Source organism: Dendrobium catenatum, unplaced genomic scaffold, assembly GCF_001605985.2.
Source record: "Dendrobium catenatum unplaced genomic scaffold, ASM160598v2 fragScaff_scaffold_1029, whole genome shotgun sequence".
Taxonomy (NCBI): Eukaryota; Viridiplantae; Streptophyta; class Magnoliopsida; order Asparagales; family Orchidaceae; genus Dendrobium; species Dendrobium catenatum.
In genome coordinates, this window is record NW_021319491.1 from 5,462 (window position 1) to 77,550 (window position 72,089).

At 35.0% G+C, this 72,089-nt stretch overlaps 1 protein-coding gene across 1 annotated transcript; it reads left to right on the top strand.

Moving 5' to 3' along the window:
- Positions 1–9,769: 9,769 nt before the first annotated feature.
- LOC110107531 lies at positions 9,770–43,989 on the top strand. The gene is made up of 27 exons (XM_020837806.2): positions 9,770–9,789; positions 10,541–10,849; positions 10,931–11,305; positions 11,382–11,700; positions 11,898–12,056; positions 12,157–12,320; positions 12,482–12,662; positions 12,733–12,999; positions 13,085–13,291; positions 23,925–23,979; positions 24,078–24,214; positions 24,371–24,874; positions 24,958–25,773; positions 25,854–25,930; positions 37,121–37,574; positions 37,657–37,743; positions 38,178–38,333; positions 38,873–39,057; positions 39,140–39,673; positions 40,085–40,262; positions 40,495–40,637; positions 40,723–40,849; positions 41,046–41,267; positions 41,844–42,200; positions 42,957–43,115; positions 43,208–43,495; positions 43,584–43,989. The coding sequence occupies exons 1-27, from the start codon at positions 9,770–9,772 to the stop codon at positions 43,752–43,754; spliced, it is 6,651 nt and encodes a 2,216-aa protein (XP_020693465.1). The 3' UTR covers positions 43,755–43,989.
- Positions 43,990–72,089: the final 28,100 nt, after the last annotated feature.

Below are 72,089 nucleotides of genomic sequence, written 5' to 3' on the forward strand. Positions count from 1 at the left end.
CAATCAACAATTGGGTACTCATTCCTAGCTTCTCTAAGACTCTCTAAGTTGGCCTAAAACTGACTCGCCCTCCCTATTAGTTTCATCTCCACAAAGCTAACCTTCCTAGCATCATATATGTCATACCACTTAAAGAAATTGTCCATACCTTTGACCCAGTCTAGGAAGAGCTGGGGATCGAGTGTGCCATTAAAGGTAGGAGCGTCAACTTTAATATTCTTTATAAGTGGTGCATCAGGATCATGTCCGTGGTAGGTAGCTCGATGATTGGCATGGTTATGCCTCTCATCTAAATCTGGATCATGACGTGGGTCATGTCCGTGGTAGTGAGCTCGATGATTGGCATGATGTTGCCTCTCATCCGGGTAGGTCTCATCCCCATATATAGAAGGTGGTTTAGATGGGGTGTAGGGAGTCGGGTTCTCTCTAGCTCGCTCCAAAGTGTCAAATCTCTCAGTGGTGTTCCTATGAAGCTCAGCTAGATCTACTTGGTTTTCCTTAAGTTGTTGGCTAATGTTGTTCATTTAACCTACCAACAAGTCTAAGATCCTTCCTAGTTGTTTCGGGTCCATTGGAAGTTACTCCGGGTCCATTGGTATGTTTATAGTTTGAGTATTTATAATTTTAATGTTAATATTTATATTCAAGTCTTCTACTTCAACCAATATTCATAAAATAATATATTTGTCTTCATGTAGAATGTTGGTGGGCTCAGTTTGGAGATGATGTTCCTGAATTGAAAGCTTTTGCAGTTAAAGTTCTTAGCCTAACGTGTTCGGCTTCTGCATGCGAGTGTAATTGGAGTATCTTCAATCAAATTCATACAAGGAGAAGAAATCGATTGGAGGCAGATCGAATGAACAAACTAGTTTATGTTATGTTTAACAAAAAATTGAAAGATAGACATCTCAAATTATAAAATCAAGAAAATATTGAGAAGGAAATTGACCTTTTGCTTGTTGATGAGCTACAATCTGATGATGAATGGGTTAGGAGAATGCTGATGTATCTGAAGTTGAAGCAGAAGGAGAAAGTCATGTCAATGAAGAAGACAATGAAGCAACTACCCAAGTATATAAAAGAAAGAAACAAAGTGAGATTGGAGCTTCAAAAAAATTTAAATGTATTCTTAAATATTATGAATTATTTTGTATGTTACTATTGTTTTATTTTATAGCTAATGAAATATTAACTGATATAGGAGATAAAGGAAAAAATATTATAAATGAAGAAGAGTTGGAGGATGACTTTAAAATTAAGTATGAAGATTCTTCTGAAGACAATCAAAGTGATGATGAGTCTGCTTTGGGTCTTGATCCTAAGGGGATGTTTTATTTTTAAGTGAGTTTATTTTAAATCTTGTATTCCAATAATATTATCTTAAAACAAATCTTCAAAATCATAGTTGACATAATATTTTGTTATTTTTTGTCATTATTTATAATTTTAAATTAACTTATTTTAATCTTTTTGAGGCTTACGCCTCGCCTTGCTTAGAAAAAACGCCTCGATTCCTGATTTCTCCTTTTAAAACATTGATCCATATATATAGCTGAAGCATTTGTTACTCCAAATGACATCACCATAAATTTATAATAATTATATCTTGGTCAGAAAGTGATCTTAGCCATATCCTTCTCTTTAATATGATACTAATGATACCCAAAAAGCAAATTAATCATAGAGAAAATTATAGCTCCATCAAGCTGATCAACTAAGTTATCAATTCGGGGTAATAAATACTTATTTTAATTGTGGGCTTATTTAATTCCCTGTAATTGATGCACATTCTGAAACTCTTATTCTTCTTTACAAATAACACTGGAGCTCTCCATGGTAAGGAACTTGGCCTCATAAAGCCTTTATCTAGTAATTCTTGCAGTTGACATTTTAGTTCCTACAATTCCTTAACTGTCATTCTCAGGGGTGCCTTTGCTACTGGTTCTGAACCTAGTAAAATATCGATAGTGAATTCTATCTCTCTTTTTTGTGGTAATTCTTGCAAATCTTCTAGGAATATTTCTAGATATTATTTTATTACAGATATATCTTTTAATAATTTTACTTCCTTAGTTGGAACTCTTACTTGAGCAAGAAATTCCTGATATTCCTTGAATAGCAATTTGTAAGCTTTCATATAATTGATCACCATTGAAGAGATTTCTTTTTCACCATAAAATTTACATTATTTTTCACCCAGAAATTTAAATTTAACAATTTTCCTATTATATTCTATGATCACAAAGTGATTAGATAGGCAATTCATTCTCAATATCATATTAAATTCATATAACGATAACACATTCAAGGTTGCTTCAAATTTTCTCTCATTTATTTGGAATTCAATTATTGTATTAACATTCAATTTGAATTCATTTGGCATCAATAATTCAAAATTTATTGTACTTCATAAACATTTAACTCGACAGATTTAACAAATTTATTTGAAATGAATGATTGTGAAGCTCCTGTATCAAATACAATTTTTACTAGCATTCCTTGAATTATTATCATACATATAAAATTTTTATAGGAATTAACACACACACACATATATATATATATAATATCTATTCTCATTGTCTTTTAACTATTTTTATATTATATGATTGCTTAATTAATCTTGCAATTACATAAAATTCTTGTGAATTAAATAAAAACATACCTATAATCTCTTTAGATGAGTCCTTAACATTCTTCTGAGATAGTGCATATACTTTTGGCTGAGTATTTGGTCGATTTTGTGCCCTGGTGTGAAAGCATCTTATTTTACTATCCTTGGTATGCTAACATTTCTCTTAGATAGTCTAGCATTCATTCTTAATTCTCCAGATGGTCTTTGCCCAAGAGTGAGTCAATTCTTAGCTATATTTCTAGCTTGTTGACATAAGAAGTAAATGTCCCCGAAAGACATTCTCCTTTAGAATGCTTTCCATATTTGCTGCAGTTATTCAGACTCATTTGACTCCCATTATTACTTAGTTTTCCTTTCTTCCATTTAGACTTCCCAGTTTGTGACAGTGATCTAATATGAAAATCCTGGGAAGCTCCCATAATCTAAATATTCTCTCTCTTATGAAATTCACTCCTTTGGGTATTTTGCATATCCATTTCAACTTTTTTAGCTCTCTCCATTAATACAAAGTAATCTTCAATCCCTAGAGAAATAAGAGGTCTAATTGCATCTTTCAAACAACAATAACGTCAAGCCTTTATCCCACTACGTGGGGTCGGTTACATGAATCCTTTTTCTCCATTGTGTCCTATTAAAAGTCAAATTCTTGTTTAAATCTAATAAATTAAGAAAGGTCATTCCTAATATTTTCTAACCAAGTCTTTTTGGGTCTACCTCTACCTTTCTTAACATAAGTCAAATCTAATACCTCTACTCTCCTAATCGGGTCATCGGCAACTCTCTCATCTTATCTTCTACTGGAGCTACTCCAACCTTTTCATGTATATGCTCATTTCGTATCCTATCTCTAAGGGTAAAGCCACTCATCCACTTGAGCATCCTCATCTCTACCACACTTAACTTAGTATTATGCTTCTCTTTTAATGGCCAATATTCGACACCATAAAGCATTGCAGACCTCACCACCATCTTATACAATTTTCCCTTAAGTTTAAGGGGTATTTTTCTATCACATAACAAGCCCGATGCATTCCTCAAATTCAACCATCCAACTTGAATTCTGCTGATAATATCCTCATCTATTTCACCATCACTCTGAACAATAGATCCAAGATATCTAAAACGTGTACTCTTATTAATGACTTGATCACCCAAAGTCACAATCCCCTCACTAGGTCTATTACTACTAAAATTACACTCCATATATTCCGTTTTAGATCTACTCAAACGAAGTTAGAGAGGCTTTAAAGAAAATGAAGGGTGGAAAAGTTGTTGGACTTGATGATATTCCAATAGAGGTGTGGAAATGCTTAGGAGATGAAGGAATTTTTTGGCTTACTAAACTTTTTAATATTGTTTTGAAGACTAAAAAGATGTCAGATGAGTGGAGAATGAGTGTTTTAATTTCTTATTTTTGAGAATAAAGGTGATGCAAAAGATTGTGCGAATTATAAAGGAATTAAGTTAATGTGTCATACTTTAAAACTATGAGAGCGAGTTATGGAGCCTAGGTTGCGGCGTGATACTAATGTTTCTCAAAATCAATTTGGAATGTCAGATATGTCGACTATGGAAGGCATATATTTAATAAGAGGTTTGATGGAGAAATATAGAGAAAATATGGAGGATTTTCATATGACATTTATTGATCTAGAAAAAACATATAATAAAGTTCCAAGAGAAGTGCTTTGGAGAGTTCTTGAAAAGAAATGAGTTAATAATGCTTATATTCAAATCATTAAAGATATGTATGCATGAGCTTTTACTTGTGTTCAAACACAAGGTGGTTTGATCAAGTATTTCCCTATTTCGGTTGGGTTACATCAAGGATCAACCTTAAGCCCATATCTTTTTGCTTTAGTCATGGATGTTCTCACTAGACATTTGCAAGAGGATGTACCTTGGTGTATGCTTTTTTGCCGATAACATTCTTCTTGTTGATAAGACTAGAGAGTGAGTTGAAGGTAAACTTGAATTATGGAGGTCAACCTTTGAGTGTAAAGGTTTTCGCTTGAGTAGATCTAAAACGGAATATATGGAGTGTGATTTTAGTAGTAATAGACCTAGTGAGGGGATTGTAACTTTGGGCGATCAAGTCATTAATAAGAGTATATGTTTTAGGTATCTTGGATCTATTGTTCAGAGTGTTGGTGACATAGATGAGGATATTATCAGCAGAATTCAAGTTGGATGTTTGAAGTGGAGGAATGCATCAGGCTTGTTGTGTGATAGAAAAGTACCCCTCAAACTTAAGGGAAAATTCTGTAAGATGGTGGTGAGGCATGCAATGCTTTATGGTGCCGAATGTTGGCCATTAAAAGAGAAGCATAATACTATGTTAAGTGTGGCGGAGATGAGGATGCTCAGGTGGATGAGTGGCTTTAGCCTTAGAAATAGGATACGAAATGAGCATATACGTGAAAAGGTTGGAGTAGCTCCAGTAGAAGATAAGATTAGAGAGAGTCGTCTTAGATGGTTTGGTCACATAAAACGGCGTCCTTCTGATGACCTGTTAGGAAAGTAGAGGTATTAAGTTTGACTTATGCTAAGAAAGGTAGAGGCAGACCTAAAAGACTTGGTTAGAAAATATTTGAAATGAATTTTTTTTATTAGATTTAAACGAGAATTTGACTTTTAATAGGACTCAATGGAGAAAAAGAATTCATGTAGCTGACCCCATGTAACTGGGATAAAGGCTTGATGTTGTTGTTGTTATAGTAGTAGTAGTAGTTAATTTATATGTTAAAAATGAAGTTCTATTACTTAATATACTATTTACATTAAGAATGGTATGGTTATATCGTTCTAAAATTTAATTAATTCAGCATTAATAAGTTTAAACTCCTGTAGCACAACTCTCAATACACTACATAATATAAAAATCTTATCCACTAATTTTAGCATGCAACTTTGTAGATTTAATCAGATCGTTGGGAAAAGTTTGAGCTCAAGTCTTAAAGCCTTATCTAGTAAGCCCTCCTCCATTCGATCGTGCTTCAGCTGGAAAATCCTATGCAGAGGTTCTGTGGGGAGGAAGGGAGCGGATGCAAGAGGAGGCAGTGTGCTAGGGTTCGACAGATGTGTGGAATGCTTGTTGTGAGTGTAGAGGGCTTTAATTGGTGGAGTAAATTGCATAGGAAGGAGTAAACAAAAAGGAGAGGAATAAGAGTATAATGAGAAAATTTTGAGAGAATGAAGGTAAACATTCTTTTTATTATTTGATGGTTGTCATGTGAATTTGTAAATATTGATAAAGTTGCTAAAGGAACTTATACCACAACTGTGTTGTTAGGATAATTTTGATTGGTATATGAAGAGAGGAGAATCTAGTTGTGAGATAAGTTGCTAAAGGTGATGAAATGATTGTATTAAATTTCTTGAAAAAATAAATGGTCGAATTTTGGAAATAAGAATTGTGAATTGTGTAGGTAATTTACAAGCGAAAAGGGTTACAAGGTGCCGAATTTGAGGAAGCAACTCAACAATGGGGTAAGAAATGCAATTTAAATTACACAAATAAATGTTATCATTTCTAGAAATGTATAGCTGCATTTAACCAAAAATGAAGAATAAAAAGGTATTAAAGTTACTTCTATCAATTAAATATGTATGTAGTCAATTAGTCAAGTATAAACGACCACATGTAAATTTTAATGATTTAAGCTTACAATAAGGTATTATATGTTTCGATAAATATTTTCCCAAATGACAATATTTTGAAAAGAAAAGCACATAGTTATGTATAGCTTTCTTACTCTTCTTATGTAAGAAATATATATGATAATAAGTCCTGAAGCATGTAATTATCAGTCAATTATGACTTTAGAACTTTGAAGCTTAATAAATAGCATATTAATAATGTGTTGGCAATAATGTCTTCTAATACCTACGTAGGTGGGGCAAAAATGACCTCGTGGGAAAAAAGGGACCCTAAAAGAGGCGAAAGGGTCCTTAATATAATTCAATGGTGAATTTTACCTGGGCTCCATTGAACCTCATTATGAAGTATATATATATATATATATGGTCATAACCTAAAATTGTTAATTATGTTATTATTTATATGCTTCAAAGAATTTGACAAATGTTTATAAGTTCTATGAGTAAAGTGAAATATGTGCTTACCGATGAGATGTTGGCAAACTTGTTGATTGAAATTTTTTATTTTTAATTAATTTTTCAAATTTCTTTATAAATTTAGTTTGTTATGATTGAAACCATATTGTGCGTTATTGTTTATTTAATGATTTATTACATTTGCATGATTTGTGGCTTTGCAACTTACGAGATTTTTATTCTGCCTGTTGTTATAGGAAGGGGCAAGGATAAAGTGGATGTTGAATAGTTTTAGGTCATTATAAAACCTTATATTGTGTTGTATACCTGTGTATGTGAGTCAACAACAAAGGTATGTAAACTATTCTTTTTTATTAAGTATTGTTTTGGAGTTTGTAGTGGTTCTATAATTATTCATACATGAACTAAATGAGACATTTTTTTTCTATAATGTTTTGGAGTTCGTAGAGACTCTATAATTATTTTTTTAATCTTTCATTTCGTACCAGAACACCATTTAAGTATTTGTACCAATACAGTTACAACCCTTTCAATTTCTATTTCCTTTTCCATTTCTATTTAACGTGCATGGGTAAGTTGCATCCCCTGCCAATACTATAAGGGGGTGAGCTCCTGTATTTCATGTATTTACCTTTTCCTTCTTTTATTAATTTCATTTTCATATATTTCCTTTTATGATTTTTATTTTCAAATACATCATTACTCGTATATACATTACACTATAAACCTCAATCATTCAGTCGTACTCAAGTTATTACATATTTAACACTGAACTATATCATTCATACAATGATAATTCAGTATGATTGTAAATCATATTTAAACTTTCTTCATTATTTCTATTATTTATATAGCATACAATAATAGCAATAATTAAAAGGAATTGTTATAACATAAATTAAAGAAATTTAAATTGCTATAAAATAAATATGCTATATTTACAGACTTTGAATATTTTTGTATGTTTAGATTCCTTCCAAATCTTTAATACTCTGAAAAATACCTCCAATACGCGTCTTAGTATGAAAACCTTTCTCAGCTCAAAATAACATAATAATTTATTTAATATTAAAATCTAATTTTGATGTCTCAAATATCATCAAAAGAAACATTAAATTTTCTTCAACCATTTTCAAAGAAGACTTTTACTTAATTGAACCTCATTAGCATAACATTAAATAGCTCTAAATTATCCCCAAAATTTTTATTAAATCAAAATAATTACCTCACTACAACCTTTTCTTACTTATAAATTTTTTTCTTTTACTGTCGGATCGAGATAGAATTTTCACCTTACTGGATTTCTTCTTTTTGAAAATTAAATTGTATTTCATCATATTACTTCAATTTGAGAAACGAGCAAAATGAAAGTGTACAATATCAAATTAAATCACTTACGCTTCTGTAAGAAGAAATTTCAATTTCCATATTCTTTCATTTTCTCGTTCAGCTTTTCTTATTTACATTTAGAGAAGGCATTCCTAGTTGTTTATATAAAATATCACGGAATGATTTATACATAAATGGGAAGAATCAATCTTTTAGGATTAGATGGGGGCATATAAAGAATATTAATAAAAGTATTTTTTGAGAGTAAGTTTTAAGATCTTAAGATTATGTCTGTGCATGAGGATGTTAATATTCTGTAGGAAAAAGTGGTTAGTGATATTAAGAATATTGCAAAAGATGTGCTTTGAGTTTCGAAGGGAAAAGCTCCTAATAGTAAAAATAGTTGGTGGTGGAATACAAATGTGCAATAAAAGATAAAAAAAGATTTGTTATAAAAATTGGTTTAGATGTAAAAATTCTGATAATTGGGAAAGCTATAAAGAGGCTTGTAAGGAATCTAAGAAAACTATTTGCGATGTAAAGGGCTTAGCTTTTAATGATTTATATAATAGATTAGATACTAAGGAGGGAGAAAGATATATGTATAAATTAGTCAAACAAAGAGATAGGAGTAGTAAGGATTTAGTTCAAGTGAAGTATATTAAGGACGAAGATCAAAAAGTTTTTTTCTTATAATATGATATTCATCAGAGGTTGATGAGATATTTTGCTAAGCTTTTTAGTGAAGAATGTGAAAATACGATTGACTTTAGTAATTTTATCACCCTAAATAAAAAAAAAAAAAGATTTTTGTTTTTATCGGTGTATAAGTAAAATCAAAATTATAGAGTTTTTAAAGAAAATGAAGTATGGAAAAGCTGTTGGACTTGATGATATTTCAATAAAGATGTGAAAATGCTTAGGAGATAAAGGAATTTTTTGACTTACTAAACTTTTTAATACTATTTTGAAGACTAAAAAGATGTCAGATCAGTGGAGAATGAGTGTCTTAATTCTTATTTTAAGAATAAAGGTGATGCTCAGGAGTGTGCGAATTATAGAGGACTTAAGTTAATGTGTCATACTTTAAAAATATTGGAGCGAGTTATGGAGCGTAAGTTGCGGCGTGATACTAATGTTTCTCAAAATCAATTTAGATTCATGCCAGGTAGGTCTACTATGGAAGATATACATTTATTGAGAGGTATGATGTAGAAATATAGAAAAAATAAGGAGGATCTACATATGATATTTATTGATTTAGAGAAAGCATATGATAAAGTTCCAAGAGAAGTGTTATGGAGAGTTCTTGAAAAGGTTTTCGCTTGAGTGGATCTAAAACTTAATATATATAGTGTAATTTTAGTAGCAATAGACCTAGTGAGAGGATTGTGACTTTGGGCGATCAAGTCATTAATAAGAGTACACGATTTAGATATCTTGGTTTTATTGTTCAGAGTGATGGTGAAATAGATGGGAATATTATCAGCAGAATTCAAGTTTGATGGTTGAAGTGGAGGAATGCATCGGGCTTATTATGCGATAGAAAAGTCCCCCTCAAACTTAAGTGAAAAATCTATAAGCTGGTGGTGAGACCTGCAATGCTTTATGGTGCCGAATGTTGGCCATTAAAAGAGAAGCATAATAGTAAGTTAAATGTGGCAGAGATAAGAATTCTCAGGTGGATGAGTGGATCAATAGCTTTTACCCTTAGAGATAGGATACGAAATGAGCATATATGCGAAATGGTTAGAGTTCCAGTAGAAGATAAGATTAGAGAGAGTCGTCTTAGATGGTTTGGTCACATAAAAGGAGACTGGGCTATGCGATAGCGGTAGACTTGGAATTTCAATGAAATCGGAACCGTCAATTTGATTTCCTGATTTAGGGAAGGATGAACCCGATCAGATCCGATTTGACTCGATTTGAGATGAGTCAACAAGAAAAATGCATCAACTAGGATGTCAACAGGCAAATCTAAAACATAAGTATTATAATTGATTTTTCTTTCATGCAATTTCTTTTATCTGGTTTGTGTTAAAATTTGGAGATATAGAAATCATAACAAAGTCACTTCATTGTATTCTCGAGTGCTTATTTCATAATGCACAATGTCTAAGTATTTCTTATTGTGCAATTCAATTTGTTATCTTGCTTCATCATATAAATTTTAACATATGTTATGCAATTGATGTATCAAAATCAAAATTTGTACGTAGCACTAAAGGGAAATGTTCAATAAGTTTACACAATCGAGAAGTTTTGTAATGTAAATACAGCGAGCACCAGAGCAAACAAACTAGCACTATTCTGTCAGTCCAATAAACTCACTATATATTTCAAAAACAGCGTCCTGCAATTGGCATCGCTTTTGATTTTGGTTAGTTTCAATGCCAGAAAAGTGCAGTATTAATTTGTGGGGATTTCATGTTAATTTTCTAATAATGCGTTTGAGTCAGTTATCATTGCAGTTATCTAATGACAAAATCTCTTTTGTAGGCCTGTGCCACCTACCCAGGTTGTAGTAGCTGTTAGTAATGCTTATGGCCGTGTCCGGAAGCCATTGGGCTTCAAGCTTGTTGGTTTGTTTTCAAACTTTGAAATATTGATTGGAGGGAGCCAATCTGGCAGCAATGCTGATTGTTCCATCTGGATGCCAATTCCCCCTCCAGGCTACACTGCTGTTGGCTGTGTAGCACAAGTGGGAAGCCAGCCACCTTCCAATCATGTTGTCTATTGCCTTCGATCTGATCTAGTAACATCTACGACATATTCAGATTGCATATTTTATGTCCCACCACAACCGAGGTATTTAGTTGTACTTTTAGCATATTTATTTTAGTTGTGCATTGAATGTTATCTAACTTCCAATTTCTATTTTCATCTTAGGGCTTTGTCTGGTTTTAGTATATGGCATGTTGATAATGTTCTTGGCTCTTTTTATGCACACTCATCAGTGGATTACCCCTCTAAGGATGAAAGTTTTGATTTGCACCAAATTCTTCTGCGTTACCCCAATTGGCATTTCTCTGTTAAGAAGAATCCTCAATCTGCTAGTCATGATCAGCAAACATTTAACTCTAGTAATGCCTCTTCTGGATGGGATATTCTGAGAACATTATCACAGACAAGTTATTTCATGTCAACGCCACATTTTGAAAGGATCTGGTGGGACAAAGGCTCTGATTTAAGAAGGCCAATTTCAATCTGGCGACCAATTCCACGTCAGGGTTTTGCTCCCCTCGGTGATTGCATAACAGAGGGGTTTGTACGGAAATGTTGTAACCTACTTTCTATTTCTGTGATCTTATTAGTGATTATCAATTACAACATGTTTCAGGTTAGAACCACCAGCTCTTGGACTAGTTTTCAAATGTGACAACTCGGTGATTTCGTCCAATCCTATTCAATTTACTAAAGTTGCTCATGCTGTTGGCAAAGGGCTTGAAGATGCTTTTTTCTGGTACCCAATTCCTCCCCCAGGCCATGCTTCTTTGGGATGTGTTGTCACTAGAAAAGATGAAGCACCTCGAAAGGAGTCATTTTGTTGTCCAAGGATTTATCTCGTTAATCAAGCAAATGTATTTGAGGAACCAATCTCTAGATCTACTAGTTCAAAGGGTCTCAATTGCTGGAGCATTTGGAAAGTTGAAAATCAGGTTTTAGATGCATTTATTTGTAATTGCATTATGTCTCCAAATTGAAAATTGTAAATGAGCTTCTAAGAGAAATTTTCAGAGTATACTATAATAGTTAGTATGACAGTCCAAGTTTATTGTGTTTAATCGTTCACTGTTTATTGTACATTTTTTTCTTTTCTTGCCTTCATTCTTTAAAATTTCTTTCCTATTTGTAGGCATACACATTTCTTGCACGATCTGATCTAAAAAAACCCTCAAGTCGTCTGGCATACACAATAAGTGAATGCGTGAAACCTAAAACACGTGAAAACATCAGTGCTGAGATGAAGTTGGGGTGCTTTTCACTCACTGTCTTAGATAGCTTTCTTGGAACAGTATGTAATCTTGTAAACTCGTTTTTGAAGGGAACTAAATGCATTGCTTCCATCTTTTTGTATTTGTTTTGTTTATTAGTTTTACTGTGTGATGGTCTAGATGACACCAGTAATTGATACAACTATCACAAATATAAATCTTGCCACACACGGGGGGCTTGAAGCAATGAATGCCGTACTTATTTGTTCAATGGCTGCATCAACATTCAACAGACAGTTGGAATCATGGGAGCCTCTTGTTGAACCATTTGATGGAATATTCAAGTAATAAATTTGACCTTTTCTTTCATAATATTAGCATAATATATCTGTCTTTTAAATTTTAATTTCCTTCTTTGATCTTTATAATCTTTGATTTGTGGCATTAATTGGCTATAACCCGTTATGATGCCCCACTAATTTTTTTCCCCCTTAACCTTCTTAAGACTTGAGACGTATGATACATGTGAGCATCCTCCTTCAAAAATTGGAAAGCGTATTCGTGTTGCTGCGACTAGTTCCCTTAATCTGAATGTCAGTGCAGCCAATCTTGAGACCATATCCGACACTGTTGTTTCATGGGAGAGACAGAATAACTTGGTCCATACATTGTCTAAAAAAGCTGAGGTGATCTATAATCTCTTATGAATTATATGTTCTCCTAATTTATTAGCTGACTAACACACCATCTTTCTAGGTAGCTGGCGAAGTTTCAAAAAATTCTCATTTATCATTTTCAGCATTGCATGAAGATGATTTACAAAAAGTGGTCATTGAAAATAAGCTAGGTTGTGATATTTACCTGAGGAAAATAGAAGAAATCTCCGAAGATATTGAATTGTTACGAAGTAACAACCATACATCGTTGTTGGTACCGCCTCCACGGTTCTCTGATAGGTTGAACGTAGCAACAAAATCTAGGGAAACACGCTATTATGTCTCCATACAAATTTTTGAGTCCAAGGTACTTGTAATAATATCAACACTTTTGGAAAGTTTGTACTTTGTTTCTTGTGCTGATATTGGAAATCTGGCCAACGTTACTTCAGGGCTTTCCCATTGTTGACGATGGAAATAAGCAAGACTACTTTTGTGCACTACGCCTTTTAATTGACAGCAAGGTATCAGATCAATACAAGCTTTTTCCACAAAGTGCAAGGACACGATGTGTGAGACCATTGGTATCAGAGGTAAATGGCATGGCTGTGGGCTATGCTAAGTGGAATGAAGTTTTCATATTTGAAGTTCCTGAAAAGGTTGGTATTGAAGAACTTTTTTTTGCAGCTTTAGTGGTCTCCTAGAGTTCAATTGATTACGCCATTCTTTTAATATAAAATATATATCATATTATTTTGGGGTCCTAGATTTTTGTCATGAGAAACTTCAACGTTACAAAGACTACTTTGTAGTATTTCACAGATTTACTAATCAATAGCTAACATTATTTGAATACAACAGTTTAGTCCAGATGATTAATTGCATCTCCTGTAGAAACTATAACTATCATGGATGTTGATTAGATGTTAGTGTTAATGGATTCTTAGTTATAGGAGACGGGATGTAAAATGGTGCATCAGGAGGAGGATGGCGTGTTTGATGATTATAAAACTTTATTGAAGAAGGAGAAAGAATTAGAGTAGGTGGAAATAAGAATAATTGGTTGGTAGTAATGGAATGTTTCTTGAAATCTAACATAAGTTGAAATATAAAATTGATTGGTAGAGGAATTATTAGCGATATCCTTTATTAGTGCGAGAATTATTGGAAGATACATTTAATCGTATGAGAAGGTTTATCCCATCTAAGAATTAAACGAATATCGTCAAAAACACAAGATATTACTGTAATAAAAGAACTTTTTAATAAAGGATGGTGGAGTAGCCCTATTCATACTGGTGGATGGCACATAGTTGATTAACTAGTGGGTTTAATTTTTAGAGCATTATAATGTTTAAAAATTGCATGAAACCTTCTTTTGGAACATTATGGTACAACAAAATTGGGAAATGTCGATGCTCAAATTTAGCTTCCCCGTTCTACTAGAAAGTATAAGGGTAGAATGACTATGCATGTCAGCATTTTCATGATAAAAATGAGAAGTGGATTACATATATTCTTGGGTATTATCAAAATGAAAATTTTTAATATTGGTGTCTTTATTAATAAAATGGATACAAATAATTATATCATAAATGTGTTAAGATAAGATCTATACCTTAGGCATTGGAATGTTTTTCTGTACAATAAAACACTACTATGAGAAGATTTCGATACTAGAAAAGTGGTATGGTTGTATTTAACATACTCATAAGCCTCACATTTAAACTTAGGGACAAAAGAGGGATGATGAGTGAATCCCCTATGATGTTGAGGAGTATGATCTAGATGATAATGGCATTGGTAAGAGGAAGTAATGAAGGAGAGAGCAGTGGATAAAACCTTTAGAGAGATAATAAGTGCTTTCAACTTCTAAACTACTTTCAATCACCTTCTTCGTATTGAGATCTTGCAAAACACATTAGGTGGGAGAAATGATTAATGAGTAGCTATCAAATTTTCTTAGGATGTTTATCGTCAACAGGTTGAGAAAAAAATTTGGAAATATATAAAATATTATTCAAGTTAATGAGGAAGAGATGAATAAATCTGATCCTAGAAATAGAAGGAATTCTATTAGCAGTAATGACATGAACGAGAGTTTACATGTTAAGGGAGGAAAATCATTTGGAATTATCTATTGTCATGCCCCATGATAGCCCCTCTCTGTCAAACAAAGTATAACATTGACATGTTTGATTAAATTTTTGTATATTATACTTTCTAACCCGAAAGAATTTAATAATTAATACAAATCAAATGAACGGAAATTTTTTCATTTATTTAAGTAGAGAGTTTCTAATACACATAATATTCCTTTGTAGTCAATCAAACCTTTGTCCCACACATACTGATTATGCTTTATATCAAAAATAAATTAGTCTGATCAATATATGATCATCATTCAGGTTCTACTTTATCATTTTCCTTACCTAAAATAACATTCAACATAAAATTATATGAGCTTATAAGCTCAGTAAGATAAACACGAACTAGTCTAATACTTTGTGTAATTGTTAGAATGAAATTACTTGAATAATAACTGATTTAATAGTAAGTGAATTATCTAATTGGAAGCAAAATTTGTAATAGAATGTTAGAGCTTAACACATTGAGAGCATTACATTAGATAATGTGTATATATTTCATCTTGCTTGACAAATCTTTTATAATCTCTTTTATTACTAAAAATGAATGTTTTTTTAGCTTTTAAATGTGTTATGTATATAAAAAGAGGCTTTATGGCTTTCATAAGCTCAAAGGCCAGGTATTGAGGACTCTTTTGCCCTTAAAAGCGCACATTTTTATTACCTTATTTGTATAGGATATCATATACATTTTAGCTTGAGTATACCTCTATATGGGCTTACCTTTGTCGCCATACTTATATAGCCGATTTCATTTTAAATATGATAGTAAACTTATACTTAATATAAATAATATTTCAATATAGTTTATGTGCAAATTAAATTTCATCTCATTTATTCTCAATTGATTAATATATATATATATATATATATTTCCTAAATAAAAGTTGAGTATCATATCTAATTGATGAGGTTGATGATCAACTGCAGGATAGACTTACTAGCACCTCAAAACCTCTTTCGTTGTAAACAATCTATGAAAGTTAGATTTTTCAATTCATTGCATTTCCCAATTTACATGTTAAATCATAATCAAATTAACCCGAAATTAAAATTTTACCTCAAAATTATTTTCCTCATATAAGTATCAAAGCATACTGCCTTGAATTGAAATTATGTTACTGAAGAAAATGCAGAAATCTAGATTTTACTTTAATTCCCTAACCATCTTCCTCTCCTTCCCTCCTTTATTTTCCCTTTTTCTTCTTCCAGCCAACCCCATCATCTTGAACTTTCTTCTTTTTCCTTCTTTCTTCATCAGCCTAATCTTCCAGCTCTATATTTCCACCAATCGCAAGTTATGGATGGAGTATTATGTCACAACCATATTCAATAAGCTCGATTTAACGAGCCGTCTGTGTGCAACCCTTCCAAGCGAACCGAAGCTCCCCCTGGTGCGAGACTTCCAGGCGGACCAAAGTCAAATGCCTGCAATTCTTCTAGGAGGAAAAGGAAGCCAGAGTTGGTGGTTTGAAGCCTCCTTCCCATTTCAAAGTTGAGCATGGATTGAGCCCTCCATTTGCTTTCCTTCTCAAAGGTCAGTTGAGATAGCGGCTTCTTTTCCTCCTTCCATCAACTCCGACGAACTTGTAAGCATAACGCGACTTCTGGAAGTTTTCAAACAATGACGATAGCACCTTTGGAGCTTCTTTGGATAGTAAATTCATATCTCGGTGTGGATTGGATAGCAACGGTGACGTTTGGAGTACTTGGACAGTAGCTTGTGGCCTTACTCTTCCACAGTTTTTTTGCCTTTGCAAGGCGAGTGCATTGTGGTTTGCGTCATGGCAACCCGACGAGGTAAAACCATTAAAACTTAGAGAAACCTAGGTTCTCAAAGCCAATAGTTGTATGGCTGATGATCCAAAGTCTTAGGTTTTTAGAAACCTTGTATTTTACTTTTCAAACCTAAAAAGAAAATCCCATTTATTTGTTGTCCTCTTGGAAAATTTTGGGAAATCTAGTGATTTTCATCAAATGACCCTCATGTGAGAGCTAAAACAAGACGTCGTTGCACGTAGGGTTGTTGGATTGGTATCCAACACCCCTCAAATGCATGTATTAACATTCATGTTGCTTTTAAATCCATTACCTACAAATGAACCATAGGCTAGGTGATGTTTTTCCCATCTTAAGACAAATATCGAGATGTAGGTTTCCTTACATTGCAAATCAGGTTTTTCTCCTTAAATCAAACATTATGGCAAAATTGATATGAAGTTTGGGGTTTTATATTTGCTAAATTTGTAGATTCTCCATGGCTTTCATGAATGCTCGAAATGTACTTAGTTAGATTTTATGTATTATGAAGCTCATGGAGATGATGACTAATAAACACCTCTAATTCATAGAAATCCCTATAATTGGAGATGTTTGTTCATGCTTCTAATGCTCCAACATATGAGAAAGTTCTCAAGCTTCAATTCGTTTGATTGTATGCTTTTTTCTTTCAAAGCTTAGATCATAAAGGTGATTCATTGTGTGTTGAAGCTTTTAAACTTTTGTGGAATTTTGCAAATGTTTGGAGATGATTTCAATCAATTTGGAGGCATTTTGTGTTGTGAGATTTCTCATTAACCCCCCCCCCCCCCCCCCCCCCCCCCCCCCCCCCCCCCCCCCCCAAGGTTTATGTTGGAATCCCACATGGAAAGCATAATTAATTAAGTTCATATACAATATTTTACAAAGTAAAAATAAAAGGGAATGTTTTAGATTGTTGCATGTCTAAAGATTTGCAAACTCACTAACATGTTTATCAAATCTCTAAATACTTGTGAAACAAGTGTGGAGTATTCTATGGTTTTCAAAAGCTCATAGATTGTACCCCACTACATACTGAAGTTGATAAACATATTTGTTGCAATTTGCAAGTTGTTTGATCAATAATGACCAATTTAAACATCTAAATGTCTCAAACAAGAAAAATGATGAACCTTTTCGTGCTCCTAGATTTCTTCTAGGTCATATCAAATTAATATTTAGAATATTATTAGAAGCTTCCAAGTCTCATAGATCATGTCAAAATTTATTTAGAAAACTCTTTGAAGCTTTAGGAATCATTTCTTTTTTCCATGAGTCCAAAACATTCATGGAAGAATGAGGAATTTCCTTTCTCGTGCACATCCTCCTTCAAACTTGATGCTTAGAACTTCCTCAAAGTTCCAAGTTCTATGTGCCATGAGTTCTAACGGATATAAAGAGCTTTCTTTCAAACGCTCTTTTCTCCTCATGTGTAATTTTTTTGGGTTTTCTCAAAGCTCTAAATATTTTATTACACGAATGATGAAGACTCTAGGGTAAAATCCTAAGTTACTTCTTCATTTGTTGATGATACAAAAGTAACAAATGAACATCTCCCATTCAAGTCTCCTAATCATGCCAAAATTGATTTAAGAATCATTTTTTAACGCCTTAAAGGTGTATATTTCCCTTCTTCAAATGAATCCAAAACATTCATAGAAGATTAGGAAGCTCCCTTTCAAAATGTATCTCTCTCCCCATGTATGATACTTGGAGCCTCACCAAGGCTCCAAATATTTTATATATGAATCGTGGATCTTAGAACAAAACTCTAAGTTACCCATCCCTTTTGTTGAGACCCAAAATCAATAACCTTTCTATCTCTCTTGCATGATATTTTGGATTTCCCTTAAAATCCTATAGGTGTTATGCCATAAATCCTTGAGCTTGGAGCCAAATTCTAAGTTCTCCCATCTTATTTGTTAGAACACAAAGTCCACAAATAATATCATTGCTTGTTGCTCTCAAAGCCCATATAGAGGTTCTCGAATGACCTCTAAAGAGGCCTAAAGGAGCATTAGTAAATCTTAGAGGGCACTAATAAATCTTAGAGCCAAACTTTAAGGTTTTTCATTTGATTTGTTGGAACACAAGAAAAACAACAAATGGTTTTCCTTGCTTGTTGCTTTCCAAACTCACATAGAGGTTTCCCAAATAACTTCCAAAGAATCTAGAGAAAGAAATAGCAAACTTTAGGGTCAAATCTTAGATTTGCTCGATGTTGTTTGTTGAGGCATACAATCAATAAACAATCTTCTCCACCTCCTTGTGCATGATATGTTGGTATTTCCCTAAAATCCTGAATACATGAGATATGCACTCTTGAACTTAGAACAAAATTCCAAGTTATTTTATCCTTTGTTTTTTATAAAACATAAACTCAACAAGCATATATCTTTTTTTCCCTCTCATGCTTGATGTTTGGAGTTTCTTCAAAATTCCAAATATTTTAGTACATGAATCTTAGAAACCGTTAGGAGCTATCACTAATCTCCTTCCATTTAGTGTTGTGGATTTTCTCAAAATATTCAACACATCATATCACAAGTTTCCAAACTTAGAGTTATATTATAAGTTTCTTAAAACCAATAAATGATATCTTTGCATGTGGCCTTCAAAGCCCATATAGAGGTTCCCAAATGACCTCTAGAGGGGCCTAAAAAGGCACAAGCAAAGCCTTAGAGCCAAATCCTAGGTTCATCTCACCTCTTGTTTGTTGAAATCCAAAATCAACAACAAACTTTTTTTCTTGTACATGATGTTTGGGAGCATCCTCCAAGCTCCAAAGCTTTTGGATATTAGAAAGAAATTCTAAGTCATCCTTTCCTCTTATGCACGAATGATTTGGAGCATCTCAATGCTCCAAATATTTTATTGCATGATCAATCCATTTACCCCTTGTTTGTTGACATACAAAATCAACAAACATTCATCTATCTCTCTTCCATGCATAACCTTTGGAATCTCCTCAAGGTTCTTAAGGTTCCAAATGTTTTATGACTTGAAATTTCTTGAACTTAGAATCCAATTATGAGTTTTTCTATCCTATTTGTTGGAGCATAAATTAATGAGTGATCTTCTAGACATAGGATTTAAATACTAGTCTTCCTTATTTTCTTAGCTCAAATCAAGCAAGTGATCATCTTTCTTTGAATATCAAATGTTCAAAGAAATTCCATCATTCACTTAGGCCTCGTTTGATTAGGCTTTTTTTCTCCGTTTCCGTTTGAATACTCCGAAATCAATTAGTATTTACTGTTTGGAATCAAAGCTTAACAATAATTCCTTTTTAATAAACATCGTTTTTTCGGCGGTTACAAAATTCTTTTTGTATATGCTTCTTCGGTCACAAAACGGAGTTTCGGTCACAAAATGTCTTTTATAATAAAATCTCAAAAGCAGAACTCCTAAACAAACAATTTAAAATTATTTTCAAGTATTAATAAGCACTTTTAAAAATATTAGTCAAACATATCTCATTATTGAAACTCCATTTTATTGAACGACTTTTTCTCAACCTCATTTTCTAAAACTCCTTTTTATGTAAGCATAAACCGAATCAAACGAAGCCTTAGCCTAAACCAAGTATCTGGTCACCTCTCTTTGAACATCAAATGTTCAAGAAATATTCACTAACTTGCAATCCATAAATTGCATATTTGGTTCCCTCTTTCTATGACTCATTGGTTATAGGAATCATCTCATTCTCCCAAGCCAAAATTAGGAGAATGCATGTCTTCCCTTGAACGAAAGATGTTCAAGAGACATTCCAATTTGCAACCTCCAAATTGCATTTTGTTCCCCATCTCTTACAACTCAAAATTGTAGGAAAACATCCAGTCCTCATGTCATGTATTATGGATTTCTCCAAAACCCTAATACACCACATTGGAAGCTTTGGAAACTTAGAACTAAACTCTAAGCTTTCCTTTTATAGTTTTGTAGGAGCCCAAAACCAACAAATGATATATTTGTCCGTGACTTTCAAAGCCCATATAGAGGTTCTCAAATGACCTCTAGAGGGGCCTAAGAGGGCACAAGCAAGGCCTTAGGTCCAAATCCTAAGTATCTTCCCTCATTTGTTGAAGCATAAAATCAACAAATGAACAATTTTCCCTCTCATGCATGAATTATTTGAAGCATCTCAATGCTCCAAACACCTCACTGCATGATCAATCAATCTACCCCTTTTGTTTGTTGATACAAAATCAAAAGCAAATATTTCACCTCTTTTTTCACTCTTATAACTTAAAAGTTGTAGGAAATTATGTCATTCTCCTAAACTCAAATTATGAGAGTGTGCACTCCTCTTTGAATAATTAAATGTTCAAAGAGCATTCAAGAATTTGCAACTCCTAAGTAGCATTTTCTTCTCTTTCATTCCCCCGACCCAAATTGGAGGAATGAACCTTCCCTCTTTGGACATCAAACGAAAGCCCATTCTCCAATTTGCAATCTATAGGTTGCATTTTGCCTCTTCATTTCCTACAAGCCAAAAATTTCAAGAAACCTCCAAATTCTCCTTTCTCTCTCCTAAACCCAAATTGGGATATTGTATATCTTCTCTTTAAACACCAAATGTTCAAAGAGCATTCATAAATTTGCTACCCAAAGTTACACACTTCTCTCCTTCTGCAACCAAAAAAATTGTAGGAAAATCTCTCTTTCACCCAATCCAAGTTAGGTGAATGAGTAATGAATGTTTTTTGACTTGTAGTTCCAAAACTATGGATCATTTATCCTTTTTATAGTATCAAATGTCTTAGAAAACTCTCTAACTCCTCAGCCCCTAAGCTATGAGTTTTGTTTCATTTCCCTTAGCTCCGAAGCTAAGCGGAAAATTTATTCCCTTAAAGATAACACATATTCCTATACCAAATATAAGAATATTATTCTCATTTCTCCTTTATTCTCCTAACCCATGTTAAGCGAATGAACCATTTTCTTTGTACACCCAAAAGTCTAAAGAATCCATGACTTGTAACCAAACATACATATTATCTTCTATGTTTGCTTCAACTACATTTACCAAACCAAACTTTCATCATTGGAAATCAAAACTTAATGATTTATCATGTCATTTGCCTAACCTAAACTTTGCAAATGAACCCCCATTCTTGAATATAAAAATTCAAGGAGATATCCTCTTGATTTGTAGCCTCAAAGATACAAATCTTCTCTCAATTTTATAGGCTCCAAGAGCCCTAGAAGATTTCTAACCTTGACTCCAATTATAGGTTTCCTCTCTGTCTACTATAATTTCCAAGTTGTATGAGATCTCTCTCTCATTCTATAGCTCCAAAAGCTAAGGAGAACTCTCCAATATTTAGCACAAAAGCTAAAATATTGAATTCCTACATTCCCTATCTCTAGCTCCATAAACTAAGTAAGAGTTTCCAACACTTAGCTCAAAGGCTATATGTTGGACATTTTCCCTTCCTTTTCTTTAGCCACAAAGCTAAAAGAAACATTCATCTCTCTAGCTCAAAAAGCTAAGAAGAGTTCTCCAGCACTTAGCCCAAAAACTAATGTTAGATACATTTTCCTTTGACCCAAACCCTAAGTGAAATACCTCTTCTAGTGACATGTCACATAAGTCTCACACACTTAGCTGCACATTCCCTAGGCATGCTAGGATTAGGATTTTTCCTTTTCTGCGCATGTGGTTGATGATTTGGTGTGATGGCCTTTGGATTATTTGCATTGTGGCACTTGCCCTTAAGTGGTTAGTATAGAAATTTATATATGTTCTTCTTACAGGTGATCATATCCAATGGAATTAGATATTTTTATAAAAATTTTACCTAGTGTCACAATGCTCGCCTCTACAATATTGTAACGCTCTTTGCTGGATAGCACGATGTCGCAGCGCTCGACCACAATACTGCAACGTTAGTTCATTTCCTCAAAATCTATTGGAGAGATCAATGCTGCAATGCCACTTACCCAATGCCGCAACGCTCCCAAGGGAAAAATTCTTGATTTTTACCTGCATTGACTCAAATCCCAGAGACTCGCTTTAAAACAAATTCAATCACTTTCATGCATACAAAACACTTACGAACATATGTTGAGACATGCAAAAATTTTACTTCATTTTATTTACCAGATTGGGTCATAACAGATGCAATTGTAAATAGATTTAGTATGCATTATAAAAGTTGAGGTGCAGAGTGGCTCTAGCAATGAGCATTACATGTCACTAGTAACGTCGAGAGAACTGCTGGTGCATTATAATGGAATTGACGAAGGAGAATGCAGGTTAGGCTAGCAGGGGAAAATTGCAAGAAAGTGCTAATCTTGGTCTTATACCATGTTCAAACAATTGAAAACAAGCTCATTTATTTCATTATAGAACTTGGGCCTACATACAGGAAATTACAATGGTAGAATAGGAAGAAAATAATACTGAGATTATTCTCATTTAAGAGAATATATTACATAATAAAGACAAAATGTGCCAGTTACTAACTTCTCAATATAGTAAATCTCTACGATTAATATTAACTATAGTTGTTTACTCTTGTGATGGTTATGTATATCCATATCTACCTAAGCTGAATGTTTGAGGTTCTAGATAGAATTCATTGGAAGAGGGAAAGTACAGGTTCCTCTTAGCGATGGAGAAGAAGTTTTTTGTCGCTGCACTGCTATCCATAAAAGTTAGGAAGAAACATATTACGTTTTGTAAAATTACATGGAACCCAGTGCTGATCTGAAAGACTGAGGTCATGCATCTATCAGTAGGGGTGCAAGAAGGATATGCGTTGCCAATTGCCATATGCGAGTGGCAGTTTCTTTCTTTTATTTAAAAGTGTTCATCATAATTCAGCAAACAGTATAACCTGAGCAGGCAACGTTTTTCAAGTGATTGTGTAGCTAACCAAATTTCATTGATTAGCTAAACTTAAACGTTATTTGTATTTCTTGTTTGCACACTGGTTGCTACCGTCACACTAATATTGCGGTGCTGGATACTACAACACATGGCTGAACATAATCTTTCAAGGAAGCTATTGGACAAAATTATTGTATTAAGCTTAGATTATACTATCTGGTTTCTGTATCTTAGTGCGAAGCTTTCTTTCATTCTACCTACAAACATGTCAATGAATGAGCTTATATAATGTTGCATGAACTAAAACCTATGTTTAGGAGAGTAAAACTGAAATTTATTTAATTTCTAACAACATCGATTTTTTTTATTCTGGCATTAGGTTTTGGACTTTAGATTATGGAATTAATGTGCTGATTACACATTATTGTTTACAGTTCATCTACTTTTTTTTTTTTTTCTTTTGCAATGGATCTGAGAAGTTATCATTATATTATGTCCATTGATCAGGGCTTCGCTAATTTGGAAGTAGAAGTTACAAACCTAGCTGCTAAAGCTGGGAAAGGTAACATTCAGTGCGCAGCAATTCCATTTATAAATTAATGTATTGTTATTATTATTATTTTGATTGCAATGTTTGACGGAGATTACTCTGAGTTTTAGGTGAAGTCATAGGTGCATTATCTGTTCCTCTCAGTATAAGTTGCAATACCCTAAAACGGGCTACTTCTATAAGAATGCTACAGCAAGCCGTAGGTTATGATGGTCGGAATATTTCATCATATGCTTTACGGAAGAGGGTAATTCATTCCATATGTCGTGCTTTAGTATTTGCATTGTTCTATGCCTAATTCACTGTATTTACAATGGCATTGCATGTCTTTAATATGCATTCTATCTCGTACACATTCTAACCAGAATCATTTAATTAATCAAAACAGTTTACATACTGTCAGGTTCATAATCATGTAGAGAATAATGACTGTGGTATGTTGGTAATTTCTACCGCATATTTTGAACGCAATATTGACATGAATTTTCAAAAAAGTATACAAAGTGCAATTCTTGTTGATAGAGATGTTGGTTTCTGGGTTGGGCTTGGGCCTGACGGACCATGGGAAACCTTTAGTTCAGTATTGCCATTATCCGTTGTTCCTAAATCGCTTGACGGAAACCCTTTTGCATTTGAAGTACTTATGAGAAATGGCAGGAAACATGCTCTGCTTAGGGCTCTTGCGGTTATCAAGAATGAAACTGATATCAAGGTAGAAGTTTCTTTATGTCCTTCCTCCATGCTAAACAGTCCTATTCTAAATGAGGGTAGGGAAAATCCTGCTGTTGAATTGGAAGAAATATTTGAAAATCAGCGATATCAACCAATTTCTGGGTGGAGAAATTTATCCAATTTTCATGGTGACCCAGAACATTGGAGTACAAGGGATTTTTCATACTCATCGAAGGTAATAAATTATCTAATTTGAATTATATAACTATTGATATGGAATTCTTTGTTCTAATTTAATATATCTTAACAAATTTGAAGGAATTCTTTGAGCCGCCTCTGCCCTCTAGTTGGCGGTGGATTTCTGCCTGGAGGATTGATAAGTCCGACCTTGTCGACAGTGATGGTTGGGCATATGGAACTGATTTTCAGAACTTAAAATGGCCTCCAAGTTCGTCGATGTCTTCCTCAAAATCAGCTCTACATTTTGTACGGAGAAGACGATGGATACGCAATAGACAACTAATACCTGATCAAAACATTAATGACCATAGGAATATCATAACCATTATAGATCCAGCCTCTTCATCTTTTTTGCCATGGACCAGTATGGCAAGCGATTCAGATTTGTTTTTGCAGGTTCGTCCGTACGTTGAGAATCCTCAGGAATTATATGTTTGGGGTCAAATAGTGGCCTTGGGCTTCAGCAAAGATCAGTCTGCCAATCAGTTGGCTTCTGTTACTAGACAGAACATGCTGAGCCAACTAAGCATGCTCAACTCATGTTTGAGGTTGAACAATCTTGAAAAGAATGATATACTGTTGTGCTGCAATCCTTGCATCAGTGGTAGACAAAGTACATGGTTCAGTGTTGGGACTGATGCTTCAGTTCTTCACACAGAATTAAATGCTCCTATTTATGATTGGAAAATATCCATCAATTCTGTTCTCAAGTTGGAAAACAAGCTTCCCTATGAAGCTGAATATGCTATTTGGGAGAAAACAATTCAAGGGAATATGGTTGAACGGCAGCATGGTATTGTATCATCAAATGGCAGTTCTTTTATTTCTTCGGCTGACATACATAGGCCTATCTACCTTACATTGTTTGTTCGTGGTGGTTGGATATTAGAGAAGGTAACTGATTATCTGATTAGAAAATGCATCTAGTTTTGCTTTGAAGATTCTTGACATCTGATAATTTTTTGCCCCTTTAGGAAGCTGTTCTGATTATGAATCTCTTAAACCTTGACCATGATTCGTCATTTTGGCTGATTCATCAACAAAGTAAGAGGTATGTGTTTTTACTTCATTACTGGAGGATATTGTGCAATTATTGTGTAGTCATTCATGGATGTGTTGCCTGTGTCAAATCTTGTAAAGCGTGAATGAACTTTCATGAAAAACATAAGCATATTTTTATTTGGATTTTTGAAATTTTACAACCACATCGGAGCCTTATCAAAAGGTCACGGCCTCATCTGAACCTCATTGAAAGGCCCAAACCCAGTAACAGATTCCCCGGATTTTTATGAACTGAATCCAAGATGAATAAGACTACATTTTCGAAACCAAGTATGAACTTAGTCCTCTTTTATGTGCATTGTCCTGTGGCTTTTTGTGTTTGGTAAAATGTCCAAGTAGAGCACCTTGTTCTATTCCCCTAAACCCAAAACATTCTTTGATTCTCTCTCATCTCTCAAACAAATATATATATATATATCATTCATCCATAACTAACCTGAATATATATATATATATATATTCACTATGACTATGTGACTTTGTAAATTTATAGATTAATGTGTTTGTCATCAACAACATTCTTAAACTGGTTTATCAACATCAATAGATTTATTAGGCTCATGTTGTGTCAATGTGTGAACTCGTGGTTGAACATTCTACCTTTGTTGAATTTGTGTTGTAGCTGGAGTAGTCGATTTTATCATCTTTAGTTTACCAAAATATAATTTATGGAGTTGCTTTGCTTGATTTCACTTCTTCTGATGCCTTATGGCCAAGTATAGGGCAATACTTTGATATTTGTCCAACTAATTACACCAATAGCAAGTGTTAAAATCCAACAAATTTTTATATTTAAAGCTTCCACAAACTTACTAGTAGCATCACTATTAATCTTGCTAGATTTAAACTTTTTCCCATTTGATCCTTCTCACTAAGAAATAAGTACATCCTCTTCAGTATTCTTTCTGTTATGTAAATTTCTATGCTTCTGAGTTATTTGAAAATCAATCTCTATACTTTTCTGGCCCTTTCCACAAGTACTATATAGTCGTCAAATCCTAAAAATAACAAACAATTGCCTAATTGTATCCTTTCAAATAAATAAAAATCGACTATTTTTTTTCCTTCTATATTGTTGTTGTCATGTACATGTTTTAGATATCTTAGATCTATTGTTCAGAGTGATGGTGAAATTGATGGGGATATTATCATCAGAATTTAAGTTGGATGGTTGAAGTGGAGGAATGCATCAGGCTTATTGTGCTATAGAAAAGTCCCCCTCAAACTTAAGGGAAAATTCTATAAGATGGTGGTGAGACCTACAATGCTTTATGGTGCCGAATGTTGGTCATTAAAAGAAGCATAATACTAAGTTGTTGCAGAGATGAGGATGCTTAGGTGGATGAGTGGCTTCCCTTAGAGATAGGATACGAAATGAGCATATACGTGAAAAGGTTGGAGTAGCTCCTGTGGAAGATAAGATTAGAGAGAGTCTCCTTAGATGATTTGGTCACATTAAACGGAGGCCTTCCGATGACCTGGTTAGGAAAGTTGAGGTATTAGATTTGACTTATATTAAGAAAGGTAGAGGTAGACCTAAAAAGACTTGGTTAGAAAATATTAGAAATAATCTTTCTTTATTAGATTTAAATGAGAATTTGACTTTTAACCGGACATAATGGAGAAAAAGGATTCATGTAGCCGACCCCACGTAGTGGGACAAAGGCTTGATGTTGTTTTTGTTGTATACAGTTGTTGTCAGGTCCAAAGTTCTAGATGAGAAAGTGGAGGGTTGCATTAGGTAGTCAACAACCATTATAAAACTTATCGAATAATCATGATATGGATTATTTAATATATTGTGTTTATGTTAAGGATTGATGTTGTTGTTGTTATTGTATTGTGTTAATGTTAAGGCATTTCTTGGAAGCGACGCGCTATATGGCCTAAATACAATGACAAGTGGGTAAAGGTCGCTGCACCAATGCTTTGATGCGTTATTAAATAGGCAAGGTTTCTCACATAATAGACAGATGGTGGGAAAAAAAAGCTAATTCATGAAATTAAAATTAAGATGGAGTCGTACTAGAAATGGTATAGGTTTTCTTATATATAAGATTTTAATGGATAATGTTGTAAAAATTAATAGAATTAGTGATAGAATTATAGTTTTAAAGATGATTGTTGATGCTAAGATTATTAATATTATAAGTGCTTATGTTCCTCAAATATGTTTGAATTTAGGTTCAAAATTAAAATTTTGGAATAAATTAAAAGAATTAATATAAAAGGTATATATTGATGAAAATAATTTTATTGGAAGTGATTTAAATGGACAAGTTGGTAGAGAGGTTGATGATTTTAAAAATATTCATGGTTGCTTTGGGTTTGGAGCAAATAATAATCGTGGTAAGATGATATTAAATTTTTTCTTAGCTTATGATTTTGTAATTGCTAATATCTTATTTAAGAAAAAAAATAATCATTTATAAGAATGGATATACTAAAACTCAGATTAATTATTTTCTTATAAGAATAATAAACTATTTAGGTTGCAAAGATTGTAAAGTTATTCCGAGTAAAAGATTATATACCCAACATCACTTATTAATTTTGGACTTTAAGATGAAGGGGGAGAAAATCAAAAATAAAGTAAAACGTTGTTCTAAGATTAGATAGGGACTTTTAAAGAATATTAACAAAAATATATTTTGAGAATAACATACTAAATCTTAAGATTTTGTTCCTGCATGAGGAAGCTAATGTTATGTGAGAAAAATTAGTTAGTGATATTGCAAAAGATGTGATTCAAGTGTCAAAGAAAAAATCTCCTTATAGTAAAAATAGTTGGTGGTGAAATCAAAATATGCACAAAAAAAAAATTGTTATAAAAATTGGTTTAGATGTAAACATTTTGATAATTGTATAAGATATAAAAAGGCCCATAAGGAGTTTAAGATGGAGATATGCGGTGCAAAGATTTTAGCAGTTAATGATTTATATAAGATATCAGATACTAAGGAAGGAGAAAGATATATGTATAAGTTAACCAAACAAAGAGATAATAGTAACGATTTAGTTCAAGTGAAGTGCATTAAAGATGAAGATCAAAAAGTGTTTTTGTTAGAAGAGGATATTCAAGAAAGGTGGATGAGATTTTTTTCTAAACTTTTCAATGAAGATTATGAGAATGTGAATAACTTTAGTGACCTTAGTATCCTAAATGAAAATAAGAATTTTTATTTTTATCAACGTAATACTAAAATCGAAGTTAGAGATACTTTAAAGAAAATGATTCTTTAATTATAATTAGTTATTAATTAATGATAACTGAATCATAATTAATTAAATTTACTTATGATTAATTAACCTTTAATTATAATTACTTATTAATTAATCATATATTATTTATAATTAAATAAATTTAAGTATGATTAAATTTTCTTTAATAATATTTAATTATTATTAATTATAACTAATTATTGATAATTAAAATTAATTATAAAAAAATGATAGTGATAAGAAAAGAAGTAAGACTTCCCTTTTGCCTCGGTCCACGTGCCAACTCCACCTCAACGTCACAATTTGCTAAGGTATAAGTTCCAAACTTTGAAAACCTGATTTCGACGCTTGCAACGTGACAAAATGATCACCTATACACGTTTTTCTTAGCGTGGTGGGAGGAAGTTAGTCGCGGTGCTCTCGACGAATCGGGTAATCGTATAAAATCCCTTCTTCGGAGTTCGTGGCGCACCGAAAAATCGCCTATACACGCTTTTCTTATTGTGGTGGGATGGGAGTCCGGTGCGATGCGTATGACGAAGTAGGGATACCCATAAGTACTCGCTTGCAGGAAAATAATTGTCTTTCTTTTGCAACAGCTACTGAAGACCCATAAACGCGTGGTGGGAAGGCCCAGTTTCCCGTAGTTTTCCCCTAAAAGTGGGAGACACTGGAGGCTGCTGAAATTTCGGATACATGCAAGACTGTGCTTGGACCTAGTTGAAGTCAAAAGGATAGGATAAGACTTATACTTGAACTTGTGGACAAAATACAAATGACTAATTTTTAACTTAATTAAATATATTGAAAGACTCAAGTATTTTTTTCTTTGAACTCGAATTAATAAGAAGCTTGAACTTGAAAGTGATACAAGGGACTTGGTGAATTACAAAGGACTACACTCAAACTTGATTTGAGCATTAAATGAACTTGAACTTGCAAGATGAACAAGGATATGACTTGAGGGCCTGAACTTGAACAAAACCTAAATCAAACTTGATTAAAAAGAGCTTGAACTTGCTACTTAAACAAAAAAGTGAACTTGAACTTGTACTCTGGACTCGAGTTGAACACTAATGGCTTGAACAATTTGAACTCAAGCGAGTACTTGAGTTCGACCACAGGGGACTTGAACAAGAACCTGAACTTTCAAGAATAGCTAGCAAAGACTCGAGCAAATGGAAGAGGCTCATCTTAAGCTTGAACTATACTTGGACTCAAAACTCAGACAAATGCACATAAAGGACCTAACTTAAACTTTAATCAAAGTGATAAGAAATTGAGCTTTCAAGATTGCTAGAGCTTGAACCTCAATGAACCATGTCTTCAATGTGAAGTCAAACTCAAAACAAGTTCGAGGAAATGATGTTGAACTGAACTCGGATGCAAATAACAAATGACTTGAACTTGGGTCTGATCGCAAGAGACTTAAACAATCAAAATAAAAGATCCTTTGTTATTCAAACATCACTTTTCTTCTTCTAGTTGAGAAAATAGAAAACTTCTAACACTTAACATGGCTTATCTACATGCAAGCAATCATGACCATATGTTACAAACACAACAATTAAGATGCAGTTAAGGGTACTGAGTCCCACAAGCAATGGGGGTCAGAATGTATGAAGGAATTAGTAATGAGTGGAGTTCATCCAACATTCATCATACACAATGCAACACATTTGAAGCACATACAAGTCCCTACGAGGTCAAATGCACCATACTTGCAAGGGTGATAAATGGTTGCATAATGCATACGTATGTCCCCCATGTGCACTATTGAAACCTCCAACACTAGCAACATTGCCTGTAGATTGATATGGCAATATTACCACTCCATGGTGGAAGACCCTTCCCTACATGCAAGTGCAATCATCAAAATCACCTGAGATTGGTGAAAGGTGAATATGATGCAAGAACAATGGCTCTCTTATGAACATTTCTAGGAGGTCGTAGTGAATACAACGGGGCCCTATAAGTAAATACGAGCCACTTGTGGATTACAACAGTGGATATATCGTAGGTACAACGAACGACTGTGGGTACAAGTACAGATATCACCTATAACAACTGTAATTGAGATTTGCAAGTACGTTGAGTATGAAGACAACTCGATGTACAGAAAAAGGCATTTCTCGAAAAGATGAAAAGAATTTTTGAACAAATTAGAAATAAACTTCCTGGTGCTCCAGAGTTTCTTCTTGATCTTATACTTCGGAATAAAACAGTTCTAGCACCCATGAACAGTGGAAATTACAAATACTCCCAATTCTCCATTCGTTTTGAAGTTCAATTACTCGATTAAGGATGTTACATCCTATAGAAGTCCAATGCACTGTAAACCTTGAAAAAGAGTTTTTTTTTAAGGCAGTGGCCACGAATTTCAAGAAGGACCTCCCGACGAATAAGAAAAGGGAATCTGTATCAAAACAATGAAATATCACGTAAGATTCAGGTGACAATGCCATGACCTACCTGTAAGAAAAAGTAGGAGATTCGTTAGTGTATTATAATCTACCAGTAAAAAGAAAATCATGCAAGCAGTGCCCGACAGTCTATCTGTACAAAGCAGTGTACAACTCTATTCAGAAGCTGATATAACACGCCACCGGATCCGCAACATTCATGCAAGTAGATAGAAGGCGTTTACAAATATTCCAAGAATGCCCCTGCACATGCATCATAGGTTGTATACACATATGTACACACAATAGGTAATTACAATCAAACACCCACATGAGCCTCGACAAGCATGTTTTGAATACACACGTAACGTCTAGGGATGCTGCGCGGGTCAACAATTTAAACCTGATCCTCCAAAGCATGTAAATAGGAATTGACAAGGTTCAGTAAATAATTATAAAATGCCCCCAAGCACCCGCATGGGCCCTGACGAGTGTCAAAGAATGTTGCGCGGGTCAACAAGTGAATTCAAGTTCGAAACCGATCCTTCTATACCGATCAATAGGATTCGATAGGGGAGCCATCAAATAAATATACGATTGTTGCAACCGATACATTTGTTTTAATACATACATATTAGGCCTTCAAGGCCTACGATCAAGAGAATTTACTAATAAAGGTATAAAACCTATGAAACTCAATCCCCTATCGGCAAGTTGATAGGGTCGACAAGGTTCAAACTTTAAATAGAAATAACCCTAAAAACCTCGATGATGGCCGTGTTGAATGTAAACCTCAACCGGAGGGGTTAATTTCAAATATTTCAAATTTCATCCAAATACCCATTATGATCCAAAATTTCAAGAAATTCCAATTCTCAGATATTTAAAATTAAAAAATAACCCATCTAATAACTTAAAGTAAAATCCATCACCTTCCACAACAATTTGTTAGGGTGAACAAATTAAAATTTACATTAGCTCATATAGAACTAATGCATAGTCGAAAATATCACTAGGTTCCATTCTCAAATAATTTCTTGCCAATAAGGATGTGGTATGTGTCCTCTAACCGGTGGTTTTGCCACCAAATGAAACTGCAGGATAAACGGTTATGACCCGGGGTCCTCTAAATCGAGTGGTTTTGCCGCCAAATGGCACCACAAAATATCGGTTATGGTCAGAGCCAATACACTCCTTAGTAGCATCAAATCCTTGAGATATGAATCAATAAGACATAATCGATAGGGCACAAAGCCCTTTGTTAGCTAAGGTTGATTCAAATTTATTCTCTTAGACAAGCATTAACCCCAGGTCTACAAGGTACCCTTGGACGAAGCAAACAATGGCTGCCGACAAGTATCCTTCTATCAGGTTGGGTCGACTACCTCATCTGACTAAGTAGACCAGGGACCACAATGGCCCTAGACGACGGAACCATGGGATCTTAATTGGGTCTATCATCCATTTCTCCACCATCCGTTTTAAGTGCATGATGGTGTAATTTTGAATTTTAAATATCTAATCTCAAAATCTTCCAATTCTCCAAAATTCTAAATTCTCCAACCATTACAAATACGCATGCTGCTACTATATGCCTGATACTATGTATCTATGGATACAACGTATCTGATTAACGACTAGCCTTAATCGAAAGTTCTCTCTCGTGATCGGGAGGGGTAATTAACTATAGGGGCTTGCGCCTATAAGGAAACTAGAACTCAGATCATAAAGTCCTCACAAAATGAGGGCAAAATCTCTGGGTAGTGTCTTATCTACAAACCCATCTGCCTTTCAAAATTTACCTCGAAACTAATTCCGTTAAAACTCCCTCGAAAGAAAAGAAACAATCAGGCGGAGGCCAGGGCTGAATTTTCAGAGCCCACAAAGATGAAGGAATTTCTTGACTCGCTCAACTTTTTAATATTATTTTGCAGACTTAAAAGATGTCAGATGAGTGGAAAATAAGTGTGTTGATTCCTAATTTTAAGAATAAAGATGATGCACAAGATTGTGCATATTATGGAGGAGTTAAGTTAATATGTCATACTTTAAAACTATGGGAGAGTTATAAAGCATAGGCTGCGGCATGATTCTAATGTTTCTCAAAATCAATTTGGATTCATGCCGGGTAGGTTTATTATGGAAGCTATACATTTATTGAGAGGTTTGATGGAGAAAATTAGAGAGAATAAGGAGGTTCTATAATATTCAAAATGTTCAAAATAAGTGTAAGCATAAACTTCCTCTAAAATATTAATTTATTTTCATTAAATTATACTTTTAATTTTGAGCATTTTGACATATATTTAAGTATATGAAAATTATTAATTTAATTGTATATTTGTATTATTAAATAACTAACTTACTGCTATTTCAGTAACTGTTAATTTGAAATTTAGTAATAGTTAATTATCAGTTATAGTTATCAGTTATGTAATATTTCTTTTAAAATAAAAATATTTAAATGCACCTTTTGTAGCTAATTCACTTAAGCTCACATGCATTGGTTTGATGATATCATGCGGGTGGGAGAGAATAGAGAGCGGTTTGTGGAGCTTTAGTGAAATACTAATGATAATATTATATTAGATTTCCTTAAGCATTAAATCTATAGCAATTCATTCATTTCTTTTCTATCCCCATTCACGACATTCACTGGCATTTGAAGCGGCAGCCTGCTGCCGAGTGGAGGTCGTGATCCAAAAGGAGGGAGAGTGGAAACTAGCTTGGAGGCTGCGGTAGCTACTTCTAAGCTTAGGTGAGTAAAATTTATTTGTTGAATTCGGGTATTTGGCATAGATTAGAGATGCTGTAATGATGTTGTGAATGCTGAATTGTTGAAATTTTTAGATTCAGGCATATGAATCAGATTAGAGGATATGTAGAGTTTAATGAATCTATATTTGTTGAATTTATTGTTGCTGAAATCAGTTGAATATTGTTGAATTCCGTTGAGTTAAGGGCTGTAGTTGTTTAAATCAGTATCTGTTGCTGAAATCATTGTGTACAAAATCTGTTATTTTGTTAAAATCTGCTGAATTTCAGCATAGTTGGAGGCTGTTGTACATTGCTGAAATTAGCGGTAATTATAGAAATTAGTGAGGAAAAGCTAAGGGAAGGTAAGGGCATTGTTGTTTGTTTATGTAGGTAATAATGGTTGCTGAAATTCATGTCTTTGTGCTAAAATCAGTAAGGTAAAAATAAGAAATTCAGAAACTAATAAAGAAATAAAAAGGAAGGCAAGTAGAGAGGAAGAAGAGGATAAAAGGCAAGATTTTGGGTTGAATGAGTTCATTCCAAGTAAAGTTTTATATAAGTTGTGTTATTTTTATATGTTATATGTATGCTTGCATAAATGAAGAAAACTTATGCTTTAGGTGGTATACAAGAGGAAAAGGAATCGGGTTACTTTAGGTGAACTAGTTTACGAAACTGTTCTAGAAAATGATGTGAGAGACACAAAAGATGTCATATGAAATAGTAAAATTTTGTATATTTGTTACCTCACACTTGTTATTTTTGTGATAACATTTCGTTCTAGTTTAATTTATTCGTATATAAAGTTGTTGATTCATTAAGTACTGATTACAATTGTAATAATAAATCTAATAGGGGGATTGTGACCTTGGGTGATCAAGTCATTAATAAGAGTACAAGTTTTTGATATATTGGGCCTATTGTTTAGAGTGATTGTGAAATAAATTGGGATATTTTTAGAAGAATTCAAGTTGGATGGTTGAAGAGGAGGAATGCATCAGGCTTGTTGTGTGATAGAAAAGTCCCTCTCAAACTTAAGGGAAAAATTCTATAAGATGGTAGTTAGACCTGCGATGCTTTATGGTGCAAAATGTTGGCCATTAAATGATAAGCATAATATTAAATTAAGTGTTGCAGAGATGAGGATGCTCAGGTGGATGAGTAGCTTTACTTTTAGAGATATGATACGAAATGAGCATGTACGTGAAAAGGTTGGAGTAGCTCCTGTGGAAGATAAGATTAGTATATATATATATATAAACTTCTAATATGCATGTGTATATTTATACCTAACTAAATGTATTAGCCCTTTTTTATCTTGTAACATTAAGCTTAAATAACTATTTCAACCATAATTCTTATATAATTGCTTTACAAGTCCTACTATTACTTTTTAGAATTTAAAAAAAAAAAGGTTTTATAATAAAATATAGCTTTTCAAATGTAAAAAATTATTTTGATTAATAAAATCTCTATCCTTATCTGTCTCTCTTCTTCACTCTCTCAATCGCTACAAGCCACACGAGCTGAACTTCATCCCTTGTTGAAAACACAAAACCTTTCCAATTTTCTTTCTCCCTCTCTCAATTGCTCAAGTCCACCAGTTTCTCAATCTCACTTTACCTTTCCATCTCCCACTTTCTCTTTCTTGTTTCTTCTCTCAATGTCGTTGTGATTTTATTTCCCTATTTCTTTCCTCCTCTTACGTTTTTATGGAGACGAAACCAACATAAGCAGTTCAATCGATAATCCATCCATATATTGCATCGAAATTCTTGTACATACCTCATAATTTGTGTAAATCTATCGTCTTAAAGCTTGAAGCTATAATCCATCGACCCTCATAGAAATTAGATGCGGGTAGTAGATTTAGGATTAACCTTTGCTCACAACGAGCTATTATATATTCTAAGTGTATCGCTTAGATCACTCTCAAAAGTTCTCATACCAATAAGAATGTGGCAGATATCCCCTAATCGGAATTGGGTTATTTTGTTGTCAAATGGCATCTCTAAATAACGGTTATGACCAAAACCTTTTGGCCTAGTGGTTTTGTTGGTAAATAACATCATTTTATTACAATGAAGGCTATATACCAGGTGTTCCCCAATTTGTCCAACCCTCTTGTGAATTATAAGATTCACTTAATAAGGCACAAAGCTCTCTATTTGTTAAGGTCAAATGTCTCCTACTGGATAATTATTAACTCCAAGTCTACAAGATTTTCTTAAGCGACACAACCTATATCTGCTGACAAAGATCGTTCGATCAAGATAGGTTAATTACATTCACTGATTAAATAAATTAAGGTTCATGACAACCCGAGATAATAGAAGCTAGATTCTTTGATCAGGTTTTTCATCATTGCCCTCTACAATTTGTTTTAAGCTGCAGTTGATAAATTTCTTTGATTCTAAAATCAAATTGTTGCGACTATATGCTAAATATTGAACGGCTAATGAATTGCCTTAATTGAAATTTATCTCTTGTCATCGGGTGGGATAATGAATAACAAAGTTGTGCCCTTACGGGAATCTTAGAATCATATGTTAACGTCCTCACAAAATGAGGGAAACATTCGTCTGCAATCTAATCTATCTTGTGAGCTATTCAATTTTTTTTGTGAGCTATTCAATTTTTTTGTGAGCTATTCAGTTTATGTATTTTCCCTTAATATTTAGATTTTTTGGGAGCTATTCAAAATTTTTTTTTCTCATGTTATAAATAGATTGGATTTGTTTTGTTCTTGAAATATCTTTCATCATACCGATTGCTTGCAAAAAACTCATTCTGTTCAGGAGGGTTCGTGTTAGCATTGAGTATGATATGGGAGGAACTGATGCTGCTCCAAAGTCGGTGAGGTTGTTTGTTCCATATTGGATTTGTAATGATTCATCAGTACCATTATCATATCGCATAGAGGAGGTTGACCCGTTGGACAATTTGGATGCTGAACCTCTTGCAACAGCTCGAGTCGTTAAATCTGCAAAGTTTACTTTGAAACATAGCTCAAAATCCATTGACAGAAGGCCCTCTAACTCGAGGGGAAACAGTGGTATTCTGGAAGTAATAGATGATTTCAACACAAATTGTGTTATGCTGTCAACTCAAGACTACATTGGTCAAGGCGGAGCTTCATCATTCTCATCTTGCAATGATGGCCTTTTATCAACACGTGTTGGTATCTCCGTTGCTGTTCATAATTCTGAACGCTATAGCTCTGGAATTTCATTTACTGATCTTGAAAGGATGGTGAGGAGACATCCATGCCACTAAAGTTTTACTTCAAATATGAGCTTTTCTGACTGATAAGCATAGAAATCTTATTATGCAGGAGCAAGTTGATGTTAAAGCATATTCTTCAGATGGGTCCTATTTCAAGCTGTCAGCGCAGCTTAGAATGTCTTCTGACAGAACGAAGGTTAGTCTTCTTGCTCTTAACATCTTTTTTTCACCATAACCATTGTATACCTATATTTAAGCAGTAGTATAGTTCTTGCAGCTTATAAAACCTGCATTTAAGCGTTTGCATATTAATTTTTCATTCCGATCAAATCAAGTGGACATAATTTTCTTAAATTTTCAAAGCCTCGTCTAATATTATCAAGAAAGGTCTACTTGTAAAGTGAAACTATAATTTAAGAAATGAAAGAAAATTGATGCCAATTTGGTGATTTATTTGCTTTTTACGGTGTTCATTAGATGAGCATTGCTTACTAGTAAAAAGAACTTCACAAATATTGTTTATTTTCTTCTGATGGTTACATGTCCAGAAGCTTCCTTTCTATCTTTATAGTACTTGACTTTCTTGCATCATTTTCCAATATTTACGGTTTATGTTTTAACTTTGCGTAGGTAATCAGCTTTCTACCGCATACTTTATTTATCAATAGAGTTGGACGAATCGTGTATCTGTCCCAATGTGATGCTGAGTTGGTACAGTTATTGCAACCAAGTGATCCTCCGAAGATCTTGAAATGTCAATCCAGTTCTGGAAGCGAACTGTTGAAGGTGAAAAAAATATGTTTTTAATATTTATTTTCTTTTTCCTTATTTGTATGTTTTTTCTTTGTATGCGCTTGCAGTTGTTTCATAGAGAGAGAGAGAGAGAGAGAGAGAGAGAGAGAGAAGTGAGTTAAACTATTTCTCCTCTAACGTTGCATTGTGTTAAAAAGGACTGAAATGTCTGATAGAATGCAGAATTATGATCTCACATTTTCCCTTATATTTCAGTAAATCAATGCGTCATAAACACTCTCAGAAATATGATCTTAAAAATAGATGTATCTGCTATTTTTCTAGTTTTAATATTATCAATGCTTGAAAGGATGTAATTTGATAATCTTGAGGTTTCGTTTGGGACCACTTTTTTATTGTTTTCTGAAGCAGCTTTGTAGTACAAAATTTTTTAGTTTAGAAAATTTTTGTACTAAAAAACTGTTTTAGAAAGCAATTAAAAAGCCATTCCAAACGAAGCCTAAGTCTGGAAACTACAGTCTTAAAATTATATTGTTACTGATATGTAAATGATATTCATTTGGGAATTTCAGTTGAGTCTTGATGGCTGCAATTGGAGCTCACCATTTAGCATAAGAAACAACGGTATGATGTGTATATGCATTAAGAACGATAATGGAGATCGTCAGGTTTACTTGAGAGTTGAAGTTCGTAATGGATTGAAGACCTCCCGCTATGAAGTTGTTTTTCGTCTTTCCTCATTTTATAGTCCCTATAGGTACGCAGTATGTTGCCAACCTTTCATACAAAATTTTTTATTGGTATTCCGTTATAGCAAACATGACCTTTCTTTTGAACAGAATTGAAAATCGTTCACGCTTTCTACCTCTACGTTTTCGACAAGTGGGCAATAGTGATGATTTCTGGCATTATCTTCTACCTAATTCAGCGGCTCCGTTCTTCTGGGAAGATCTTGGTAGGCGGCATCTGTTGGAAATTTTGGTTGATGGTGCTGACCCCATCTATTCTCAGCAGTTCAATATTGATGAGGTTAAGGATCATCAAACTATAGTAACATCTATTGAACCTACTAGAGCTCTGCGTCTTATGATTTTTAAAGAAGGGAAACTGCAGATCACCAGAATTAGTGATTGGATGCCAGAAAATGATGTGCCCATAATTACCCATGAAAATGTTTTGTTGCCTGTGTTTGAACCTTCGGAGAATGATTATAAGCAGTCGTCTTCAGAATTGGATAGTGAATTTCACATTACATGTGAGCTTGCTGAGTTTGGATTATCGATTATTGACCACATGCCTGAGGAGATCCTTTATGTATCAGTTCAAAATCTTATTTTCTCATATTCATCTGGGTTGGGTTCTGGAATTAGTAGGTAAGTCCGACTGTGAGTTTTCAAGTTTGATTGCTTGGAGAATGAGAATAGAAAGTTCTGATTTTTAGTTTCTGCTTTAATTTGGATATTTTATAATGAGGAAAAAGGAAAAATAATCTTTGGACTATCTATGAGGGGCCATTTTAATTCTAAACTATCTAATATATCAAATATGGTCTATTGACTACTCAACTATTATTCAAAATAATCTCGTCTTTTTAAAACTAATCTAAAATAATCTAACAAATAAATTTATTTTATCAAATTTGAGGAGTCTTGAGATTAAATTAAGCACATTTTTAGTACGTGACTAAAATGCCCCCATACAAATAGTCTAGGAACATTTGATATTTTCTCATTATGAAAACTACAGGCAAACCTTCTTACTGGTGTGCGATTTAATTTATGCAGAGTGAAGTTACGAATGAATGGGGTCCAAGTAGACAATCAATTACCTTTTACTCCCATGCCAGTTATATTTGGGCCGCAAAAAGTTGGAGATCAGCTGGATTATGTTCTGAAGTTCTCCATGACTATGCAGACAAACAGTTCGCTAGATTTTTGTGAATACCCATACCTGGGCTTTCAAGTATTCTGGCCAACTTAATCTAGTCTCATTTATTATTGACTATTTATTTGAATTTATGAAATTTGTTTGCAAACCTTCATCCTTTGCTTTTGATGTGATGGTTCTCCTCTTTTTTTTTTAATTAATAATAAATTATATGGTTCTCCTCTTTCCATTCGCTGGATTGTCAGTTAACTAGTTATACATTTTATCATTAGGCATCAGACATGACTGCCAATTTATGTTTGTGCAGGTTCCTGATAACTCGGCTTTCTTAGTATACATTCATGAACCAATTATTTGGCGCCTTCATGAGTTGTTTCAACAAGTGAAGTTTGGTAGATTTTTCGGATCAACAGACACTGCTGTTTCAGTTGATCCAATAATAAAAATTGGGTATACGCATGACATCCAATTTCCATGTGAATGCTTCATTTTTCAGTATATGTGAGCATTCTACAATAAAATTCTTCATTTACAGGCTTCTCAACATCTCTGAGGTCCGATTTAAAGTGTCAATGGCAATGTCTCCATCCCAACGGCCAAGGGGTGTGCTGGGATTTTGGTCATCTTTGATGACTGCTTTAGGGAATACTGAGCATATGCAGGTTTGTTATTGGATTTGTGTGTTGTTTCTAATGTGAGTAATTGCAAATTATCGCATAGCAGTCTACTCAATTTATTTTCTGATGTCATTTAATCAAGAAATTTTGTGCTTTTTTTCAGAAATATAGTCCTTGAATTTCAATAGCTTGAAATATCTTAATTCCTTCTTTTATGAAATATATCAACTTATATTTTCAGATTCGTATTGGACAAAAATATCGTGAAGAGATATGCATGCGTCAAAGTGCTCTTATAAGTACTGCAATTTCTAACATTCAAAAGGATCTTCTCAGTCATCCATTTCAGCTTCTTTCTGGCGTTGACATCCTTGGCAATGCAAGCAGTGCACTGAGCAACATGAGCAAAGGTGTTGCAGCTTTATCCATGGACAAGAAATTTATTCAAAGTCGACAGAAACAGGTAATAACGATTCATTTTATTCCTTAGCTTCGCATATACCAACTTAGCCAATCTCACCCACCCTCCCCAAACCGCCCCAACACAGGTCAGCCCTGCCATGATTCTAGGTTTAACTGTCCTGCACACTTAATCTTTTCGAATGCCTGTTTTTAAGAAGTCATGAGATACTCTTAATCTCCTTGAAACGCATTGTGCAATTCAAAGCTTTTAAGTAGGTTAACTTATGGTTTTATGGCATGTGACTAAAGTTCTTTTAAGAATCTCGGGAATCATTTCATGCTTTGAATCTCGTTTTTATGTGAATTAGATATGAGCAGGTTGAAATGCATCTGTTGCACTTTATATTTTTGTCTAATATATTGGGCAACAGTGCAGAATCAATCTTAGCAGGCTAGGCTATGTACATTTTTAGGATACTGGAAGAAAACGAAAGAGGAGAAATGAAAATAATTAAGAGTTAATTAAAATTAAGTAAACTTTTATGCAATAAAACATATATTAGTAGTAGATAAAACAAGATTGGTATTTTTCATTTTTTTAGTTCATGATTATTATGATATATTGCTATATCTCCAGGATAGCAAAGCGGTGGAGGACTTTGGCGATGTGATTAGAGAGGGAGGCGGAGCCCTTGCAAAGGGCCTCTTCAGAGGCGTGACCGGAATACTAACAAAGCCTCTTGAAGGAGCCAAATCTTCTGGTGTTGAGGGTTTTGTGCAGGGTTTCGGCAAAGGAATAATTGGTGCTGCTGCCCAACCTGTTAGCGGGGTCCTTGATCTTCTTTCAAAAACTACTGAAGGTGCCAATGCTGTAAGAATGAAGATAGCTTCTGCTATTACATCAGAGGAACAACTGCTTCGGAGACGTCTTCCTCGAGTAATTGGTGGGGATAATTTACTAAGGCCATATGATGCATATAAAGCAACTGGACAGGTAAAAAACCTTGAATATATAGCTGTTAGTATTTGATTCTTGGCATGCAAATTTTGTCTACCAAATTGAGAGTCCAAAATGATAGGGTGACGTAGAAATATATTAGGAACTTTGTTTCATATTACATCGAATCATATTAGAGGGATGTCTATTTTTTGCTTAGAAAATTCAGGAAAATTCATGCTGCCCTAAGTTTTAAAATGTCATATGTAATTTATACTTCGTTTGGGACATCTTTTTACTATTGATTTTTCGTTGCTTTCAAAAAAACATTCTACTAAAAAGTTGCTATAGAAAGTTATAAGAAAATTATCTCAAACAAAGCCTTAGTATGATGCAGTTCATTCATTTTGTGAAATGCCTCTTTTGCCATGTTAACATTCCAGCTATCAAATGTTATTTTTGCGAATTTTTATAAAGTTTAGGGACTTAATAGAGTTTAAAGTGTTGGTGATTATTGTAATTGCTTGATCTGTTCTAATCTTAAGTTTCTGCTAGTTTGAGTCAAGGCCTGTATGTGTTAAAGTAATTATGTAATTACAACAAAATGTAGATAAAATGACACTCAGGATTCCCATCATTTTGAGTCGAAGTATTTGGGTCCAAGCTATTTGTCTTCATTCTTGCTGCTTTCTTTTGGAGCATCAAACCTGTTCAGGAAATTAGATGCTAGGACTGAATTTTGTTATGCAAAAGGAAGGGCTGATTCTGAATCTAATTACTACATCTTTTTTATTTTATTTTTCTTGCTTGAAGGTTATCCTGCAGCTGGCGGAATCTGGTTCCTTCTTTGGCCAGGTTGATCTGTTTAGAGTTAGGGGAAAATTTGCATTTTCAGATGCATATGAAGATCACTTTGTACTTCCGAAGGGAAAAATTCTTCTAGTCACTCACAGAAGAGTGTTGTTGTTACAGGTACGCTATTTAAAACCTCATATAAGCCTTCTTTTTTCTTCATAACTGTGTATTCAAAATGACGTCTTCAACGCAACTCTTTCTGTTTTCAGCAACCAGTGAATATATTGGGTCAGAGGAAATTTAATCCAGCTAGGGATCCCTGCTCCGTAATGTGGGATGTGTTGTGGGAGGATCTAGTGACCATGGAATTGACCCATGGAAAGAAGGACTACATGGAATCACCTCCTTCACGCTTGATATTATACATGCAAATAAAGTCTCCTGACTCAAAAGAAAATGTCCGTATCATCAAATGCACTCGTGGATCACAACAAGCTAATGAAATTTTTTCATCAATTCAGGAAGCTTTGGTAGCTTATGGACCAAATGCTTCAAAGGTTTTGTATTTTATGTCAGTTTTCATTTTTCATTATGCAGCTGGCGAAGTTCCAATCATAAAAGGCTTTCCTATTCCATTTTTTGTAGGATAATAAGAGAAGAAAAATGCCTAGACCATATACCCCTTGCAATGCCACTGCCTTACCCGAGGTATTTCCAAAGGAAGTGTATGATTCATGGGGTGTTCAAGAAACTCAGGAATCAGCTCAGCTAACTTCATCTTTTGGCACAGTGGTTTCACAATCTCAGCCTAAGTAGCCATATTGAAAGCAAATATGCATTCAAGGATATATGATGGTCATTTATTGTGTTTTTAAGCAGCAAAAGCTTCAGGAAGCTTCTCGTGTCGTCAGTTTATAGTATTTTTTGTTGTACAGAAATGCTGTAAATAATATTACCAGTGTGCTGCTTCCATTCATCAATGGCGCTACATTGCTAGATTCATGTTTATATTTCTATCTTAATTAGGGTTTTATCGTCATTTCATGATGGATAATTCATGTTCTGCATTGAAAGTAATCATTCAGATCACACCTCAAACTTCAAGAAAACAAGAGTAAAAATATAAAATTAGAATAAGAGAATATTAATTCAATCCCACCATCAGAGCCGATACAATTATTTTATAAGGGAACTAAAATTTGAACGTATAATCTTCATACAAGCAATCAAGCATACCTACTTTTTTAACAATTGAATATCATGAGTGATAAAAAGATATTTCAACTTATCAATAGGATCATCTTCAAGTGCTCTTGCTTCAGTGGTAAGACCAGCTTTTGAAACTATTGATGGCACATAAGAGGGAGGTTGAATTTGAGCCTTCTAATATTTTAAATAATATTAGCAGAAGGTTTTGAAACTTTATTTTTAAGAAACAATTTTATCACAATAGTCCTGTCCAAACAATCTTTCAGTTAAAGTTTTCAAATTAGAGGGTTTTATGGTCTTGTCCAAACAAATTTTTTGTTTGTTCGGATTATACAATTAGAATCATACAATGAGAAATCTTCTCTGATTCGACTTTTTAATCTCTAGTTTCAAAATAGGTAGATATTTATACAAGAAACTTTGTTTCCTATTATACAAACTTGTTCAACTAATAAAATTAGTTCACAGTTTAATTTTACCTATGTTTGGAAATGTCAAATTTTAACAATTTTAATATGAATTATGATTAGTTATATAAATTTGAATTTTAAACCTGCTAATTAATGCAACATCATTATCATAACTTATCAAAATGTCATTTATATCATACAGTGTGATTCATTAGAGAATTAAGTATTTTAATTAATTTTTTAAGTTATTTATTTTACATGCTCTCATGCATGTGTGCTTTGTTGTTCAACCTGCTATATACGTGAGCTACAAAAAGACTCATGAAATTAAAAATGGAAATACAAATTCACATATCTTCGATGGTCTTTTTATGTTCGATTCTTTAGCAACATCATGTCCTCACCTTTTATGTCACCTTTATGCAAAGTACTGTTATTCGTTATTCTTTATTTATAATGAAGTACTGTTATTCTTTATTTATAGTATAAAAAGCAACATCTTACACAGCTAAACTTATGACTAGTACAATCAATAATATTTGTGATCTTCAAAATCCTAGTATGGTCAAGGGTTTCAAAAATATTCTCATTTTTATTATGGCTAATATATTTTGTTGAAATGATATTTTAGAAAAGATAATATTAAGTAGCATAGCTTTCGGCACTCCTTTGCATCAGATTTAGTGGAAGGGATTCTCTTGTCTTATTGTTGAGGCAAAAGGAGAATCACTTTTTTTGTGTAATACTTGGAGCAGAGGACTCGAAGGAGTAGACGCAGGTCAAGATTGACAGAACCACTATAAAATATTCTAGTGTGCTTTTCTCCTTTTAGATTTTTTTTTTTTTGTAATCTAAAAACCTAGGGCACTGAGCATTGGGGCTGGCGGCACCCTGACACCAAGCTCTCTAGAATTTCAAAAGTTAATTCAGCGTGGGGGTACTAAGGGCAGTGTTGCGATGCTTAGGCTCCTTGAAGGAGCATTGTGGAAAGCACCTTAGAGGAAAGGACATTTGAATAAAAATCAAAATTTCTCCTCTCAAGATTTAGCATGTAAAGAGGAAAGGAAGAATGAAAGAATTGCTGTAGATTTTTTTTTTAGCAGCACTTACATGAGGAAGAAGAGAGGTATTTAAAGAGAAAGGGTAAGTAAAGTCACATTTGAATAAAAATATTATTCTAATATATTTTCTGCCAACTAATAATATTATATTTCATTAATAATTTATTTATATTAAATACATATGAAATTTAAATGGCTAGTCACATGGGAAAGTCAAAAAGTCTTCATATGCATCCAATATATGGCAAAAATGGCTAGCAGCAGGTTATATTTAAATCATATATTGTTTGGAAATTAATTATAAATTCAAATGAAATCTAAATGAGTCTTATATTCTATCAATTTCTATCTACAGAATCCAAGCAATCTAATGTAATAAAAATTAGACCACGTTTCGGACAAAATAATATCATATTTAATAAAAAAAAACTCATGCACATTTTGTAAATATTTAAGGATATATTGAATATTAATATAATAATGATGCGAAACAAGTCAATTTAAATAATAAACATTTTATCATATAAGCTTATTACCTTTAATTTTTTTTTTATTAGATAACTCTCCATATTCGATAATAACTAACAATAAAATGAAGGTTATAAAATTTATTTAATAAAGAAATCTTATAGATTTCAATATCAAGATATATAATTAATAAATATTTAGATTATGAATAAATCAAATCATGTAAGCAAATATTAATGGGCCACTATTATACTCCTATGATAATATAAAAGTCTTTAAGTTATCCATCTTGGTCCATCTTAATCTCAACATTTAATTGAATATGAGTTGTGCAATGTAAATCCCTTAAGCAATTACAATGCACATAATTACAACTGAAATACTTAGCACACAAATTAGAGCATCCAAGCATATGTTTGTTATCATCAAAATCTCTAAAATAAATCATGAGGTAGATAATATCAACATATCGAGCTCTCTCAATTGGGTAAGCTTCAACAGTATAAATGAAGAATGACTCAATACTCAATTAATCCTTTTGAAATAATGAGTAAAGAGTCAGCGTCTGATGCTTGCCTAATCACAACAGGTCTTTAGGGTAAGTGGTGAGGAATTCCTCTTAGGGACTCTATCAGGATCTTTCAATCAGGTAAGCTTCAACATCTACTTAATTAAATCAGTATAGTAAATGAAGAAGGTTTCAATACTCACTTGATTTTTTTGAAATTGTGAGTAAAGAGTCAGGGACTGATACCTACCAGATCATAACAGGACATCAAGATAAAAGGGTAGTGAGGAATTCCCCCTAGGGACTCTATCAGGCTCTCTCAACTAGGTAAGTTTTAATATCTACCTAACTAGATTGGTACAACAAATGAAAAAGGGCTTAATACTCACTTTCTCCTTTCAAAATAATGAATAAAGAGTCAGGGTCTGATGCTTGTCTGATCATAACATGACATTCAGGTAAAAGGGTGGTGAGGAATGCCTCCTAACGACTCTATTGGGCTATCTCAACCGGGTAAGCTTCAATATCGGCCTAACCAGATCGACGTAATAAATGAAGAAGGGATTAATACTCACTTGATCCTTTCAAACAATGAATAAAGAGTCAAGGGCGGTGGGGTATGCCTTTCAAGGACTCTGTCGGGCACCCCACCAAATAAGTAAGTAACCAACCACCTACTGACCATATCAAAACAACAAAATAGAAGGTGAAAGTCATCTCAACACTAACCTAACACAGATCTATGTATGGATGTGAGGGAGAAAGTAAAGGTATTTGAAAGAATTCCAAGGAAAAAGTTTTCTAAAAAGTCTCAAGCTAACTTTTAGTTACCACGTGTAGAGGATAAATCATCGTGGAAATAAGTATCCAAATACCGGTGGAATCCCTTAGGCAACTTTATCATCATATCAAAATAACAAAAGAAAAATGGGGAGAATTTGAGCTCTTAGAGAGTAAAGTTGAGTTCCACCTGTGACAAGGGCAATCGATTTTTCTCAACTGAGCGTTACTTTTTATTATCATATTTTTTTATTTTTCTTTTATATATTCATAATCAATGATTAGAACACAAAGAGATGGAGATAGGGTTGGCTTTGATAACCTAGACCATGTTTGCCACATGAATAAAATTAGAGAGAGAGAGAGAGAGAGAGAGATTATGCAAGATTTAGTAAAGAAGTGAAATATTTGGCTTTGATTGCCTATGCCACATTTGCCATATGAAAAAAGATGGGAAGCATAATCATAATAAAATTAATATATGAATAGAATTTATATGTGGAAAGTGTATCAACACTACCACTCCCAACTAACATGAGTTGGTGTGGACCCAGTATCACATCTTAAAAATAAATTTGAATTATTGGTTTTGATATCCTAGACAACAGAGGGTGATAAGCAAAACTGGGGAGCGTAATAATAACAAAATTGATAGGTGAAAGAAATTAATATAAGGATAGTGGATCAATGTCATCACACCTGAGTAGCATATGTGGTCATGGACATAGTATCTCATCTCAGAAATGGGTTTGACCTATTAGTTTTGATATCTCATATCACACTTAGGGGTGACATGTAAAAATTGTGAGGAACAAATCCTTGAAAGGGAGGGGAGGCAAATTGAGGGTTTTATATACTAGCACCAAGAACACCGCCAGCTGCTGTCGAGTGTAAAGGGTGTATGACCACATTTGGCAATTGGTGGGTACATGCATAAGAACAAATATCCCTATGGTGCATCAACATATCACCTTTAAGGATTATAGACCTCCGAAAGGACACCGCCAGCTGCTGTCGAGTGTAAAGGGTGTATGACCACACCACCCCAAGAGATAGAGATGATCGTAGGCTTCCACGCTCTTCACAAACAGGCCAATGAAAGGACAGATTAGATCGTACATACAACTAACCATTGAGGATAGCGGCTCTCACGAACACACCTTGATGGGTAGTAATATATAACCTGATAAAAAAATGAGTTTCCCCCACCGATACATCAGCTCAAGTGGGGTTTATTTGATGGTGAAATTCTGTTTTCCATGAAAGCAAGCCCCCGTGGTTAATTACATCTTGAGCCTAGGGCCCGAGAAAACTCTCGATTAAGGATCTGATATTATTCTTCCCAAAGGTGGGGATTAGCATTAGAAAGTAAAAGGAAAGTGTTTAAGTCATTAAATATAATAAATTTGACTAAAATAGGTCAAACCTGATTAAGAGAGACTTTGGTTGACCAAGTCAAGGGTTGACTCAATCAACCCAATCAATTAGACCCAAAATATAGGGGGTTTGGGTCTGATGAAGGGTTTGAATTCATTTAAAACTAATTTGGGCTTAAAAGGGCCAAATGTGTCAAACCAGGTTGACTTCATCAACCAGGTTGACCTGGTCAACCAAGTTAACCCAAGACAAGGGCCTGGGCCCAGTAGGTTAAGTCTGACCCACTGAGTCTAAGGGAAGTTAAATTTGAGCTTAAGAAGTATTGGAAGAGATTTGAAATCAAAAGATAGGGTGTATGGGTCAACCCTGGTTGACCTGGACAACCAGGTTGACCCAAAGCCTAGGTTTGGGCTCAACATACTTAGTTTGATCCACTAAACATAAGAGATGTAGTCTTGGGGCTTGGCTTGGTCAATTTGACCAAGTCAATCCTTTGACCCAGGGTTTGAGCAAAAGAGAGGTCAACAAATGGACGCCCAACAAGGGTGGAGAACAAATTAGTGAACTATGTGTGTTGGTGTTGAGTGAATGTGACAAACAAAGTAAAGTGCAGGACACAAGTAAAATTTCACCAAAATGTGGAAAGGTAGTAGTAACCTCTCCTAGCCTTACCCTATAGTAAGGGTTGAGCTGAGGAGAGAGAAAAGAGCAATAATAAGTAAAATATCACCGAATGGTGACCAAGTAGTGGAATCTTCTCTTGACCTTATCCTATAGCAAGGGCAGAGCCAAGAAAAGAATCAAAGTAAAGTAGTAAAAGAATTCTCCCCTAGCCCTACCCTATAGCAAGGACAGAGCCGAGGGGAGAGCAAAAGAGAAAAGTAGAAAATCACCGAATGGTGAATAAGTAGTGGGATTCTCTCCTGGCCTTACTCTATAGCAAGGAAAGAGCCAAAGAAAGAATCAAAGTAGAGTAGCAAAGTCGACCAACTATCTGTCTGATTTTGTTAAAATAGTAGGATATAAGGTAAAAAGGGGTGGTGAGGAATGCCTTTCAGGGTCTCTATCAGGCTCTCTCAATTAGGTAATTCTCTACATCTACCTTGCCATTTCATCTTAGCAAATATATATGGGCTCAATACTCACTTGGTCATTTCAACCAAGTGAATAAAGAGTCAAGGTTTAATGTCTGCTTTATCACAATAGGTCATCAGAGAAAAAAAGGAGGTGAGGATTGCCTCCTAGAGACTCTGTCAGACTCTCTCAACTGAGTAATTCTCTACATCTACAATTTCATTTCAACTTGTAAAATATAGATGGACTCGATGTACACTTAATCATTTCAACCAAGCAAATAATGAGTCAAGGTCTGATGCCTACTTGATCATAGTAGGGCATTGTAAAAGAAAAAGGTGGTGAGGAATGCCTCCTAGAGACTATATCGGACTCTATCAACTGGTTAATTCTCTACATCTGTCTTTCCATTTCATCTTGGCAAACGAAGATGGGCTTGATGTCCACTTGATCATTTCAACCAAGTGAATAATAAGTCAAGGTGGTGGGGTGTGCCTCCCAGGGGCTTTATCAAGCACCCCTCACCAAGTAATTCTCTACGCCTGCCTTACCATCTTAGTTTTGTAAACATAGATGGGTTTGATGTCCACTTGATTATCTTAATCAAGTAAATAAAGAGTCAGGGTCTAAAGCCTGCCTGACCACAATAAGGCATCAGAGAACAGACGTGGTGAGGAATGCCTCTTAGGGACTATGTCAGGCTCTCTTAACTAGGTAATTCTCTACATCTACCTTGTCATTTCAGCTTAGCAAACATAGATGGGCTTGATGTCCACTTGATCATTTTAATCAAGTTAATAAAGAGTCAAGGTGGTGGGGTATGCCTCTTAGGGGCTCTATTGGGCACCCCCAACTAGGTAATTCTCTACGCCTGCCTTACCATTTCAATTTAGCAAACATATATAGGCTCAATGTCAACTTAATAATTTTAGTTAAATGCATAAAGAGTCAGGGTCTGACACCTGCCTTATCACAATAAGACATCAGAGAAGAAAAGGGTGGTGAGGAATGACTCCTAGGGACTCTATCGGGCTCTCTTAACCAGGTAATTTTCTACATCTTCCTTGTCATTTTAGCTTGTCAAATATAGATGTTATTCATGTCCATTTGATCAATTCAATCAAGTGAATAATAAGTTAAAGTGGTGGAGTGTGCCTCTCAGGGGCTCTGTCGGGCACCCCCAACTAGGTAATTCTCTAAGCCTTCCTTATTATTTCAGTTTAGTAGACATAGATGGGCTCCATGTCAACTTATTCATTTCAATCAAGTGAATAAAGAGTTAGGGTCTAATGCCTGCCTGATCACAATAGGACATCAGAGGAGAAAAGTAATGAGGAATGCCTCCCATGGACTCTGTAGGGCTCTCTCAATCAGGTAATTCTCTATATCTGCCTTGCCATTTCAGGTTGGAAAACATAGATGAGCTTGATGTCCACTTGATTATTTCAACCAAGTGAAGAATGAGTCAAGGTGGTGGAGTGTGCCTCCCAGGGGCTCTGTCGGGCACCCCTAACTAGATAATTAGGTGAATAAGAAAGAGGCCAACTACCTGCCTGACCCTATCAAAGCAGCATAACAGAAGGAAAAAGTCACCTTGATATCGGCCTGACATAGATTAATGTAGGGATGTGAGGGAAAAAGTAAAAGTAATTATAATAATTTCAAGAAAAAAGTTGTCTAAGATTTCCCAAACCAACTCTTATATACCACATGGTATAAGATAAATCGTCGTGGCCATGAGTATCCAAATGCCGGTAGAATTCCTCTGGCAAATTTATCACCAAAATAATTGGAAAAAGAGGTAATTTGAGCTAATAGAGAGTAAAGCTGGGTTTCACCTATAACAAGGGCAACCGGTTTTGCTCCACTTAGAGCTTCTCTATATTTTTTTATCACTTCAAAAATGATAGGGGTGAAGAAAAAGGGGGAAATTGAGCTCTTAAAGAGTAAGGCCGGTCTACCTGTGACAAGGGCAACCTACTTTGCTCAACTGAGAGCTTCCTCTCTTTTTATTATATGTTCATAATCAATAATCGAAATAAGAAGAGAAGGAAGTAGGGTTGACTTTGATAATCTAGACAATGTTCACCACATGAACAAAACTGAGAAGAGAGAAATTAGATATGATCTATCAAAGAATTGAAATATTGGCTTTGATAACCCAGGCCACACTTGTGGATGCCAAGTGAAAATGGGGAGCACAATCATAATGAAGTTGGTGGTAAGAATATAATATGTATATAGATAGTGGATACTCAACGTCACTGCGAATCTAGTGAGAGAAACTCCCACTATGTTTTCAAATTTTCCATTTCCCGGTTAACGACCACCTTCATCATCGCCTTTTAGGCAATGGCACAGAGAGTCACCGGCCATCGGCCGGTGTACCAATTCGTATTTGAGGATCAGGTGGACAAGTTAGAGAAGTGGACATCGTCATCTGAGGAATCCCAATCTGGATGAGAGCGACACGCATTTAAGGATGATGGCGTGACCATTGATTATCAAGGAGATAATGGATTCAACAATCATGGAGAAGATGGATTTTGTGGAAGGAAAGGGAAAAGGTATTTCAAAAACCCCTGATTGTATTACTCCATGAATTTTGAAGACCAGTGTTGATTCATTTCGTAAATCTAATGATTTTGAAGAGTTGTCATCAAATTTGAAGATCTATGTTAATAAATTTGGTTATTCAAATGCAATCCCTGATCTGAGGCAAGAGATAAATGTGAATTTACTAAAGGATGTTAACATCAATCTTCATTTTGAGGACAAGCTACCTACTGACAAGGTCGGAAATTTAACGGCTAAATATAAATTGCCTAATTCTGAGAAGGGTTTAAGTATCTAAGCATAAGTAAGGAAGGATGGAACTGGTATTATAAATGGTTCTGGGGAGGAGAAACTCTGCCCTGTCCCAATTTCGGTGAACATGGAAGCTGAGGCTGTGGGGGAAATAAATTCTGTTATTGAGGGACATGGAAATTCTGGTCTTAAGCGGAGAACTACTGATTTTAACAATGTCAGGATTGTGTATCTGGTGATCTTGGGAATTTCCATGTGTAATCTAACTGCTTGGAGAGTACCAAACAATAGCCTGGTAATGAAATGAAAAATGCCTTGAGCAAGAAATTAAACATAAGAGCTATCGACTTTGATTTGGGAAAAGGATTCATAAAAAATGGTACTACTGTAAAACTGCATACAGGGAATGAGGTGGAGAATTCCAACAGACTTAAAAAATCTTTCGTGATCAAAATTTTTGGTGACAACATTCCTTTCCACATCATCAATATGGAGCTAAGGGGGTAATAGGGAGTTTTTGGGAAATTTCATTTGACCTTACTTGGTATGGGTTGGGTTCTATGCGCTTTTGAGAATCCTGGTGTAATGGACAGGGTGTTCACCACTGGGCCTTGGTATGTAAATGGAAGTACAGTGGGAATGGATAGATGGTTTCCATCATTTACTCGTACTTCCTTCAAAGGATTGACTGCTCCGATATGGATTCGTATGCTGAATCTTCCATTACAAAGCTGGGATGAGATTAATGTTTGCAAAATTGCTTCCATGGTAGGAAATCCTTATTTGATAGACGGGAATATGTTTCAATGGGGGAGAAAATAATTTGATAGAGTTTGTGTCCGTGTAAAGCTTGATGAAAAACTTTCATTGGGTGTTTGGGTAGAAGGAAGTTTGGGTAAATTTTTCCAATACATTGAATATGAAAGACTTCCCACATTCTTCTTTAATTGTGGGAAGTTAGGACACTTGAAAGAAAATTGTAAAGGAGTAATTCCCATTCAGTCTCAAACAGTTAATAAAAATGAGAAACAAAAGACAAGCTTTGGAGAAGAAATTGATAAAGGAAAGCCTAAGGAAATGTTCAGGATGTTCATGATGCTGGAGATGGATACGGACCTTGGGTCCATGTGAACTATGGGAGGAAGAGTTTTAAAAAGCCAAATTCTAAAATCTTGGACAAACAAATCAGTAAGAAGACTACTGTGAAGACTCCTGAAAATCAAGTAATCATTGATGATGGAAGAAATGCTGTAATGCCAAAGGAGAAAATAGAAGCTGCCGGAATTATTAGTATAGTGCCTGTAGTGGAGTATAATAATGATGAAGTGGAAAGGCCCATAGAAGATGGTAGAGTTATTCCATCTCCTGATATATGCAGACCAGTCTAGAAGAGAAGATCTAAATGTTCAAGCAAATGTTAATTACATTAATTCAGAAATTCAAACCAAGGAATTTGGGCAGACTCTGACAGCTGATCTGGGATATGGCCTAGAATGTAAGCAAACTGATAATTGTTGCAATGGTAACAAGTATGATTGTTTGAATAATCTGAATGAGGAAGGAGATTTTGTTATTGAGAATCATGTGAATAATACTGTGCAAAAAATTGAATGTGAGAAGGTTGCAAATCATGTCAAAATCTTAAATGCTGGGGAGAGTTATAAGGAAGAAGGAATTTCAGTAAATAAAAAGAAAGGTGCTAAACAATTGAAGAACTTGGGTCCTATCAGACCATAGTCTAGAAATAGAAGAGTGGAAGCAGATTCAAGGGAGAAGGTGGGGAAATCATCCCCTCTTACCCAAAAGTGACTTCTCTAGTGTTTTGGAATTATAGAGGAGCCAAGAAAAAGAAGGCTTCTCTTTGATGCTCTTTTCATGGGTATTTTGGAGACCAAGATGTCCACTATTGATAGCAATGATGTCAATGCATTGATTGGTTCTGGTTGGGATTACTTTCATGTCCCTTCGGAAGGATTGTCGGAAGGTATTGCTGTAACTTGGAAAAACAGTTTGGAAACCTTTACTATTATTGAATTTTCTTCCCAATATATCCTTGGTGATTTGGAAGTGGCTAACAAAACTAAATGGAGGATAGCCACTATATATGGAAACAAAAATGTTTATAGAAGAAGGTATCTTTGGGAAAGATTGGAAGAACATGTTAATGTTGATTTCCCTATGGTCATCGGTGGGGACTTCAATTGTATTCTTTCCAAAGAAGATAAAAGGGGAGGTAGAAGATTCACCTTTTCTATGGGACCTAAAGAAATAAAGAACTTTCTTACTTGAAATGATTTTCATGAGATAAATTTTGTGGGACCTAGATTTACTTGGTATAATAACCAATTGGGGAATGACCAGATCCTTGAAAGGCTAGACAAATGCTTTGTGAATTCTTGGGCCATTAATTCCAATCAAGGCTTAGTGGTAAAGCACCTTCCCAGAATAGCTTCTGATCATTGTCCCATCATGTTGAACATTTTCGGACATCAAAAACTAGCTAAAACATCTATCAAGTATGAAGATGTATGGTCTTTATACTCAGCTTCGGCTGCAGTGGTGAAAAAGGCATGGGAAATGAAGATTATAGGAAGCTCAGCACATGTTCTCAACTAGAAAATGAAGAGGGCTTTGAAGTCTCTATTCTTTTGGAGTAGAGCAAAGTTGAAGAACTTGAATCAACAAAAAGAGAAGTTAAAGCAAGAAATTTTACTAATGCAATCAAAAGAAGCAGAAGATGGATTTCTATCTAATGAGGACTGTTGGTGTTTAAAGACCAAAATCAGTGAGCTCAATTCTACCTTAATTCGCCTCAATAGTTGGTGGAGGCAACGTTCAAAAGTAAAATGGATGGTGGACGGAGATTGCAATTCCAGATTGTTTCAGTCATATGCTAGTGCTAGACGAAACTCTAATTCTATCTATAGTATCAAATATGAACATGGAGACATAGTGGAGGATCAACATTTTATTGAGAATGTTTTCTGAGATTTTTCAAAGGGAAATGGGGAGAAAAGATTTGCTCCATGGACGGGTGGCCCAATCCAAAAATGATTCTGAATGAGGAAGATAAAGAAAGCTTACGCAAAGCCTTCTCTGTTGAAGAAGTGGAAAAAGTGATAAATGATTCTTCAGGATTCATAGCTCTGGGCAGTGATGGCATTACATATTCCTTCTACAAAAATTTTTGGTTTATTATCAAGGAGGACGTTAGGAAGGCTTTGGACCAATTCTTCACATTAGCCAATATGTGTGAGAGTTGGAAAGAAACTACCATTGTATTGATCCCTAAAGTAAGTAATCCATCCACCCCATCCAATTATAGGCTCATAAGCTTATGCAAAACTGGTTACAAGATAGCTGCAAAAGTTTTATTAAACAGAATGTCATGTTTGATCCCAAAATTGATCTCACACGAGCAAGTGGCCTTTTTAAAAGGGATATCAATTTTTGATAATATTCTTATTGCTCAAGAGATTTATTACAAGTTTAGAACTTCTAAATATCTAAATGGATTTGTTTCATTCAAAATTGATATGGAGCAAGCATGTGACTCTATGGGTTGGCCGACTCTTAAGAAATCAATGGAATGTTTTGGGTTTCCGGGGTTCTTCTCTGATCTTATAATGGATTGTGTTAGTAATCCATCATTTGCATTGATGATTAATGGGAATCATACTTAGGGGATTCAAGCCAAGTGTGGTTTTCATTAGGGGTGCCCATTTTCACCGTTCCTATTCATTATATGTTCTCAACTGTTGTCTAATGCGCATTTGGATGAAGAATCTATTGGTATAAAAATTAGTTCTAATGGCCCAAAGATATCCCATTTGCTATATGCGAATGATATTTTTATCTCCTCGGAAGCAAAAGTACAAAGTGTTAAGAAGATAAAAGGAATCTTGAAGGATTTCTACTGCAGAACCGGAAAGAAAATCAATCAAAACAAATCAGTAGCTTTATTTAGTAAAAAGGTGAGAAAAAAGACAAGGAAGACTATTTCACACATCATGGGATTCCAATCTACCAAAGAATTTTTTTATCATGGAGTCAAGGTGGCTTTGAGAAGACTAAGGAGAATGGACTTTCACTTTGTTATTGATAAGGTATTAAAAATGATAAATACTTGGGGCACCAAGTTCATTTCTTTGGCAGGGAAGATTACTCTTGTTAAGTCGATATTATTATCAATCCCTTCCTTCCACTCTACTCATTCTTAAATTAGTATTAGCATTTTAAATGAGAATGATAAGCTCTGTAGAAATTTTATTTGGAAAAAAATAAATGGTGGTCTTGGTCTTCATTACATGAGCTGGAATAATATGTGTAAACTGTTGGAGCTTGGTCGAGGATTGCACTCATGTTCTACAAAATGGGGACCTTTAAGAGCAAATCTTGCTTGGAAATATGTTATGGATAAAGACTCTATGCTGCATAAATGCTTCTACCCGAAATATGGTAAAATCTGGGATCAAAATTCTGGGAGGAATATGTGTTCTCCGGCTTGGAAAATTATCAAGGATGGGGAAAATTGTCTCAAAAAGATAGTAAGATGGAAAATAGCAAATGGGGAGTCTATTGATATCTTCAATGATATTTGGTTCATGGACAAGAGTCTTAACAGGTGGCAAACATTCATGGGGAATAATGACTTTGAGGTGAAAACTGTCATTGACTTTATCTTTGAAGGGTGCTAGAATGTTGAGGAGATGAAGAAATTCTTTGGAGAAGAGCTTATAGAAAAAATTTGAAAAGTTCAATTTTTTTCTAATTGTCAAAATGACAAACTGGAACTAATTCATGAAGGTTCAGGCAAATCTATTTCAGCTCTGGTATACTCGGCGGCAATCCAGCATTTTGAAAAATACAAATTTTATAGTATTTTGAAGAAGGCAAAGTTGAATGCAAAGGTGGAAACATTTTGGTGGAGGTTATTAAATAATGCATTACCTACCTACAGCTTCTTAGCATATAGAAGATTGATACCTTATAGCTATTGTCCGAGGGGATGCAATGAGGATGAAGATTTAAAGCATATAACAGTGAGTTGTAAGAAATTGAATGAAGTTATTTTGCTCATGAATAAATGGAGGTTTATCATACTATGGTATCTTGCTTTGAAGACCGCTGGAGTTGGATGAAAAGGATCAATCCTTTTATATTAAACATATTCTGCAACATTGTTTACTTCACTTGGAAAGGGAGGAATGAATTAACCCATGGAAAATCTGACAGATCACTTGCTTATATAGCTGCTGAGTCAGTTAATCAAACAGCTGTACATATAGCCTTTGATTGGAGCAATTTGGGAAGGTTGAATGCCAATCAGCAATTGCTGTTTGACATAGCTTGGCATCCTCCTCATTCCGATTGGATCAAAGTGAATGTTGATGCAACTTTGTTATCCTCTTATAAAGGAGGAATCGGTGGAGTATTCAGAGATTACAAAGGGAGGTTCCTGCTTGCTTTCGGTAAAACTTGTGATCATTGGAATAGTGCTTATTTGGAGCTTCTTGCCTTGAAAACTATTAAAGAGGTGATAAAAGAATGGATGTTGGAGTACAAAGGCATCATAATAGAAAGTGATAATACAAATGCAATAAGGTTCATTCAAAAGTCTTGCAAAGAGAAATGGAAGGAGATGGAAGAGTTTTCTTTTATTAAAGATTTTAATTATGTTATCTGTATAGATAGAAGAGGTAATAAGTTAGAGGACTTATGTGCTAACTATGCCATTTTTTGTTCCTTTGAATGGGATAATTTAGCTTTCAATAAGGTTCCTCCTTCATTTGTTGAAATTTTGAAGGAGGAATTGGTAGGTGATGGTGTGTAGTTTCTTTCCTGCCTTTTGTTTATTGCTTTAATGTATTTATTGCTTTATAAAAAAAAATATAGATAGTGGATCAATATTACCACCCCCCCCCAACTAACATGGGTTAGTATGGACCTACTATCTCGTCTCAAAAAGAGGTTTGAATTATTAGTTTTCATATATCATACCATACTTGGGGGTGATAAGCGAAACTGTGTAGTACAGATATAAGCACTAATATCCCTACGACATATTAGCATATCACCTTCAAGGATGACCTTATACTCTTCGTAACAACCATCATATGGTAGAGGATAAATCATCGTGGCCATACAGACTGTTGAAAAGTAAGAGGTATCCTTTTAGGAGGTACATATATAGAGGGATATTTATAGGAGGTACGGGGCTCCTCCTGTGATATGCAAAACTTAGGCATAGTACTTTTTCAAGTACTACCTGTTAATGACAGGCATGGAGTGAATACCATTTACATCAATAAGAAGGTAGGAACCACCTACGTAAACTTACTCTATGACAAAGGGGCTTCCTAAATAGGCTCAAATTTACCACTTTGCCGATGGTGCGAAATGATAGTACTACACAAAATAAGAATCAGGTCACCAACCCAGAAAGCATGGGATTTGATAAGGAGATCATGTGATCGGGCCATATGAGCCTGGTATAGCTTAAGGTTCTGATGAGCTTGCAAAATTAGCTCTTCTAAACCATCAAGCTCTTGCAACCGTAGTCGGGCATTATCTTCATGAGAAAGATTATGACTAACTGCCACCCGTAGCGAGAGGAGCTCGACCTAAAGTGGGAGGACTGCTTCAACCCCAAAATTCAAAGCATATAGGGTAGACTGAGTAGGAGTACAATATGTAGTCATATAAGCACATAATACCTCAGATAATCTGTCACGCCACTCTCGTTTATTTATAACAAGGATTTTCCTTATCAGTTACATGAGGATTTTGTTAAATGCCTCCGCCAGGCCATTTGTTTTAGGATAGTAGATCGAGGAATATCACCAATTAATGTTATGGTAGAGGGTAAATTTGATAATCTTAGTTCTTTTAAATGATGGATCGTTAAAAAAAATGATACGACATATAACACCAAAGCGATAAATAATATGACCGTGGAAGAAATGCATCACATCTTATGATTTTACTTCTTTAAGTGGAATAGCTTCCGCCCACTTAGAGAACTAATCAATGGTAGCTAAAATGAACCTATGACCCTTAGAGGAAGGAGGGTCGATAGGACTCACTACATCCGTGCCCCAACCTTCAAAAGGCCAGGAAGAGATAGTAGGGTGTAACAGATTAGGGGGTTGGTGAATCACTGTGCTGTGAATCTGGCACTGGTGGCAACTTCTAGCATGCTCCATACAATCACGGATCATAGTCAGCCAATAATAACTAAGGCATTTGATTTTAACCTTTATTTTTGGTCCAAACTGATGAGCACCACAAATCCCTTCGTGTATCTCGCCCATGACCTTACAAGCCTCTTCATTGTTGAGACAATATAGCCACATTTGGTCAAAAGAGCATCGATATAGGGTATTGTTTATATAAGTGAATGATAAAGCTCTCTTTCAAATCTGAGCAGCGAGAGAGCAGCGAGAGAGCGATCATCAAGAAGCCTACCATGCTTCAAATACTCAATGAAAGGATCTCTCAAATATTACTCTTGCTCAACTACAAACACTGTGAAGGTCTGATCAAGAGAAGACAAGTCTGTGGGGCATAGGGCCTGACAACACTGAACAATGATAGACAATGGGTTGCCAGTTGGGTCAGCCAGTTCCTTTGCTAAGTTGGCCAACACATATGCTTTATTATTTGCAGATTGAGGGATTTTAGCCAAAGTTACCTGAGGGATTAAGCACAGGAGCTCCATTGCCTTGTTTTGATAAGGCAAGAGCTCAAACTTAAGTACTTTGTAGACTCCTGCTACTTGATTTATAATCAGTTGGGAGTCTCCAAATAATTTCACCTACAAAATATTCATATGAATGGCTAACTCTAACCCCAAAATTAGAGCCTTATACTTGGCTTCATTATTAGAATGAGATTCTGAAAGGCTGTAGAAGTAACAAAGAGTGTGACCTTTAGAGGATACAAAAATAAGGCCCAAACCAACCCTAACTGTGTGAGTTTCATTTGGATATAAGGCCTTAATAGATGATGCACTGTCAAAGTAAAACTCCCAAGTAGGGGACTCCTATTCATCCACACTTATGATTAGTTCATCAGGTAAATTATCATTAAGTGGGGAATCTGCAGGGATCGGATGGGCAACAAGAAAGTCAACTAGAGCCTATCATTTGTGGCCCGCCAAGGGACAAAAGTAATATCAAACTGTAGTAGGATCATAAACCAACATGTTAGATGACTTGAAAGGGTTGGATGGGTCATCAGATACTGTAAAAGGTTGACTTAAGAGATTAGGTTAACCTTATGTGAAAGCATATAATGTCTAAGCTTATATACCATGAAGATCAAGGCTAAACATTGCTTTTTCATCACTGGGTAGTTAAGCTCTGTAGGTATTAACCGCCTGCTAAGATAGTACAAGGCATTCTCCTTACCTTCCTCATTCTCTTGAGTTAAGAGTGCACCTAAAGACTCATCCAGGGCTGTGGTGTAGAGAATCAACGGCCTACTTGAGATGGGTGCAGCTAAAATAGGGGGGTTCATCATGTACACTTTATAATATCAAAGACCTCCTTAAAACACTCATCCTAATGGAAACATGCATCCTTCTTCACTAAAGCAGCAAAGGGATGACATCTACCAGAAAGATGGAGATAAATCTCCACAAGAAAGCGAGTTTACCCTGGAAGTATCTAAACTAGATAAGACACTTAGGGGGTTTCAAATTCACTATAGCTTTGATCATAGAAGGGTCTATCTCAATGCCATGATAGCGGACTATAAATCCTAAGAACTTTCCTACACTAATCCCAAAATACTCATTTTAATGAGTTCATTTTTAGATCAAATTTACGCAGGCGTTCAAAAATGATTTGTTGATCTCGTAGATGATCTCCACGGACCTTACTTTTGGCCACCAAATCATCCACATAGCATTCAACTTACTCATGTATCATTTCAACATGGATAACAGTCATAGCATGTTTATAGGTGGCCCCAACATTCTTGAAACCGAATGGCATCATCTTATAACAAAATACACCTATAGGTGTATGAAATGCAGTGAACTTCTCATCCTCGGGGTTCATTATTATCTGATTATAATTAGATGAACCATCCATGAATGAGAAAATGCTATGAGATGATGTTATATCTATCACAAGCTCGGGGATAGGAAGAGCAAAATCATCCTTAGGATATGCCTTATTCAAATAATAAAAATTGATATAGACACGTATTTGTCTGCTCTTCTTCCTGACTAGAACAATGTTGACAAACCAAGTGGGATACTTCTCTTTACGAATGAAACCTGTTTCTATAAGCTTCTTAATTTCAGTGATCACTTATTATTCAATCTCTAACCTCATCCTTTGAGGTGACTGCTTAATAGGGACTGAATCAGGCTTAATTGAAACCTTATGGACTGCTACCTCTGGGTTTAGACAAGGTATCTTGGTGTAGTTCCAGGCATAAAAATCTTAAACTCTAAGAGTAATTGGATGTAATCTCGAGCCTCTGAATCAGATAGTAAATCACTATGAAAAATAGGCCTAGGCTCTGACTCAATGCTTAAGTTCACTTCATATAGTTTGTCCATGGCAAAAGTAGTGCCATATTCGAACTCTCTTGGAGCGTCAAGGACCTTGTCTTCATCATCATCCAGGTCTTCTTCATCGGCAATAGAAATAACTAGATAAGAATGCGAGATAGCATAAATATTGGCATGAGTAGACCGACTTTCTCCCATATAACCCACACCTTCTAGGGTTTGAGGAAAATTGGTTTGCCAATTGCAGGCTTGTTATAGAGCTTATTTATCAGACCAAGTAGAATGAACAAGACCCTGCTCTATGTAACCCTCCTCTACAACGGTGGAAAAGTAATAAGGGGCACTCGTAACCTTAATATTCATAGTGGTCTCCTCTACACTCTGACTCCAATGACATAGTGGGGCACCTATACTATAGGATAAAGAGGCACACTCCTTAGATCGTGCTAGCCCGAATATCTCATACAGTGGAGGTATAGGGTGTTCACTAGTCTGTAGTGAACTATGATCACTAGTAGAAGGAGCGTTAAAAGGTTTTTGATGGGAATTCTCAACTCTCATTCTGCTTATTTGATGGGGAATAGGTTGTCCACTAGTAGTATGATGTTGGAAGTCTTCTTCCTCATCTGAGCTACTATCAACAACTAATTCTCCCTTAGGTATCAAATACCTATGCAAGGTAGGAAGTACATCATAACTAGTGGAATCCAGTGGTGATGAAGGGGCTGAATGATGAAGGACATCGATCATTTCATTATCTGAAGATTTGAACTTGACAGTCAAATAAGAAGTGTAAAGGTGCAAGGAAGGAGGAGTCCTAGTGTCATAGTTTCACAGTTCATGGGTCAACCCTCACCTGGCCTTGGTCATTGAAGCCCTTCAACATAATTTTGTTGGAAGTAAGCTTCAAATGACCTTGGGAGAGGACCTTTAAAGTTTCATAGGTAAGGGTGTTTACTGAGCCCCTTGATCAATGAGGACCCTGTTAATCATAACCATTGACTTCATTAGTGACATACAAGAGATAATTGTGCTCAAAAGTCCGTAAAAGAAGATCACGATCTACAAAGGTAATGTATGGCATCTCTCTTAAATGACATGCATCCCTAATAGAATCAGAAGCAAATAAGGCTTCACTCTGGTTGGAGAAAGGCTTTCACCAGTGTATCTCTCAAGTCAGGGGACATCATCAAACATCATAGGCACTAAGAAGGGAAGGGATTTTCCTTAAATGGGCTAGCATATTATAGTCGACCTCCAGCTGAGGGCCTTTCCCTTTCTCCTTAGATTGCTCTTAGGAGAAAGGGGTAGGATCATCCTATTGGGTAACAATATTTTTATCATTTTTTTTAGTGTTTTTAGCCATCAGAGATGGAAGGACCTTCCTTGAACGCAAGTGAAATTTCTGTATCAAGTCATTCTTGGAAGGAGATTCACTTGGCTTTAGGGTAATGGCTTATGTTGGCTCTAAGGAGAGTGCTTGGAGTGGGTTCTTAGATTCATCTTCTGAATCAATGTAATAACCACCATCTGGAATAGTAAAAATTAGTTCATCTTCGTACTCAGACTCATCTTCATATACATGATCATTTACATTACAAGCAATATGTAAAATATGAAAAAGAATGAGTATTAGAAGAAGTATAAGTAAGAATATGAGAAGAAGACCAAAAGTAACTAGAATCACCTTCTTCTATTATTTCATTATCAATTAAAAGGAAAACAAAATTCTTCTGCGTAAGCGCTGGAAGGAACCCTATCTTTCCTTCTGTAGTTACAGCAAGTTTTTCCTTTTCATAGATCTTTTTAGTACATAAAGCATAAGAAGAAATGTGCTCAGTAGGCACTACAATATAAGAAGAAGGAGAAAAAGGTATTGGCGTAGTAACTGTAGCGGCAACTATCGACTCATCCTAGGGAGGCGTCCTCTTAACTACCTCTAAACTCTAAACTGCATGGTCAATCATCTTCTTTGTCTTTCAAGAGAGTGCTAGCTGCCACTCTCCCTCAGAATCTCTGGGTGACCTGCTACTATTTCCCTTGTTATCACTGCGACTGCCACTGTGGCTGGAATTGGAGATCATCTGAACCGTCTAAGTGGTGTTTCCCTGGGGCTACACTAGGTCACTATCCTACAGATGAATCTTCCCACTAGCCATGAGCCTCTCAACTTTATTCTTAAACATATAGTAGTACTCCTAAATATATTTGATTTGTCTAAGATAGGGATAATAGAGTGGGTGGCCTGTCTGTCCCTCCTCCTCCACTCTATTATTGTATGGGAATGTTAAGATATTTTTCTTAACAAGGAACTTGAAGATCTTTCTCACATGTTCTCTTTTGAACGGGTATTCCTTTCTAAGCTTTCCCTGTAGATACTACTGGGCCTCTGGAGTCCTATGGAAGGGTCTAGACGGTGCTGTTTATTGACCCGATGAGTACGACTGTTGTGGAGGTGTTGAACGTATTGCAGGCCTCTTTCCCAGTGTCTCATGAGTACTATATACCTCCCCTTTCCTAGGAGGAGGTTCCCCTGAAGATTCCTACCGCTGAGGTCTACACGAGGGATGACTCTCAACCTTAGGAGGGACTGCAATGAGTATGCTATCTTGCAAATTGATAACCTTCGTCAACAACTTTTGGAAGGTTCTAATACTAAAACCCTTAAGGTAGGATGCTATGGGACCATCGATGTTATTTAATAGGATTTCACTACATCCTGCTCCTATAAATGAGGCTCACACTACAGGCTAAGGTTCCTCCATCTGACTATATAATCTAGGAGACTCTCTCTAGAGCACCATCTAGCCACAACTAACTCTCCAACTGTGGCCCAGTACTCTACGATGATAAACCTCTGAATAAAAAATTGCTTTAACTTTGCAAAGGAGCAGATTAAGTCGTTGGAGAGGTCAGCATACCAAGCAAAGGCCACCCAACTAGGCTGCTAATAAATAATCTCAACATCAGGGCATTATTCCCCCCTATGTTGTAACACACAACCCGGTATTGAGCCACGTGTTGCCTCAGGTTCCCAAACCCATTGAAAACTCTAAAATGTGGGGGAAAGAAGCCAGGAGGGTAGGGCTCCCTCTCGTACTCAACAAGGTAGGGTCTCCCTCTCCTAACAACCTTTCCAACCTTCTCGGAGGAAATCTATTGCTTAACCTTCTAGGCTATCAAGTCCTGAATCTATGGCGCTGATAACTATGCTAACTGACTCTGAACTATGGTGGCGGCCTGGCACTAATGGGGATATTATGGGCTCATCCCTGGATGTAATAGGAGTGGCTACACCCGTCATCTGAGGCATTACCCCCAATGCTGTCAACTATGCGGTCATCATTACCATCGCTCTAGCCATCTCTGCCATCTGAGTCTAGAGGTATAAAATGGTAGCCTCTGTATCAACTAACCTGGGAGATCCACGCATCTCAGGCTCTCCCCGCTCCTCATCATCCTCGGGCTCTCTCTTCTCGTCCGAGTGACCTCAATGGGTAACCATACAAACTCTGTGTACTAGTAAGTCTTCATCAGACTCATCATCGAGTAGTCCTCTTCGGTGAAGATCTAACGAATTTCCTCTATGTGCAAACTCGATGAACCATCAGGGGAAGCTATAACATCTACATCACAAACCATCAGGACCACCTCAGACTCAGAAGGAACAACTGACTCCAACTGCTCAACTACCTCTGTTGGTTGCACTATCTTAACAGGGGTGCTCACCATCATTGTCTCTAAACCCACCTAATATGGTGGGACCTAGAAGGGGCAACTAGCTGCTGGGGGGCTACAACCACTGAACGGACCTGAGTTCTAGTAGGCTCCAACCACTATCTCGGTCTTTGATGACATGAGGTTCGTCCAACTCTAGGAGAAACTAATTATGGTCGGACTATCAAAACTGAACTAACTAGCTGCTTAGGTGGTTGTCCTCTTTGCCACCTGTACCTCTATCTCAAAGTTTATCACCGCAACTGAAATACCTAAGAGATCAGGAGGAGTGACCTCTCCCGATGGATAGGCCCTCAACCTCGTGTTTGGCGGATGATACTCTAAATCCTCTGAGAGAGGGTTTGGGCAGCATCATTCTTAGGGGAACTAGTTCAGGGTAAAAGAGTGGTAACAGGAGGGGTCATCGTAATGCGAGCGACGTCCTCCTCATCACCACTATATGCTAGTGGAGAGAAGCATCCTCCCTAGACTGCTTTTATCGCAAGCGTTACTACAACCTCTAGGGTAGATAGAACTGACACTGGTCGTGGCTCCCATTGCATGGGGACCACTTTCTTTTAAATGGACTCCTGTAAGCCACTGCCTCTGCCATCCTCAGTCTATCTACCTCAGACATAGCTAAAATGAAGTATCCTATTTCCATTCCTTTGGTCCCTTCTCCCAAGGTCATAGGTGGAGGAGGAAGGGACATCTAAACCCACTATTTTGGTGATTGGGGTAACAGAAACTACATGAAATGTTGGGGTCTGCTCGACGGTCTCAGGGAGAGAGAGCCTAACAAACACAGAAGCCCGACTAATGGAGGGTGAAGGAGCCTCGGTCTGGGAACCCTCTTCCTATAGGAAGAAGGAGGGAGAACCGAAACTTGAGCTACCTCCGCTGGAAATAAGAACAATAAGAAGAGTAACAGTTGGCTACCAGCGCTGAGGGGATGGAGTAGCCTACACAATAAGTACAGTAGGCATGATTCTGCTTACAAGTGGATGAATAGGAGGAACTGGGAGTGTCCTAGGCACTGGTTGCCTAACCACAAGGTGCATTGACTACATAGGAAGGAGAGTAGGACGAGCAGGTGCCGGGGCTATATGTCGAGCCACTGGATGTCCTAAAGGGTGCATGGTTACATGTACTCTCCTCTGGGGTGGAGAGAATGCAACAACCTCAGCCAGGGTCGGCCCGCCAAGAGTGACAAAAGCCGGGTCCATGAAGGAACCAAAAGTGATCTCTCTAACAGGCAGACTAGTCAGCATGGACTCAGGGAGAGTCATCTGTATATCGAGCCAAAGCAAACAATCATGGAAGAAGCACGTGAAGCCATGAAATTGCTGCCAAAAGAACAAAGAATTTGAAAGGATTAGTAAGAATATAAATCATAAGAAAAGAATAGAATTTGATAAGATATGGAATGGCTTAGAAGGCTGGAAGGAAAGGGACCATAGCTAGGGGAGAACACTAGCTAAACATGGAACCTAACTAAGAAAAGGATCCTAACTAAGACTAGCACAAACTTATTCTAAGGAATTCCAATCATATAGTACACACAAGAAAGAATATATAAGATACAAATATGGAGAGAGAAATGAGTCCCACTGTGTGTTGACCTCAATTTTCATTCGAGTACCCTCGAGGGCCTTTGATCAATTTTATTAAGCCTTGTCAAGTCCAATTCGAGCTCGAATCAACTCGTATTGAGTGAAATTAGACTCGATCATGTTCAATTAAGCTCGATTAGTCCACCTTAATCGTGTCGAGTTTATTATGATTTAAGTCATCATTTTATTTAAATTTAATTGGGATAATTTGAGTAAATTAAATAGAATCCCAAATTGATCAAAATTGAATCTGATTTTGAGCTTGATTTTAATTTAATATGCTTAATTTAATTCTTTTTTTCCTTCTCATGAGCTTAAATTTATTCCTAAATCAAGCAATCAAATTGACAACTAAATCACCTCAATTCTCTTCTAATTAGCCTTAGAATGAATCATAGTCGTGGATTTAAGGCCTTGATCCTTTAAATACTCTTTTAGGGATTTATGAGGGGGGCTCTAACTTTTGATTATTTTTTCTAGCCACTCTCAACCTGAATTTCTTAGTTTGAGAGCTCTTCCAATATTTCCCCACCTTCCTCCATTATTCGCCACTAAAACCTCGCCGGCGGCGAGATCTCTTGCGACCCGAGCCTATTTCCCTTGCAAAGCTTCTATTGTTTGATCTAAGGCAAATTGGAGCTCGAGTTCAACTAGAGAAATAAATGAGGACACTTTACAAGCTTAACTGTTTGAAGATCTCGAAAATCTAAGGGGAAGAATTTTTCAAAAAAACTTAGATCTAGGTCACTACACTTAGATCTATATAGCTTTCTAATAAGTGCTATTTAAAGCTTCCAAACACAACCCCTTGCTTTATGTTCATGATGTTAATCTAAGTTTAAAATTTCATTAATTTGGACGTCTCAAATGAGAGAACGAATCTTTTTTTTCATTTTAAAAAAGGATTAAAAATGAATTTAAAGTTACTTTAAAATCTAAAAAATAACATATAATATATCATTTCATCTTGATTTTACCCTCTTTATTTTAAAATTAAAATTATCCTTAAATATCCTATATATTTTAAATTATCCTTAAATCAGAATTTTGTATTTTTCATTTTTTAAATTTATTGTTCTTTTTGAAACAAATATTAACTTCAATTAACCACAAATATTTTTGTATCAAAATAATAGCCAAACATAAACAAAATTGCAAAAAATTAAAAAAAGGAAAAAAAGTAAAACTATAGAATGTAAATGCGTAAAGAAAATGAATGTAAATTGAATTTTTATTGTGATTATGTCAACTTGACTTATGTCCACTACCTGAAGTCCTCCTTGGGTATTCCACTAATTTTTAGCATCTCTTCTTCTGCCTCCACTCATAGGTGGATAAGCACATATAAAATCATTTTCAACTCCTAGTGCAGTAGAGTAGCCAAAATCTCTTTCATCTCCTCGATGCGGTGGAGTAACCAAAATTCCTTTCACCTCCTTGGTGTAGTACTGTAGCCAAAATTCCTTTAAACCTCCTTGGTATTGAAGAGAGATAAAATCTCTTTCACCTGCTCTATGTAGTGAAGAGTAAAATTCCTTTTCACCTTCTCAGTGCAGTGGAGAGCTAAATCCTTTTGACCTCCATGGTGCGGTGAAGAGCCAAAATCCCTTTCAACTCCTCGATGACCTTTGAAACCAAAATTCTTCACAAAGCTTCCCTCAAGAAAAACACAGATACATGGAGGAACTCATCACACACCCTTGAAACCCACAAGGAGATCTCCTCGCTCTCTCCCAACCTCACTCTTTCTCCCTCTTTGCTTAATTCTCTCTTCAAACTCTCTTAGGAAGAAAAACTCCTATGATTGCTAAAAGTCTTATACTTAGGTTATTAAAAGAATTTAAATAGAGAGCTTCATAAGACTCTACGAGTTCAATTCTACTGACTCTGTTCATAGCATTTGATTCGTTTAACACTGTCAAAGTTACTATGTACTATTATAAATCATGTAGTATGGTTAGTTCAAATTAAACATTAGATTGCATAGGATGAACCAAGGTTCATCCAGAGGGCGTTCAAGTGAATCATTTTATATGATCATGATTGTTCAGTATTATTTATAATTAATTCAAAGATTTTAATAATTAATTTATTATAATTTGATAATTATCTTTAAATAATTATTATTTTAAATTATTTAAAAAAACCTTTTACTGCATTAAACTTAAAAAAAATCATATTCAATTTATTTTAAATTGGATTTCTGTGCATAATACCTCATATTATTTAGCAAAATGTGGATTTTCATTTAAAATTAATTCCATAAACCAAATTTTCATTTTTTGACTGATTTCTTTATTACTCAATTATTTGGCTATTTAGATAATATTTAAGTAATTATTATCTTAGTTATTTTTAAATAACACAAATTATTTTCAAATCCCTTTTAAATCTACTCTTGGATGGTCAATGGATCTCTCAAACACCTATGAAATGGAAATTATTTTTAATTATACTATTTTCATAAATAAAACGTAATATATAGGTATTTTAAATAATTTTAAAACTACTTATATAATTAAATTACTTTTTTTTTAGAGATCCATTCATGAAATTTTAAACATATGGCATGCATATAAAAACCATTCATGGTGGGAAGATTAGTGGGTGATTGAGTTCCAAGTATTCACTAATCGCTTCAATAAACACACTTATTTCATGTCTTATTATCTTTTGCAGTGTAGGATGCACGAGCACTTAGTTTAGGCCCTCCTAGATCTTAGGATTGGTGTGTTTACTATTTTTATGCATTCCTTACATGTTATCCTAAGGGTTAGTCTAGAACATGTGATTTAAACCCATTCAACATAGTGACACGTTAAGGATAATAATTAAGGACTCATCTAGCGAACTTAGAAAATTTTTAGGAGCTAGGATAGATCACCAAATGATATGAAACTTTAAACACTTAAACTTAGTGACATCCTAAATCTCCTAGAATTTTCTAGGAATTTTTAGGAGCCTTTAGACCCCTTAATTAACAAATCCTAATTTATTCGATAATTAGTCTCCGATAACTTTAGAAAATTCTAATAAATCCATTTCAACTCATAAAATTACCCATAATATCTCAAATTCTTCAAATTTTAAACCATAACTTTAGATAATTAGTGCCCTTAATTGGACTCTAATTTGATCTAATTTAACTTTAATTAAAAATTCCCTTTTTCCCCTTATTAAATTATTAAAAAATCCAAATTTTCCCCAAACACTTGGAAACATCTTCTCAGGTCATTTTTAACCTTTGGGGGTGATTCCAATCAATTTGGAGTTAATTTTGATTAAAAACCCTAAAATACCCATAATTAAATTAATTTTAATAATTCATTAATTGCTCTCAAACTTCTAAAATTCATAAATTAGCCTAAAAAACTCTAAATCCAGCAAACTCAAGGCATAACTACTCCTTCTAAGCCCTAATATTTAACTTAAATACTAGAACCCTCAAACCTAACTTATTTCATATAGTAATCTTTTGGACCCCCTCAGGCTAGCACATAGGAGGACCCGAAACTTTTTAAAATTGGCTAATGCAATTTAAACTTTTGAGATGACCACCCCAAGTATTAAAACTAATCCACAAACTAAATTAACTAAAATGGATCCCAATCTATAAAAATTTAAAATTTAAATAAAGTTTCCTTTTCAGACCTTCAATAAATATGAACTTTAGGCAACTTGAATTAACTATTCTACATAGGAACTATCAAAAGCCACACAAGTCTATTACGCACACATAGAATTATTTGCTAAGGCACCACTTCTAAATCTAGGATTAGGGCCAGTGTTTACTTTTCTTGCTTTCTTTTTTTACTTTTTATGTATGATTGTGTGTGGCACGTGTGATTGCTTGATTTATTTTGGTTTGACTTATAGTGATTGCTATGATATTTTATTAATATAATTCCTGCTTAGGATGTGATGTGTATGTTAGACTGCCCATAAGCTAAGGCCCCTTTATTAACTCAATCTTATACGAGTGGCCATGATCATGCATCACTAAAATAAGGGGGGCATTAATAATTCAAAGCTTTAATACTAATAATATTTTATGTAAATGCTCTAGAGACTGCTTAGTCCCCTTTAAAATTAAAGTGCATGGCCAAGTGTGTTTACCTTTTCTGTGAATATTAACTGTTTGGATTGTCATATAAATTGCTTGTGATTTTTAGGATAACCATAGAGAAGTTTGAGTCTAAATTTTCTTTTTTAAAATGTAATGTAATTTATATTTATATTGAGTTATGAAAATCTTTCAAAGTTTGGCATTTAAAACCTGGTACCCAAAGAGAAGAAGAAAGGCCCTTTATAGGGAATTTTTTAGTCATTTGGGTACCCTTTTGGAAGATGAACTACATAGAGCCTGAAGGAGATAATCCAAAGGGAGATGATCTAGAGAAGAACAATCCACTCAAAGACATAGACTTGAAGACAAAATGTCTAGCTTTTAAGACTTGTATCATTCATTAGGATTAGAATTCAGGTTGTTATCGGTGGGGCCTGACTACCACTACTTTTTACAGACCATGGGTTGTATTTATATGGCACTTACCGTGGACTTTACTTTACTATGTTTTATGAATTTATATTGATGTGTTTA

Coding starts and splice junctions, on each gene's coding strand:
- LOC110107531 (XM_020837806.2), top strand. CDS start 9,770: ATGAGCATATATGCGAAATG. Junction 11,306..11,381: donor GGTGATTGCATAACAGAGGG/GTTTGTACGGAA, acceptor AACATGTTTCAG/GTTAGAACCACCAGCTCTTG. Junction 13,292..23,924: donor TATTTGAAGTTCCTGAAAAG/GTTGGTATTGAA, acceptor TCCATTGATCAG/GGCTTCGCTAATTTGGAAGT.